Source organism: Adiantum capillus-veneris, chromosome 3, assembly GCF_014529385.1.
Source record: "Adiantum capillus-veneris isolate H3 chromosome 3, ASM1452938v2, whole genome shotgun sequence".
NCBI classification, from domain to species: Eukaryota; Viridiplantae; Streptophyta; class Polypodiopsida; order Polypodiales; family Pteridaceae; genus Adiantum; species Adiantum capillus-veneris.
Genome location: NC_140933.1, coordinates 87682778 through 87754866, shown reverse-complemented (window position 1 = coordinate 87754866; position 72089 = coordinate 87682778). Strand labels below are relative to the sequence as shown.

The window sequence follows — 72089 nt, the reverse complement described above, 5'->3', positions numbered from 1 at the left end:
TAAATGATTTCTTGATTTTTTCAAAGAATTTTTTGTGATTTTTTTCAATGTTTTTGAGTCTTTTTTTTCTATTTTTTTAGATTTTTTTCTCTTTTTTTTGGTAATTTCTTTTAAATAATTTGAGTTTCTCTTTTTTTGTGAATTGTGAATTGTCTGAATTTTTTTAGTTTTTTATTCCTCTTTTTTTTAATATTTGGGGTCTTTTTCTCCTTGTGTATTTATGTTTTTTTGAGATTTTTTGTTTTGTTTTTCTTTCTCTTTTTTTTTTTAAAAAATGCAATTTGAAATTCAAATGAAAATAAAATAAAACTTCAATTAAATGGAATGAGACTTTAATGAAATTTAAATAAAATGAAATGAGATAAAGCTACATATAATGAAATGAAAATGAATGTAATGAATTGAGGCGAGGTGGGATGAAATGAAGTGAAATGAAACATTGTGGAGATGAAATGGAATAGAATGAAATGTAAAGGTGAAACTAACAGGGAAATTGAAACCTTTTTTTAAAAATACTAAATGAAATGAAAGAAAGGTCAATACTAGCAGCGTGAGCGTGGCCGTCGACGGTGATCACGGGCAAATGCGGGCCGGCACACGAATCGAGGGGGTGACGGCTTGGAGACGCGCAACGGATGCCAAAAAAGGGGGAGAGAGCCGTGGCTCTGCGGCGCTCAAGGCGGAAAACACAAAGTGAGAGACAGGCGTAGCCCTAGCACGCGAAACGACAGTGGGAGAGGTGAGCGCGTTAAGAGAGAGAGAGAGCTCTTTTTTTGAAATTGTGTGTGCAAGGATGGCCATCTATAAATTGCATGCAACACTACCTAGATCAACATAATGTCAATCGAGTGCACAAATGACACAATAGGTGAACGGAGGCAAATCTCTATAGCTTGTCAGGCTGAGACCATTCCACACATACAACACTCTGGAAGGCCAACTAAACCAAAATCGAGAATCTCACTGCTCTCAACTACACCACCCAACCCACATACACACCAAATTGTACTAGAATCATATGAAACTTAAGCAACACCATCCCCTCACTAGGATACACCTATCCCAAAGCCTTTACACTCAAAATCCTCACTCCAAACCCATCTGCAGAAAACACGTATGTAGACAGAGTAAAATTTTGAAAGTGCCCAAAACTGAAATCAATGAGTACATATGTGTAGCTTAGGTCGCCACGATTCTAATGACTACTTGTAGGTAGAAAACAAACATCGCTTGATACATTTACAACCACAAATGGCTTGTAGATGCGTTATCGCACGTGCTCCGTTTCATGTGGAATGCTTGGCGTTGTTGTGTAGCTCTCTCCGAGCCTATCACAATGGTGCAATCGGATCTCCAATGCGATCACCAAGCAGGGAGTAGATTGAGAATGAAGCTCTCTCTCTTTATCTCTCTCTCTCTCTCTCTCTCTCTCTCTCTCTCTCTCTCTCTCTCTCACACACACACACAAACACACACACACACACACAGTCGACGACAACTCAAAATCTTGATTATGATAAAGTTCTCTTACAAAATGACCTAGGTACCTTATATACTAAGGCTACCATAGGTTAAACCAAAAAATAAAGTTAAAGTAATGCCACATACTAGAACTCGGCCTAATAAATCCTTTGTTCAAATATTTCGTGAATTTTTTTTCCACATCCTGTGCTTTGGAGTGGCATAGTCTATAATCAGGTTTGCTTATAGGTTTTAACCCTCGCATAACATCGATGCCATGGTCTACTTCCCGAGATGGTGGCAAGCCATTTGATAAATCACTAGGCAATACATCTTGAAACTCCTTTAATGAATTCATTAAAGCATTTGCATACTTTTTCTTCATTAGGAAAAATATGGACTCTCCTTGGGCCTTTTTGATTAGTGAAGGCTTAAGGGAGAACCAATGAGAAGGCTCTTGGGATATCACATAGAGGGGGAGGAATGGTAGGGGTGCAGCCTAATTGTCTCCCTCTTCAATGCTTGGTTCTTAGAGAGAGGTGGGAGGTAGGCTGGGGGGGGGTAAATAGGAGGAGAGAGGTGTCATAAAAGAGGGAGGGACCCCCAAAAAAAAAACGCGCATGCTTATAAACCCAAAAAATTGAAAATTTTTCAAAAGTTCCAAAGTTGACCCATTTGCCTCTAAAACTGCCCCAAAACATAAACTAACTTTAAAAATTCAATTTTCCCCCCCAAAATCCACTTTTCTCTCTCTCTCTCATTACTTTTCTCTCTCACACTCTCCCTCTTCTCCCTCCTCCCATTCTCTCTCTACAGTCAAGGCAGTCATAGCCAAAAGCTTTCCACCACTCTCTTCCTCTCTCTCCATAGCTCCCCCTTCTCTCACACCTCCATCAACCCTCTACAGTCCCACAGCTCCACTATCCTCTCTACCTCTCACTCCTCTCTTTCTCTATCTCCACTGTCAAAGCCACCATAGGCAGCTCACCTCACCCTCCCCTTAGCTCCTCATTCTCTCTCCACAGTACTCAACTCTTTCAAATACCTTACTAAGCCCAACTTCCCAAGCATGTCCACGCATAGACGGCCCAAACCAGAGATAGAGGAGATTGTGTTGCACAACACAAAAGACTCAGAGGGGGTATGGATCCCACAAGTGTTCAAGAAGGGTGCATGGATCTACATGCAACCGTCACGTGCTTGACCTCATCGCGTACGGTGGCGTATTGGAACGTCATTGGAAGGGCCGGCTATTGACATTCAAAGAAACAAAGTCCGGAATGGTGGTCATTGTGCAGCACGTCTACAGTGCAGTTGAGCTCCACCTCAAGAGATCTTCTACTCAATTTGCACCTCATTGTAAGTTTTCATGGTTTAGCTATCCCATGCATATGTCATGTTTACGTTTATGTGATCATTATGTTTAACTAAGCACATTTGTAAAGATGTTTTTCCATCCAGCTTAGTTGAGGAGCAGCCGCTTGAGTGCCTCTCAGGCACGTTCATGGTTGTGCATGCTCACATTGGGGAGCTTATGTTTCCTAATGTTTCCTCGAAAAAACTTACCGAGCAGCGAATATTCATGTACTCCCACAAGTACGTGGTGCCGAAGTCAAGCCAAAGCTATGGTAGGTTAGAAGCCGTGGAGACACCCTCATTGCAGAGTGCAGAAGGGCCAACTCCAGACCATTGGGCTTTGCTTTCTTTCAAGCGCAAGGTGCTGCAAGATTTACAAGGGTCCCTAAAGTTTGGTAAGGCAACCAGATTGGTGGGTCTCAGTTGGCATTGTCCCATTCATTTGTTTGTGCATGCATTCCTCTCTCTACCGATTGTAGAAACACCAACAATGTTTATTTGCAAAGAAGTTGACATAGATGCAATGGACACCATTCTAGGTTTCAATTGGGGCTATGTTGACGGTTTGCATGATGGTGACCGTTATAAGTGCAATGTGTCCCCCACACAGCTTTGCCTTCGGTATTTGAAAGCAAGGTGCACCTTGTATGCACGGTTTAGCTATGAGAGGTGGATGCACAAACGTGGCAAATGGATACCCTTGCAGCTGATAGCCGAAGAGATTCAATCCTTTGAAATTCGTGTCCGCATGCCCAATAACGAGGTGGAGGTAGTTGCAGTGAATCAGCATTGGACTGTTTCCAATCTTCGGGAAGACTTTGTCATAATGCGATTCGAGGATGTCGGTAATGCAAGTTTCAAACTAGACAACGCAAGGTCTGCTTTGTGCTTCCTTAGCTACCTTTTCTTATTTTCTGTGGGTTTTTGTATTTTGATTGCCCATTTTTGGTTGTATAGATTGGAAGGCGGATGGAGGCCACTATGCTTGTTTACAAAGATTGGGCTACAGACGAAATCATCTTGTCTAAGTGAATTGGCTTGTAACTTTAATCGTTTATATATTGGATATTTTATTAAGGATTTTGAAAAGTTTTACGGTGTTGTACTTGATTTTGTACTTGAGTTTTAAGGTGGTGTAAATTTATTTTCTAAATCCATATTTTTTTTTTTCGAGATAGAATATGTCTATATAAGGAGGACCACCTCCTCATTTCACCATTTTCATCCCAGCATTGCAGAGAGACCTAGCATACCCAATCATGCAAAGAGAAGACATGGCTGCTACTAGTGCTTTAGATGCATTCCTTACTGAGCTTGGGCATGCAAATCTCACCCTGAGCTTCAAGCATTTTTCACAACCCAACCCGATTTGGAAACCACCTTGACCCTCCACTCTCAATCTCTTGAGCACATTACTTCATACATTTCCACGTGCATGGGGAGATTCATTGTTGAGTTACCAAACCGACCAGAGCAATGGGTCCCTGAAGGCCTTCTCCACCACATCTACCAAGGGGACAGGCCATTTCATCAGCGGCTTGCACGCTTTGCCACCATAGCACAACCCGCCAGACAATATGTGCGGCTTAAAGCTGATGATGTGCGAGCAATGCGTAAGGGAAGGATCGGAAACACTTTTTTCTCTGTTCAGGCCATAATGATCTTCCTCCTTCATGAGTGCCCAGCACGACCTGACGTAGTGCTACCTCACTTGCAGATCGGCGGGGTATTGGCTGATGTGAAGGACCCCAAGCCCGCGGCCATTGACTCATCCGCAGAGGAGAGGACACTTGCCTTGACCTACCCTGTAGGGATTCAAGGCCTCTTGGAGGCCTCTCCATCAGTCGGTTCATCCTCGGGACCGCCAAAAGGAACCACCACTCTGGATGCCATCCCTGAGGTAGAGATTACCCGCTTCTCCTCCATTGTGGTGGGTGGGGAGGAGTTTGTGTTTATGCACGATCTGGAGAAATCCTTTGAGCTTCGCATGGATGAGTGTTTCGCCATCCTCGATTCCCATGGAAAGTTTGAGCTTGATACCACCACCTCCCATTACGATGATCTCCTACTGCCCATGGGGAATACTTTGGCCGACACAGTAGCGATCGCACAAGCCAAGGTGGCAGCGGCCGAGCAGGCCAAGGTCTCTGAGGAGGAGTTTGTGGCCGTGCAAGCCATGTGTTTGGCTAAACGCGCAAGAGTGGATTCACCACCACCTGCTGCAACACCTGTTTTGCTTGATCCAACGGGAAAGTCAAGCGTGGATCTTTACTTGCACCCGGATGCCGATGAGGAGGATCGTAGACAAGAGGTATAGATGCTCACTTACATTTGATTGTTACAAATGATTTTGTTAATGTTATATCATAATTATGTGCCATATCTTAGAAAACCTATGTTCTGCAGGATGTTCTGGAGGTTGACGCCTGGGCGCAACGGTGAGGGGGGAGGAGGACGCCGTTCGGACCTCAAGCGGCACTTGCTCACTACCTCGGCACACTTCCCACTGGTGTCGTGGTGTTTGTCCATGCCGACTACTCTCCCAATGGTCACTACAACATTTTTGCTCTACGTTCACTCTCCAAAGCGTTGTGTTTAATAACACTTGCCCAAACGGCCAACCTTGTAGTGCTTGTAAAGAAAGATTTTGCAATATCCACTTTCGGTGTAAACTTTCGCGGGCGCCTTATTGCCCATGTCGGCATGAACCAAGCTGTAGGGGTTAATGACACCCAAGAAATCACAACCACTTTACTTAACAGGGAGCCACCCCAAAAGGCCAAGCGCCAGAAAATTGTAATTAGAAAGATCCTAAATCAAAAGCCGGATATCATGTAAAGCATTGATTTCTTTAATGAAACTACTTTTTGCTGTCTATGACTCTCTTTCTTGCAAGGTTTTGAATTTCTTATATGTTGGTCTTCCATTGTGTATGAGAAGCACCATAATTTTTTCTATGACTACTAAAAGGTTTGGCAGGCATTAAAATTTAAAAAATGTATACTTTGTTATTTCTAGGCTTCCAAAGTTATGTATGTGCCTAGTAAAGGGCTTGGAAGTGCCTAAACAATGCTGCCACAAGGGCGCGCATTAGGGCTTTCCATCAGCAGATGAAGTGTGCAAATGCACGCCCTTGTGGAAGATGAATTTGGACACATCTAAGAGCATACCCAAGTACAAAACAGAGTTTTAAGGCATTAATACCCAGTTGCAAAAGAGAAACACATGGATACCCAGGTAACCTAAAGCCCATCTTGCCCCAGATACCTAAAGATGTATTAACAAACCACAAAACTGTGGCAATATCTAAATCCTTCTTGGAGAATAGGAGCATATCCAATTACAAAAGAGAGTGAGAAGACAATAATACCCAGCTGCAAATTAGGAAGACATGGATACCCAGGTAACCTTAAGCCCATCTTGCCCCAGATACCTAAAGTTGTATTAACAAACCACAAGAGTAAACTTTGTGACAATATCTAAGACCTTTCTGGAGTTTAGGACTGACATGGACTAAGGGGGGATGAATTCCAGCAGCATCTATGCTAATTGAAGCATTGATGCAAAAAAAACATACTTATTGCTTGTCAAAATTGTCTGGAAACCACTGGAGAGTGTCAGCAAAGCACTAGGAGAGGCTGCCACAACGGCCCGCATTATGTCCATCCATAGGCCTCTGGATGCCCCAAATACGCGCCCTTGTGGCAGCCAACTTGGGGGCATTCCAAGCCATTTTGAACACTTTGTAGATGTTTTTGCCATGCAATAGTGAGTCACATAGCATGGATACATCAGGAAGTGCCTGCCCCACTTAGCCAAGGTGCTAAACGTAGGCAATTTTTCACAATAACAAACTAATGGCTACATACATACAATAGAAGGTAGACAAAACTTGAACCACAGCTACATTGCATGGTGCAGAATTAAAACAATACATTGCGCACTGGGGTATACAATAAAAGACGCTTATATTCAAATTCTTCCCAATACAATGCACAGAGTGGGATATTGAACCAAAAGACGCTTGTATTCAAATTCTTCCCAATCTTGGAGTTCCGTAAATACAAAAAGGTTGATGCCTAATTACAAGCTACTCCTCATGGCGCAAACGGCGAGCAAGCTACATATCCTTGGGCATAATGGTTACACGCTTTGCATGGATGGCACAGAGGTTAGAATCCTCGAATATGCCAGTTAAATATTGCTCTGCTGCCTCTTGGACAGCCTCTTGGACTGCCTCTATGGCCACGGCGCCCATCCGAAACTGAGTGTTGTACAATTGCAAAACCTCCCTGGATAGCCTTGCAAAAGAGGCCCTCCGAATCAAGAGCTCGGTGCTCTTTTGATAGTGTCGAATCTCCGCAAAATCACGACTGCGCTTTTGTACCTTCTGAGGTCGACGTGGAGGTGCATTTTTGGCACGAGTCGGGGCAGCTTGCTTCCTCTTCTTGTAGACAATGCTCTTTCTCTTTTTTTTCTGCACAGGCACTTCCAACACCTCATAATCGGATTCCACCCACTCTCCATCTGATTTGTGCTCTTCCCTATCGACCGGATGTGATGGTGTAGGTCCACTCCCTTTAGGAAGTGTCTTACCCCCAATAGACATGTGAGCCTGATAAGTTTGTATTTGGACGCCAACCCATGGGGCATCTTCATTCATTTGTGTCTCTTCGGAGCCTTCTGACGGCTGCTTTTGGTTGTTTGTTTCTTTTCCCTGGTCGCTCTCATCCTCCCTGTTGCCATCAGAATCGTTGGAGTCCGATGAATAGACAACAAGACGATGCTTTCGTCTCTCTTTTGCTGTTGTAGAGGACTGGCCATGCTGATTTGAAGCTCCAGCTTCTTCTGTGTGGACTTCACCTTGAGCTTGTGAAGTTCCAGCTTCTGTTGCTGTACCTTTGAGTCGTTGGCTATCCGGCCCCTCTGGATATGCAATCCTAGCCGTTTGTTTTGTTCGTGCCATGGTTGCACCTAGTAGGGAAGATGACAAAATGAGCCCCTTCAACCTTTAAATAGGTTTTTTTGATATTTGGGCCCTTTCACACTATGCGGCCAATTGAGTGAAACTCAAATAAAGCAATTGAATTGAACAACTAAACCAAGATCATGCGGACGGCTGACGGGACACCCAAACGCTGCCTTTTTGATATTTAGTTGCACGCCAAGCTTCGTGGCCGAGGGACGCTCGCGAGCGTTTCCACTTCTCGGATGCTGCAGTACGGGAAGCGTTGCGTAACTGCTTTGCTAACATCGATTCTCTTGCTTTCTCAATAGTACGAGTTCTCCCAAAGGTGTGCCTAAAAAACCAATTAAACATCTCTTGGAGGTAGTTAGAGTGTGAACTACCACCACAATGCCGAGTATTCTTGAAGTAGACTCCTTTTGCTCGATAGTGGGACTTCTCCATGCCTTGTGTACTCCATATATCAAGCGAACCATAGCGGTCCATGAAGTATGCACCATGCGCATAGAGAATGTGCTAAAACAACCAAAAAGGAGATAAGCGAATAGAAAAGTTACATTTTCAAACATTGCATATGTATTAAGTCCGTTAAAACAAACCATGTAGTGTGTAATCTTGCTTTCAGACCATCCGTCCTTAGCGGCCTTTGTGAATTCATAAAGCACCTTCTTGAACTCCTCTCGCTGCTCAACGGTGGTGCTTGAAAGATTCATCAATTGCACAACCTTTTGAAAGGATGACCATACTAGCTTGCGTTGGTTAGCAACCTCCACATTGGGATCTTTGTCCGTCGTGTATGAACACAAATCTTTCCACAACTCCCACCGCTTCTCACTTGCTAGATCGACACTTGCCTTGGATACCTGCATTGGAGACTTTGACATCTTCTTGAAAAATCGACGTGCTTTGGCTCCATTCATGGAAACCTTCTGTGCCACCTCATATTTCTTCTCCCTACAAGTCTCTGCTACAATGTTTACCCTTGATCGGTGACATCCAATCTCATTAAGGAGCATCTCCACCCCCTACAAGGAGTCTTTTGACCGTTGAAGGGGCTTCATTGTGAAAGCATAATCAATGTGATGCTTTAAGATCCTATCAAATATTCGCATAAATGCATGCAATGTGCAAAAGTGAACATTGTTGAGGGAGAAGGGAATTATGGGGTTCCACCCAGGATCTTTGCTATCCCTATTGGGCACCTGCAGCATATCACATGAAAGAACCCAACTTTGCCACTCCCTATTTATATGGTCATCATTATCATCGTCATGACCTTCCACTTGAGTTGCTCGACTTGTCTTGTGCCCTTTCGGACAGAATGGACAGGGAAGTAAAGAATTTGCACCTTGTTTGCATCCAAGCATGCACTTTATGGTCTTTAGATCACCACCTAAATGCCATTCAACATCAAACTCCCCACGTCCTGGAACCATGAGCTTCTCACCGTTTATTTGAGCTTTAATGACCTATGTGACCCATGGGATTCTACTAAAAATCCATGCAAGGACTTCATGTGTCTCTTTCGGAACTTCAATTGCACCAAGCCACCATATATCCTTCTCTGATTGCACACTAAAAGAGGGCTTTGTCGATTCATTCGAACTGCAAGATTGCTTGGCATAAGCTAGGGCTTCATTCATAAGCGTGATGCTCATTCTCTCCAACTTTCTCCCTTTAACAATTACACACTCATCCAACTTCAGCACGAACACAAGCTTGCCTTCAAGAACTGCCAACAACATAAAGCCTCAGAATGCATGTTATGACACATCATAGAGCATGTAGGAAACTCTAAACTAACCTGCATCACTCAAATTGTAGAAAACAGCCATGGACTGCTGCAATCGTATCAAGTGCACAAAGATATTGTTGAATTTGGTGTAAACAAACCCTTCGGTCCGCAACACACTGTTAGAAACAGCACCGCTTCCCTTCCCGCGGCCCTTCCTTCCTTGTGATTTGCTACGGAGCGGCTGAAGAGGCATCGTGTCTTCAATATACAAGTAGTCCCCTAATCAGTGAACAACATCTTCATTTGACACCTTCTTGGCAATCTTCACTCTGTGAGGAAGTGGGAATAGGTTTTCCGTGACTCCTCGACTTCTTAATGCATCTTTTAACACTTGATATATTGTTTGATAGCCCTTGGTACTAATCCCAACAGCATCACAAATATCCTGAACATCTAGATCAGTGACAATATTAGAAAAATCTCTAAGAACTCTCTTAGTGATTGCATCTTTCAAGTGTTTTGCCTCTGGAGCATCAAGCATCCCAATAAAATCCTCTTTGTTGAAACAAGAACGAAGTAAAGTAGCCCTAGCTGACGCATTCTCGCCGCCGCACGTTTCTTGGACGAAGTTCCTATTGCCCAAAACAACAATGATGAGCCGTATTAAACGTAAACAACATGAGGGATAGAACATGTTACCTCATAGCTGTCACCCTTCGTTTTCTTGCACCTCCACGTGGTGCAAGAGTCTGAATTTCGGACAACTCTCGTTTCCTCACCCTACCTCCCATGGCAGTACTCTTCATGTGTGAAAGAGTATCCTCAACCTTTTTAATTACATTTTCCTTGGTTGTGATGGTGCTCTTTGCCTCCTCAAGCGCACTAGTAGCTGTTTGCATCTGAGCTTGAAGATTGTGGAAACACCCATTGAGTAAATGCCAATGACGCAAGTAGATTTCGGACCGCGCAATCTCGTGTTTGTTGAGTCTCTTGCAGTAGCCCAACAAACCTTGCTCTCCATTTCCAACGTATTGCAACAGTGATGGAATGTTCTTAAAAGACGGATGAACATTGAGAGAAGGATCCTTTGGATACAGGCATCCGTCTGTCCAGAGATCCACATTCTTCTCCCCTTGAGCGCGGCGTTCGTTGGCTGAAGGTAATGTACCCAAGCATGTTTTCTTTGTCGGAACATACTATTGAGGTAGGCGTAGCAAAATCCCTGGAGACCTACCGCGTGAAGAGCTTGCTGGGACATTGGTCACGTCGTCAAGAGGCATTGTAGGATGGAGAGATGGAGCTTGAAGGATGGAGAGATAGAGCTTGTAGGATGGAGAGATGGAGCTTGAAGGCTGGAGAGATAGAGCTTCCAGGATGGAGAGATGGGGCTTGAAGGATGGAGAGATGGGTGCGTAGGTGCAGCAGCAGGTGCAGGTGCAAGGGGGATGGGTGTAGGAGAGGAGCTTAGATTAGGAGAGAGAGTTTTCAATTTTGGGGGGAATTTTTTAAAAGTTTGGAGGGAGTCAAAAAATGTTGAATTTTGAGTAATTTAACTTAAAAAATGTTTTTTATTATGTGTATATGTCGGGGGTACTTTTTAGGGGGGAATAGAGTTTTTTTTAAAGTTTTTGAAAAAAGTCATTTTTTTGACCTCTTTGACCCACGGATTTGCTTAGGTGGCATGGGAGAGTTAAGAGGCCACTTACAAGTTGGCCAAAAAGGTAGAGAGAGAAGACCCCCTACCCCCCTACTTTTCAAATGGTTTACCCCCCCCTTCCCTACTTTTTAAATGGTTACCCCCCCCCCCCCCCCCCCCCCCCCCCCCCCCCCTTCCCCCTACCTTTTTAGGGGTCAAAGGTGGAGGAGACCTTACCAAAATAGCCCCATTCAAAGCCTTTGTCCCCCTTAATCTTGGCAGGCTTCCTTTAAATTAGGGATTCTTACAAGGCCCATGGAGAGTCCATTTTTTTCCTAATATAAGGTTCTCTTTTGCCTTGGATTTTTTTTTTTTAGAGTCGAATGCATGCCAAAATAGGGTTTTCAAATAGTGGGTCTCGTCCAAGGCCATGTTTTTTTATTGTGTTTGTTCATGCAAATATTATTTACAATTTCAACTACGGAAACACTTTTATTACTTTCACTTAAAACAACAGAATTTAAAAGAGGGTAACAAGCATATGCCTCTACTAACTAGCCCGTGCACGCTTCTCTGTGAAGCTCCATGGAGATGAGATGAGAAAGGACATTATGGTCACCATGTATGGTGATGACCCTACCATCATGATCAAACTATAGCGTGTTGTGAAAATAGCTTCTCACTACACTAGGGTCCATGATGTATAGCTACTCTCTGCCTAGGTACACATCTACCCTAGCCAAATGTATGACTTGAAAGTCAAGCATAGCTTTGTAGTCCTTCATGGCTAAAGACTATGGTATTTCATATCATCTTATCATAACCATTGGCTACATCATAACCAACAATGTACTCATGATCGCTCGTGGTCTTGGGCAACCTTAACTTCTTAGCTAATGAGTAGTTTAAGAAGTTATGGCTAGCTCCATCACCTATGAAAATAGTGACTCTATAGCCACCTATGGTGCCATACATGTGTACCATGTCATGTGGACATATGCTAGGATGCCACATTTGTTGGTGTTACCAAACAAGCATGGCGCTCATCACCATCACCTCTCTGAACTCACCGAACCTCAGAGGGAGCGTCTACACAATGTGCAACTACCTAGAGGATTTACCATCTCTCTTAGGCTCACTGCCACTCGTGTTAGCTTTATGTTTTGGCCATTTGTCTTTGGTGTGCCCTACTTCATTGAAACCAAAGCAGAAATTTTCCTTTCGGGATTTAACATAGCTCTCCTTTTTTAGTAATTTGGACTCTCGTTTCTTTTTAAAAGGTCATAATTTTTTAGTCCAACGACCGCCCTGACACCCTGGTCAGTCCTCTCTCCCTGCCTCTAATACAAAATTCCTTTCTTTTAAACTTTGACCCCTTCTTTTCTTTTCTCCTAGCCCTACGTGGTGCTCCATCTCGTGCACCATGGATCTTGATGTCATCGTATATTTGTACGTACTTGATTCCCTCAAATAAGTCCTTTGCTGAAGAGACTCAACCTACTCAAGGTGGTTTTTTGTGAGGCCTCTTTTGAATCCCCAAAAGCGTGGAATGCATTGATTCCCTTTAGCTTGAGCACTATCTATCTATAGTCTAAAATATAATGAGTTAAGGACTTGTTTTGCATAGCACTTCTCCCATAACTCCTAGTTTCGCTCTTCTTCATTGCATGGCAATAACTTTTTTTGAAACATCATTTTGAACTCTATCTAAGTGGCATGACAAGTGGTTAAACTCATCCATCACTTGCATGCCTTGCCAGCCAATATGAAACTAGACTCTTTAGGCTGGACATGGCTAGGCTACTTTTGCAATGCATGAATATCATGCTTCATAAGGAGTCATAGATTGCAAAGCTTTCATATGACACCTGTTAAGTACATAAGTAACACACATGATGGCCTCAAGTAGAAACAAATATGGAAAATCTTGAATCTTGAGCATACATCATGCCATCTCTGTAAGCAACCTGTTTTTCCTCTCAGCAACACCATTTTTATGAGGTATACACGACATTGTACATTGGAGTTTTATCCCAAGACAACCAAAACTGTAATCATCAATAAAAGTCGCAAAGTAAAGGCAATTGCCCAAGGAAGGAGCTAAGTTGCATTATATATCCGTATAACTAAAATTGTACGTATAATTTGGTATTATATTCTATATACCCGTATTATATGCGTATATTTGAATAAAACACATTTTGATCAAAATATGTTTTACTTTATCAAAAAAGGTGTCGCGACAATTCGTTCTAACTGCTGCAACGATGACGTTTGGGACAAAGATAGAGAGAGAGCAAGTAGTCATGTAATCACTTCTGTTTCTTTTTTTTTTTTTCTCTGACTTTGTATTTGCTGGTGCTGTTGTTGTGGAGCATTGCTCACACCTTAGTGTTATTTTGTAGGTTAGTGTGCTCTCTTTGGCTGTGTTGACCCATGTGTCACACTGCAAAGAGAGAGAGAGAGAGAGAGAGAGAGAGAGAGAGAGAGAGTTTAGACGCCCGTCCTTGACTGTGTCGATCCTCGTGACACACTGCAAGGGGGGTTTAGACTTTAGACTCTTTATCCTTGACTGCTTTTGACCTCTTTGTTGCACTATAGGGAGTAGCTTAGGAGGTGCAATTAGATTTCCCATCTCTCGTTGTTGCTGACCACTGAGTCGTATTGCAGGGAGGGGTTAGCTATCTTACATCCTTTCTTCGTGGTTGTTGCTGACCATTGCGTCGCACTGTAGGAAGATTAAGTTTAATAGATTCTTTGTCTCTGTCTGTTGCTGACCACCGTGTTGCCCTGCTGAGGGGGTTTAGGGTTTTTAAATCCTTTGTTCTTTAGGCACAAGTTAAAGTATTATAGGAACAAAAGGATGAAGTAGATGAAAATATGCAAGCGAGTATGGTTTCTTATTAATTCAATGATCTTTATTCACTATAGCACCGGAATATTTGAAAGAGATATGTAAGGACATTCTGCATTATGCCAAAGCCAAGACACTGGAATCAAATTTATTTATTGTTGGAAAGCTGGTTTTGAGATTTTGTAATTGTTCCCAATTTATTGTGGGTTTGATTCTTCATTGAATCCATCCGATGTAGCAAGTCCTTATGGACCTCACAAAATTGTGTGTAACTGCTAGAAGTGAATTCTTTTCATGTATACACTTTTGAAGATTGCTCATTGTTCATAAGCAAAAATCTAGAGGCAAAGAGCTAAGATGAATATGCTCTCATGTGCATGCATGACATCAATGTTCTAAAGGACTCAATTGTTGTTTAGAGTCATATTAATTATTGTTAATGAATAGCAAAAAAACTACAGTTATTCTAGTAAAAGGATATGAAAACGAGAGAATATGTGCTCTATTAATTTGAAAGATAGCTCTTGATTAAGTAAGCAATCTTCTTGATTAAGTGAGAAGTATACACAACATGATATGTATTTGAAGAGTTAAATACACAATAAAATTTGACAAGTAACCAATTTGATATGTACTTGGAAGTTGGAAAAATATCTAATGGCTTATATTTGACAATAATGCATTGCCACCATCCATGACAGTAGTGGTTTTATCATTTTGACATTCAAATTCTCTATGCCTTGCCTCCACCCTCGTCTTACACTTCTCGAGGAACCGAGCAAGTGAGGCCTTCCTTGCAAATGGGAGTTCTGTTAAACAAAAATATAACATTAATATCTCATGAAGTGAAAAATGGATTGATCATACAAGAAAAGATATCATAAAATCATTAAGAAATGCCCATATTATGAAATGGACTCAACTCTAAAGACTTTCCATACCAAAGATGAGAAGAGGCCAGAATAAAAGATACGTATTGATACAATGAATTCAAGGACCACAAATTCTTGGGCATGGAGGGGCAATTGAAAGTATTGCATACCTCACTATGTGGTTTTGCTCAATCAAATTCAAGGACAACGGCAATGTCTCAAAGATTCTAGATAAAGGTCCGCTATTGTTTAACAGGACATGGTCTGTTTGGTGCCATGGGAGCCTGTCTTTGATTCCGTTGAATCCCTCTAGGGGATCCATCCTATGTGGGTCGAGTTTGCGGGGCTACCAAGTTGGCTGTGGGATAATATTAGGATGCTTGATACTTAGCTTGGCAACCCCTTGTTTGTTCCTAACATGAGAGGGCTTGACTATAGACTGGAACGTCTCTAAGACACCACCTAGGAGCATGGTCATCAATGTTGGAGCAGGGCTAATCACAATTCCACTCAACTTCTAAACTTACTTTGGGGCATGCTTTGAGTGCAACAAATTTGGGCACTTTGCCAAGGATTTCTCTATGAAGGTTAAAGAAAGTACCAATCCAGCAATGCACGATTCTAGGTTAAGAGGGGACAATAATATCATTGTTAAGGAAACAATTATTGAAGTGAGTGAGAAATAGATAAGGAACGACAGAGAGGCAAGAGGAGCTGAAAAAGAGGTTGTGATCTGTGACACAACGGTCACCAAGAACAACAAAAGAAGATGGTGGAGAAGCAGTGCTTCACTCTGCAAATTTTTTAAAGATCCTAGCAATGTAAATACTTCTTCACCTAAGTTTACGACAGTAACAACTAAGTCGATAGTGAAAATCCCACGCCTGAAGAGAGCCAAAAGGATAAAGGAAATGGCAAGGGATTCCATGTCACTTGAGACTGCAAAAGATTAGAAAGGGAGAAGCTCCACCCCTCCTCTTGCCCAACCAAAAGGGACGACGTGTGTCGTCCTGCTCCACATCCCTTTGCAGTGCTGCAAGAAAAGAAATCCCCCGACTTGGATCCCCCGGATTCTCCTCTTACCATGGATATGGAGACTGGACAGGGGTCAGATGTTGAAGAGTTTATTCCCCTTTCCCAATGATGGAAGACTTGGCTATTCAGTCATGGAACGTGAATGGATTGAAGTTCCAAAAGAAGCACACCCTCTTATGGGAGGAAGTTAGAAAGGAGAAGGAAGTTAATTGTTGGGCCATCCAAGAGCATCATCTCGATGCTCGCAAAAAAAGAAAATAGGCATTGGGAAAGAAGTTGGTGTTCTATGGAGAGGAGTGGACGGGTTCAACGGATTCCTCTCTATTGTGGACAAGGACCTGGACCCCAAATTGGTCCTTAATCACCCCTCTCGGAGATTCCTAGGAGTGCGAATTATGTGGGAAGATCAGCCTATCACTATAGTCAACATTTATGGCCCTTGCAATACAAAGGATAGAGCAAAATTGTGGATGCACCTGAGGGATTCCCCTATTGAAGGAGAGTGGGCTATTGATTGGTAACTTTAACATGGTGGAGAAGAGTAAGGATAGAACATGCTCAGCTACTCTGTTGGCAGGCTCTGAGAAAACTAAATGGCTAGGTCTTTGTGAGAAATGGGCTTTGATGGACCTTTGAGAGGTGGGTCCCTGGAACAATATGCCAAGCTTAACTTACACAATCCTGAAATATGCCCACATGACTTCCCGCCTCGATAGGTGCTACTACACTTACCAAGCTGATTGGATCCCATCAATACTTGAAATGAAGGTGTTACCAACAAAAAGCATGTCGGAACATATACACTACACATGGAACTCAAGAAAGCCATTAGGGTGGGTCAGACCCCCCAAGGGGAGTAAGAAGCTTCTTGTTACTGGGGCACATCTTTCCAAGGACCCTCTATTTAGAAGTCTTAGCAAGAAAGCTTTGGGCAAGCTCAATAAAGATGTTAATCTTGAAAACCTAAATCTTGGGACCTCTTTGCTCAAAGTATTTAAAAGGCGCTTAAAAGCTCAGGGCCTCAGATGAAAAAGGCTAGGGAAGAGCACCTGAAGCAGCTTGAAGAGGAGGTGGCTAGTGTCACCTCCAAGAAAGCTTCTGGACTAGCCTTCGAAGAAGAACACAAAAGGTGGTTGGAAGCAAAAGCCAACTATGCCGAATAGTAGCCTGAGGAGGTCAAGAGGGCAAGACAAATATCCAAAGAGACCATCCTCTGGCGGGAGGCCACTAACCAAGGTCATTTTGTTAGGGCCTTGAAAATCAAGAAGAGCAGTGGCTCCATCCACTTGCTCACAGATGAGAATGGGAATGCTACACAAGACCAAGACAAAATGGCTAGGATGATGCTCAATACCCTTAGCCATATCATTGGCCAACCAGAGACCCACTCTCAAGAGGTGGATGAAGCCAGAGCAACCTTGCTCGAGAGTGTCAACAGGAAAGTTTCGCAACCTGAAGCCAATCTTCTTGAGTTGGCCTTCTCTGAAGATGAATGCTTGCTTGCATTGCAAGCTCTTGGCAGAAGAAATCCCCTCGTTGGGATGGTATGAACACTGAGTTCTTCAGGGAGTTTTGGGAGGACCTCAAGGTCCCGCTCGTATATATGGCTAACCGTGCTTGGTCAAGGGTTCCTTGGATCTCAATTTGAAAAGAGGGAATTAGGAAGAGGATGGGGTCTAGGATTTGCCATGAGATTATGAAGGTGATTAACATTTTGACAAGTAGATGCATGCCGTGTGTGCAAGAATGGTGGGTGTGTAAAAGTGGTCGAAGGATGCACTTTTTCTCCCAAAAAAGAGGGTGGACACTTTTTGATTTTTGGCCTTCCATAACTCCGACATACGATCTCTGATTTGAGGAGAGATTATAGATCTATAATCTACACGCGGAGCTCTTTCCATAGATATGTTACATGATATGATTTTGGTTGCTAGATTTTAACTTTCATTTTAGGGGGGAAATTTGAATTCAAATAAACTAGTCGTTTCACCTGTTTGAATTCAAAACCTGTCCTTTGATTTCTTTCTTAATACTAGAGGTTTGACTCCCTTAAACTACCAAATAAAGAGGTCCTCCTAGACCCTATTCTCTTCTTAATGCTTATCAAGCCTATCCCTAAACAGATTTGCTACTCGCAGCTAAAGCACTTTCGTCCCATAACTATGATGCCGGTGGCATACAAAATCATTGCCAAGGCAGTTGCTCTCAGAATGACACCCCTACTTAACAGAGTCATCTCCCCTCATCAACACGGGTTTATCAAAGGAAGGTCAATATATGACAACGTCTTGACAACAATGGTTGCCATTGAGTACACCGCCTTCATGAAGCAAGAGTGCATTCTACTTCAGCTAGATCAGGACAAGGCTTATGATAGGATTGTATGGTCCTTCATTCAAGATGTCATGAAATCACTGGGCTTTGGGCCATTCCTCTATCAGCTTATACACACTCTGGGTGTCCGTACCATATCGAAGCTCTTATTGTGGGCTCCTTTGAAGCCAAAAGATGGATCAAGCAAGAGTTCCCCTTGGCCCCACTTCTCTTTGCTAATGGGTCTCATCCTCTATCGAAGTTGCTGCTGAGAGGGGGGAAATACAAGGGTTCACTCTACCCGCCAACAACTGCTCCTGGCCAAGATGTTTGCGGACGACTCACTCCTCTTCTTGAAATCTTGCCCTCAGGTGCTCAGGAAGGCCCTTGAGATTGTGCAAACTTTTGTTGTGGCTTCGGGGTCGAAGTGCAGTATTGAGAAATCGAGATTAATCTCCCTAATGAGAAAAGATTCATTTGAACCGTCGGTCTAGACATGGGAGATTGTGTCTAAAGGTAGGTTTTTTTGACATCTGGGAGCCCCCTTAGCAAAGGTTCTAGTGGTTCCTTGAGAAGATTTAGAGGAAAATGAGAAGATGGGAGTATGTGTTGCTTCCCTTCCAAATTCGGATCAGAGTGATCAATGCTTTTATGCTTCCTTATATTGCCTTCACCACCCCGCTCCTCAAAATAGCTAAATATAACTGGAAGGAGTTTTTAAAACCAATCAAAGGATTCTTATGGAGGAGCAACAATAAAGCCTCAACGATGTGGCAATGGGCAAAGTGGGAGGTTATTGCTCGACCGTTGGTCTAAGGTGGCCTTGGAATCCCCAACCCTATTGTTCATGTGGAGGCCTTGTGTGCCAAGTTTGTGGTCTCAATGGAAAATCGAGACCAGTCATGGGCTAGCATGACCAAGGATATGATTGACAAGGCAATTCTTTCCTTTGAAGGTGGTCAGTGAAAAGGGATCAAGATGCATGACAAGATTCTAGCTTTGGGGTGGTCTAGCATAAGACTAAGTGGCATCACAGGCGAGCTGGTGAAAAAGTGTAATAAAGCAACAAGGGCACTGTAATGGGGTGAATTAACCAGATACTTCTAGAACTCCATCTGTCTTCGCTGGTTCCCCCAGCTGCCTAAAGATGATGGGACTGTCTTGAATCCTGATTGGAGGAAAATTGCAAGAAGGATGAACAATAAAAAACTTCAACGGCTAAGTCACTTTTGGGATATGAGTAGTAAGTGCTAGAAATCCTTTGACCAGGTGGTTGCCCAGTTTCAACTCAATGGCACTGAGAAGCTACTTATCAACAGGTTTGTAGAAGGCGTGGACCGTGTTTTCATATCGATTTGTGAATCTACTTTTGAGTGGAAAGCTTGGAAATGGCCCATGAGTAGCCGTTTCTCCAAACCCCATATCAAGAGCATCTATCAATTGTTAGTTCTCATGAGGTTGATTGGTTCGCCCCATTAAACAAGCAACATTGGAAGAAGCAATGGTCGGAGGCTCAATGGGTAGGTGACACGAAGAATATCTGGAATCCACATTGGACTCAACGTATGAAGATATTTCTATGGGAGGTACTTTGGGGGACCGTGCCGACATGGGTTAAGATTCAAGCACGTGGTATCGGACCCGATAGATGTTCAGGGTGCAGATTAGCTAACGAAGACCTTGGCCATCTTTTCATGGAATGCCCAACTATTAGAGGCCTTGCAGGAAGGTATGCAAATGGATACAAAGGACGTGGAAGATATGGTTTTTAAAGAGGGATTTGTGCCTGGCAAGCAGTTTCGGAGTTCTGCACTGATAATTTGTACTCAAAAATTGTCAGATACTATTGGCTCTACTCTTCAAGTATTACTTTAATCTTTAGAGATTCCTCTCCCACATCTCATCGTAGCAACGCGTGTAGCGATGCAAAACTCCCAACCAGAATCGAGCTCCGGCATCTCGCTTCTACGAGACAAGAGTTTACGAGCTAACCAAAACAGCGCAAGGAGCTCGCTGCCTGGTAATCGACTTTTAGTTTAATTTTTTGTATAGACTCCTTCCCTAACCCCACTACGCATGGCCCCCTCACTGGTTGACTCTACAACGGCAACTGCATAACGCCGACTGGCTGCTCGTCTCGTCTCCTGCTACATACTTGCTCGGCTGCTCATCTCCTGCCACGCACCATCTCATTTCTTTTCCTTCTTTCCCTCGTTAATCACTGAGGGGCATCTCCCTTTATTCATCGTTTTTACGAATTAATTTCAACCGGTGCCCCCTACTACTGCTTCAATAATATTTGGAAGGCGAGAAACTCTCGTGTCTTCGATAACGTCCTCTCTATGGCTAGCTTCTCAGAGATTGTGCAAGAAAACTTTATGTGGTAAGCAAAAGGTATAGCTCGGATAATTGTTTTAGGACAATGCTCGCCACCCAGTCAGCTCTGCGCAATAGTATGCTTTTTGGCTCTTGTAACTTAGCTAGGTTGTAACCCTCTGTCCCTCAAGGCTCTGCATGAGCTTGAGGCTGTCTCGTATTTCTATCGATGACTTTATAATACATTCACTCACAATTGTGAGTTAAAAATAAATAAAAATGAGAAGTATACACAACATGGTACATAGATAAAGAGTAAAATACAAAATAAACTATGACAACCAAGCAATCTTCTTGATTAAGTAAGAAATATACACAACATGAGATGTACTTGAAGAGTTAAATACACAATAAAATTTGACAAGTAACCGATTTGATATGTACTTGTAAAAATGCCTAGTTTGGCTTATATTTGACAATTTGATATGTACTTGGAAGTTGGAAAAATATCTAATGGCTTATATTTGACAAGAATGCATCATTGCCACCATCCATGACACTAGTGGTTTCATCATTTTGACATCCAAATTCTCTATGCCTTGCCTCCACCCTCGTCTTACGCTTCTCGAGGAAGCGAGCAAGTGAGGCTTTCCTTGCAAATGGGAGTTCTGTCAAACAAAAATATAACATTAATATCTCATGAAGTGAAAAATGGATTGATCGTACAAGAAAAGTATCATAAAATCATTAAGCAATGCCCATTTTATGAAATGGACTCAGCTCTAAAGACTTTCCATCTATACTAACATAATATGGCAAAAGTGGGAGCCCTTTACACTGTTGACATCTGCTAGTTGAAGGCTAAAGTCCAAAAATAAGACAAGCTCTTGTAGATGCCATAAAGAGAGAGAGAGAGAGAGAGAGAGAGAGAGGGGCCACCGAAGGCGGCCGGTAGTACTAGTACCAAAGATGAGAAGAGGCCAGCATAAAAAGAAAACTTGTCTCTAGAAAAATATTGTGATTAAAAAAACCAAGAAAGGTATTTTTACATTTGGTAGTGTGAAATTATTGAACACGTGCTTAAAGTCCCACTTTGTGCTCACCGTTGAAATCCCTTAAATGTTGTTCTAAATTCAGGAGAGTTTCTCCTTTTTCTCTTTGTTTGGAAAAATGGTTTTGGCAGGCTTTACTCCTAGTTAGGATCCTTTTTTTTTTTTCAAAACTCACTTAATGTGAGTAGTAAATTAAGAACCACCATGGATATTATTCGTAAAGGATCTTAGGAATCCTAACTAGGTGGCTGTGTTCTGGTGCTTGTGTTGTGATGTGGTTAGATGCCCTAGCTCGATTGGAGGTGGGCTTTCTCTTGTAAATCTTTTTAGGGAAAATTACCAAAATACCCCTCTAATTTATGAAAATTCCCAAAATACCCCTCAAATTTCAAAATTTCCCACAATACCCTTGTATCTATTTTAGTTTGATTGTTCATGATTTCCTAATCTTTATTCTATTTTGACAACGTATATCAATTTTTTAGTGCTTAGCATGTAATTTGTCACAAATTACCTCCCAAAAAAAAGACAATTATGTCTAAAAATAACGAAGCAATTCATCTCCAAAGCCTACATAACCAACTCAAATTCTAGTTTTAGTATTTTGTATTCATAGACAATCAGCCTTCTTATGAAAAGCTACAATTTTCTTAATTTTTTGATAAATTTACTCTCACAACCAAGAGTATTTTGGAAATTTTGAAAAATTTGAAGGGCATTTTGAGAATTTCCACAAATTAGACGGGTATTTTGGTAATTTTCCCTTCTTTTTAATTTGTAAAAATTCTTCACTTCAAAAATTATATTGTTTCTATCATAATAATCAATATCTAATTCTCCTAAATGATTTTCTCATGTTAATCTGATCATTTAATATGGGGAAGTGCCAGGGGAGAAAAAGCTAGAATATTGGTTAAGCTAGCAAACCGGCCACAGTAGGGATCCAAAGAAGGGAAAATAGGGATCCAAAGGGGGTGCCATCTGTAAAAGAGCCATGTGCAACAATGGGCTAAAAGACCCTAAGGTTCAGCCCATTAAGACTTCCAAAATGCTAAGGTTCCAAAATTCAAAGGTTGTGTCCAAAGGTCAACCATGGGGGGATTGGATGCTTTGTGTGTGTAAAAAAAGTCTTTACAAATCCCTACTTAGGAGGGGCAGAGCCTAGCTTGTAGGAGATGAGAGAGAAAGTCACACACACACACAAGCTCCCTTTACACAAAGGGAATGAGGGACACATGTCAGCTCCCTAGCCCAGATATCCACAAGTTGTACCCAATTCCTATTGGATGGCCATGGAGGTGGACCAATGAGAATTAGGCTAGAGTAAATCTAGTTTAATTAATTTAAAAACAGTTAATAAAAGAACCAATGAGAATTAAGTCCTCTAGAAGACTATTGGACAGTCTCCCAAGGGGTCCAATGAGCATTCAGCAGCCCAATGGCTTGCCTGATTCCTATTGGCCAGGAGGCAAAGGGGTCCAATGAGAGTTTAGTTGAATTATTAAATTACCTAAAGCTCTCACAAAGGGGGGAAGGGGGACACATGTCAGAAGGCTATCCCTTATGCTGCTTAATTGTCATTGGCTAGCCCTAGGGAGGTCCAATGAGAGGGTAGCAAGAGCAAATAGCAAGAGGGGTCTCCCAAGAGAGAGAGGGGGCTGATTTTTGCAATGCATTATCACTCACACAATCTCATGTGTGAAGTAAAGAAGACTCTCTCCCCTTCTGAAGCTTTAATGGAAATCTTACCACCTACTCCAAGCTTGTGAGAAGGGAGGCCTACACCAACAACTCTTGGCTTTGTGATGCAAATCCAACCAGCTTCAATGCATGCTCATCTACTCTACCATGCTAATTACTAAGCTAAGCTATGCTAATATGAGTGATTATGTGAGGAGATGTACATATTTCTCGTAAGACTACTCCTTCCTCTCAATCTACTCTCATACCCTGCTAGCTCTCACCATCTTCGAAGGTGTGTGAGGTCTTGGGTCTGAGACCAGGCATAATTGATGTTATGTTTGATAAGTGTTTTGCTTAGTGCATGAAGCTTTCATCTTCATTGCACTAGCTAGTCTTGAAGGAACACAAAGAATTGTATTGTACAATGTCTCTCTTGATGGGAGAAACCATAATACAAAGCCTTTTGGAGGGGGGACCGACTCCATGTAAATCCGGTCCTCAACTATTGTCATTAGCTTAATTTCTCTCTCTTTTGAAAGTATTGTTCATGCTATCTAACTAGGTGTTATGCTTTTTGTTGCTCTCTCCACCCAAGCACTCTTGTAATTCTCATTAGGCATGTATTCTAATGAAATGCCCACTATGTTCATGCTAATTTCCGCTACACACAAGTTTTTAGGCCATTAAATGTTACATTGGTATCAGAGCACAAGGTTTCTCTTTTCTTTCTCAAGAATGGAGGTCCTCAAGCTAGCTATAAATGGTTGGTATTATTAATTTCTTGTGAGTAAGTAGAATAGGGATTTTTCAGCCTTGCAGTGCGCCTGCCTTCGTGCAGTTAACGGAGCATCACCGTCGAGAGCGATGGTCTTAATAGTGGAGTCCTACGGGGCTTGCCTACGGCTTAACCACTATTGAGCTATTAGAATCTTGACAGGAGCCGGTGCCGTTTTGGTGTTCAACGACCCTCTCTTCTATTCCTTGCAATTAATGGTATTCGAGCCACGGGTAGAGTAGCTTGAGTGCTTTTTCTAAAGGGGTAAAGAGGAGTAGCAACTACGGCTCAAAGTGCCAAAGTACACCTAAAAGTTGTTAGAATGGCTGAGAATAGTAAAGAGAGTGAAATTAATGTTGATAACTTTGATTTTGCTAATGAGCAAGCTACTAATGATGCTCTGATGCTTGTTAACTATCTTGTTTCTAGGCTTCAATAAGCCATGGGCAATCCATCTCTCCAAAGTGAAGTGCAATGGCAGCTCCGTGCTCACGGGATTCTCCAAGCTCACCACCATGACGAGAGAACACCTAGGAATCCGCCTTGTGAGACTTCCAAAAGAGGTCTCTCTCCGATTCGGGAAGAAGAAGAGAATCCATACGAAGGGCTCAAGAATTTACTTCTTGATGATGCATCTCCTTCCCAAAGGAGAACTCAAGAGCCTCCACCGAAGGAACGAGAAAGAAGTGAATCTCCCGCCACCTCGGCGGAGATGGCTCCACGAAAACGGCGGGCTAAACGCTCTCCATCACCACCAAAGCGGAGAAGACCATCGCACCCTTCTCCACACCATAATTCAAAGAGGGATGATAAAAATCAAGAGAAGAAAAAGGTGAGAAAGAGGACACCCTCTTCTCCATCATCTTCATCCTCTTCCTCTTATGAAAGTGATGGTGAAGACGACGAAAACCAAGACAAGAAAAGGACGAGAAAGAGGTCACCCTCTTCTCCACCTTCTTCAAATTCTTCACCTTCTGAAGAAAGTGATGGTGCAACCTTTAAACCATAAAAAAGAACGGGCCATAGGAAATCCTATGCAGCATGGAAGAGGTCGTCCAAGCTGAAGAAGTTACCTATGATGGCACCTTTGTTGCTACGAACAAAGTCTTGGCCTTTATCCAACAGTTTGATGCGGCGTTTGGAGATGAGCACTTCATGGAGTCCTCTAAGCTACGCCATGTAGCTATGCACTTTCAAAAGTCCGCCAGGCAATGGTGGTCTAGCCTACGAGCCAACGGTGAAGCTCCACGAACATGGAAAGCTTTAAGAGCTTCCATTATGAAATAGTTTTTGGCCACCGATACCAAAGACAAAGTACTCACCGAATGGTGAAGCTTAAAGCTCTCTCCCTATGACTCCATCCACAAATATATAGACAAGTTTTGGGAAACTCAAAGCCACTGTCTTCAAAAAGTTGGATTTTGGAGAGCAAAAGCAACAATTTTGTGCGGGCTTAACCGAAGAAATGGCGGAGTATGTCAACTCCCAAAGGCCACGTACCATATCGGCGGTAATACATCATACTATGGTGACCTCTCGAATCAATTTCCAAATGGGAGCTAAAAGAAATAATAAGCCCACGGAAAACAAGGGTTCCAACGAGCCGAAGGGGAAGGACAATGTCCAAAAGTCTCCAAGGGAAACACCAACAAAGCTAAAGAGAAGGAAGTTTACAAAGGTAAAAACAAACTCTCTCCTGAAGAGCTTGAGCGTTATCGCAAGGATAACCGGTGTTTCAAGTGCGGGGAACAAGGGCATGCATACCGCGCTTGTCCCCAAAAGAATAACCGCCAAGATCCTCCTAGAGCTACCTTGGTTGAAATCCAAGAGGAGGAGACTCACCAAACTCACCACAAAGGATCTCCTCTATGCCATACTTGGGGAAAGGTAAGAGAACATGATGCTTTTATTCTCTTTGACCCTGGTTCTACTCACAATTTTATATCTATAGAGTTGGCCACCAAGATAGGCATACAAGCCTACGAGATGGGAGATGTCCTACCCGCAGACAGTGCTTTCAAGGGGCAAGAAACTTCAATCACTCCCTTAATCGGGAAATTGAGGCTTCATGTCCAAAGCTATGTGGACAAAGAGGACTTATTTATCTCTCCTCTCAAGCATGAGGATGTAATCCTAGGGGCACCATGGTTTGATCGCCTGGCTGCCAATGTTAAATTCCCTGAAAGGAGAATCTCCTTTAAGTTCAGGGAAAAAGACATGTATATAGATGTTAAGGAAATGGGTAACACTATCCCCATTGTACATACACCAGCTTTCAACAAGTCAATAAAGAGCTCTATTTCTGTGTACATGATTTTTGTTAAAGATTCTCAAAATGAACCTAATGCTTTAGCAAAAGAAAATAAAAGCAATCAAAAGAAATTAGAGTTATCCAATTTTCTCAAGGGGTTTCAAGATGTTTTTATTGACGACATCCCTTGTGAGCTACCTCCTAAACGAGGTAATGATGACCATGCAATTGAACTTCTTCCAGGAAGTTCACCGCCTAACAAACCTCCTTATAGAGTTTCTCAAGCTTTACAAGAGTAGATTATGCGGCAAGTGCATGAGTTAGTTGAGAAGGGCATGGTTAGGCCTAGCTCATCTCCATTTTGCTCACCTGTGCTATTAGTGCAAAAGAAAGACGGCACATATCGTATGTGTGTCGACTATAGAGCATTAAATATGATCACTATCAAGAATAGGTTTCCTGTTCCACGGGTAGAAGACCTATTTGATAAGCTACAAGGATCGACCTACTTCAGTAGGATTGACCTAAAAAGTGGCTATCATCAAATAAGGATAGTTGATCAAGACATTGTAAAGACCGCATTTCGCACCACATTTGGTCTTTACAAATACATTGCCATGCCTTTTGGCTTGACCAATGCACCAGCCACATTCAACCGCTTGATGGAGAAGCTGTTCAGGCCTCATTGAACCTTCACTGGAGTGTTCTTTGATGACATTATCATCTACTCTAATTCATTAGACAAACACAAGCAACAACTCCGGGTAATATTTCAAGTTTTAAGAGAGAATAAACTTTATGTTAATCGAAAGAAAAGTGAATTTTTCTTGCAAGAGATTCAGTATTTAGGTCACATTCTCTCTCAAGATGGCATCCAAATGGATCCATCAAAGTTAGAGGTAATAAAAGGATGGCCTAAACCAAAGAATCTTGATGAACTAAGAAGCTTTATAGGTATGTGTGCATACTATAGACGCTTCATAGAAAAGTTCTCACAAATTGCGGGAGCATTACATGACCTAACAAAGAAAAGCATTAGGTATACATGGTCTGCTAAGGAGAACAATGCTTTCGAAAAGCTTAAAGAAAAGCTTATCTCTCAACATGTGCTTACACTACCGGATCTCTCAAAACCATTTGAGGTCCAATGTGATGCTTGTGGTGATTGCCTTGGAGCTGTTTTGCTCCAAGAAGGGCACGCCATAGGCTATGAAAGTCGAAGGCTTGACCCTGTTGAGCAAGCTCTAGGCACATATGAAAAGGAACTCCTTGCAGTTCTACATGCCTTAGACTCATGGAAGCACTATTTATTGGGGACTCCTTTCATTCTGCGAACGAATCACCAAAGTCTTAAGTACTTCATGATGCAGACCAAGCTCTCCGACAAAAAAATGAGGTGGGCAAATTTCCTTTTGCAATTTCATTTTCATATTGCTCACATTGCTGGCAAGCATAATCAAGTAGCTGATGCACTCTCAAGACGGCCGAGAGTGAATGCGGTTTCCATAGCAACTCACAATGATCTATCTTCAATGATAGATGAGTATTCTATTGATCCCGATTTTAGAGATGTGATTTCAGCCCTTGCATTAGGGAAGAAAGAAGAACCATTTACTTTACAAGATGGTTATCTTCTCTATGGCAATAGACTATGCGTTACTAACTCACTACGTGAGAAAGTAATGTATGAATCTCATGATCCACCTTATGCAGGGCATAGAGGGATTCAGTCTACCTTAAAGGGAATTGAAACATATTTCTATTGGCCTACCATGAAAGTGAACATAGAAGAGTATGTTTCTAAATGTGTGGTATCATGCCAAAAGACAAAATTTGATAGAGGGAAGCAACTTGGATTGCTTCAACCCTTGCCAATCCCTAATTCACCATGGGAGAGCATATCCATGGATTTTATCTTTGGATTGCCTAAGTCTATCCATGGGAATACGGAAATATGGACGATAGTAGACAGGTTCAGTAAACAAGCTCATTTTATACTTGTCAAAAAGACTATCAAAGCCCATAAAATGGCAACCCTCTTCATTTCACAAATTTTCAAGTACCATGGCTTGCCAACGTCCATAGTGTCGGATAGAGATCCTAGAATGACCAGTAATTTCTGGAAGGGTCTCTTTGAGAATTTAGGGACAAGGCTAAACTTCTCTTCGGCCTATCATCCACAAACGGATGGCCAAAGTGAAATAGCTAACCTAACAATTCTCGATCTACTAAAAGTCTATGTAACTGAAGTAGATCAAAGATCCCAATGGGAGAAGTACTGACCCTTAGTGGAGTATGATTACAATAACATTGTACATACTTCCATGGGAAAAGCACCTTTCGAGGTAATTGAGGGAAGATCAAAAAGTCCCTTGCTACTTAAGGTACACGGGAAGATCTTCACTGCAAATGAGTATAGCCGAGACCTACAAGAATCTTTTCAAAAGATTAAGGATGCTATCTCTATCTCACAACAAAAGCAAAAGGCTGCTGCTGGCAAGCACAGAAGAGCCCAAGCCTTTAAATAAAATGATTGGGTCCTATTAAAATTCCCCAAGACTCGATTAAGGCACACGACGGGCAAGAATCCTACGAGACACCAAAAGTACTATACTAAACTAGCAAAAAGGTACTATGGTCCCTTCCAGATTCTTAGGCCAATCAATGAGATGGCCTATCAACTCAAGTTGCCCAATCATTGGCTCATACACAATGCTTTCCATGTGAGCCTGTTAAATCCTTACAAAGGAGAGCCACCTCAAGAACCAACTACTGAAGACCCACCAGAGATCGAGAACCAAGAAGAGGTGTTGCAGCCCGAGTCCATTCTCCGACATGAAGACAAGGTACTAAGAGGCGGTAAGACTATCCGACGATATCTTATTAAGTTTAAGAATTATCCTTTTGAAGATGCTAGATGGATGCAAGGCATACAATTAAAGGATAACCTAAACTTTGTCAATGCTTACAATGCTTCCCAAGAGTAAGCAAATGTACAAAATGTTAAAAATAAAGTTTTTGTCTTATAAGACTCTCTTTTTCTTTATTCTGCACAAAAATGAAGTAATATGCATGCTTACATCAAGTTTGCGGAGACGACGTCTCCCAAACACCAAGTAGAGCTTGTCACTATACTATGGAAGATTGATAGGACTAATGGACAGACATGCTTGCGGAAGCCTCAGGCTCTCAAGCGCCAAATGGACTAGTCATCCATTGTGGAATGATGTCGTAGGGTAACATAGGGATCTTCTACCCGCTAAGAAAAGGACTCATGAATATGCTTTATCTTCTCTACACCATAGTCGAGGACGACTATGATTTCAAGAGAGAGCTAATGTCATAATAATCAATATCTAATTCTCCTAAATGATTTTCTCATGTTAAACTGATCATTTAATATGGGGAAGTGCCAGGGGAGAAAAAGCTAGAATATTAGTTAAGCTAGCAAACCGGCCACATTAGGGATCCAAAGGAGGGAAAATAGGGATCCAAAGGGGGGGCCATCTGTAAAAGATCCATGTGCAACAATGGGCTAAAAAGATCCTAAGGTTCAGCCCATTAAGATTTCCAAAATGCTAAGGTTCCAAACTTCAAAGGTTGTGTCCAAAGGTCAACTATGGGGGAATTGGATGCTTTGTGTGTGTAAAAAAAGTCTTTGCAAATCCCTACTTAGGACGGGGTGAGCCTAGCTTGTAGGGGATGAGAGAGAAAGTCACATACACACATACACACAAGCTCCCTTTACACAAAGGCAATGAGGGACACATGTAAGCTCTCTAGCCCAGATGCCCACAAGGTGTACCCAATTCCTATTGGATGGCCATGGAGGTGGACCAATGAGAATTAGGCTAGAGTAAATCTAGTTTAATTAATTTAAAAACACTTAATAAAAGAACCAATGAGAATTAATTCCTCTAGAAGACTATTGGACAGTCTCCCAAGGGGTCCAATGAGCATTCAGTAGCCCAATGGCTTGCATGATTCCTATTGGCCAGGAGGCAAAGGGGTCCAATGAGAGTTTAGTTGAATTATTAAATTACCTAAAGCTCTCATAGAGGGGGAAAGGGGGATACATGTCAGAAGGCTATCACTTATGCTGCTTAATTGTCATTGGCTAGCCCTAGGGAGGTCTAATGAGAGGGTAGCAAGAACAAATAGCAAGAGGGGTTGCCCAAGAGAGAGAGAGGGGGCTGATTTTTGCAAGGCATTATCACTCACACACTCACACAATCTCATGCGTGAAGTAAAGAAGACTCTCTCCCCTTCTCAAGCTTTAATGGAAAGCTTACCACCTACTCCAAGCTTGTGAGAAGGGAGGCCTACACCAACAACTCTTGGCTTTGTGATGCAAATCCAACCAGCTTCAATGCATGCTCATCTCCTCTACCATGCTAATTACTAAGCTAAGCTATGCTAATATGAGTGATTATGTGAGGAGATGTACATCTTTCTCATAAGACTACTCCTTCTTCCTCTCAATCTACTCTCATACCCTGCTAGCTCTCACCATCTTCGAAGGTGTGTGAGGTCTTTGGTCTGAGACCAGGTATAATTGATGTTGTGTTTGATAAGTGTTTTGCTTAGTGCATGAAGCTTTCATCTTCATTGCACTAGCTAGTCTTGAAGGAACACAAAGAATTGTATTGTACAATGTCTCTCTTGATGGGAGAAACCATAATACAAAGCCTTTTGGAGGGGGGACCGGCTCCATGTAAATCCAGTCCTCAACTGTTGTCAATAGCTTAATTTCTCTCTCTTTTGAAAGTATTGTTCATGCTATCTAACTAGGTGTTATGCTTTTTGTTGCTCTCTCCACCCAAGCACTCTTGTAATTCTCATTAGGAATCTATTCTAATGAAGTGCCCACTATGTTCATGCTAATTTCCGCTACACACAAGTTTTTAGGCCATTAAATGTTATAGTTTCCTTCTATTCTCTGCAAATTACGAGACAACCACTTTTTTTTCGTTTGAATTTGCTATAACTTATCATAACAAAGGAAAAACAATCATTAAAATTCACATGAAGCAATAAGATTTCGGCCATGTCCGAGAGAGGATGTAGAGAGCATCCTCTACTTAGACTCTCTATGAAAGTGTTTTTTTTTTAGATTTTGAAAGGCTCTATCTCCCTTTGTAGAATCTTGGGACACGAGGAGAGCCTCTACTTCCTCCCATGATCATTTATTCAAGGACAATGCGGCAATAATAATGTCTCGGCCAGCTCTTTCTCGATCTGCGCCTTACAACGTTTCTCGATCGATTTGTGGCGTAGCATGGAAGCTTTGTGAAATGGTTCAAAAGACCTCACAATAGGATTCTTCAAGAATGATCTCTTCTTGGAAGGGAAGGTGTTCAAGAGCCAAGAGCTACTCATTGCAACACTAATCGTGAGATTTTGTTACTTCAAATATATTTGGAAGACAAGGAACTATCGAATCTCTAAGAAATTCATAGAAATAGCTAAGGTCACGGAGGAAAGCAAGGGGACAATCATCACCATTGGAAAACAAATGAACTTTGAGAAGTGGAACATGATCGTGGGCGTCGCTTTGACGGACTTGGATGGGTAAAAGTGTGGGCTACCATTGTGCACATTGATCCCCCCCCCCCCCTCGCGCTTCCAAAATTTTCCATGCACATTCCCTGAGAATTTGAGGAATGTCAAAATCTGAAGCCAAAAGACCTGCTACTATCGCACAACGCCCCCTCGTCGCCACTACCCTGCACAATCAACATCATCGATCGAGCATACCGCCTTCCCATGTGTGCAAAGCCATTTGTTGCATGGAAATCCCTTAGAAGTGAGAGCCTTCCTCTCTATCTACCATTCTCATCTCCCTCTGTCTCTCCTATGCCTTGCGTCCACTGCATTTTCTCAGCCAAGATTTTTAGTGCCATCCTCCACTTTTTTCTCGCGTTTGCTTCTCTTCCAAGGAGACTTCATCTGCCTGTCACTTCATGGGCTGGCGATGTCATTGGGCAACAACATGGCATACAAATCTCTCTCTCTCTCTCTCTCTCTCTCTCTCTCTCTCTCTCTCTCTCTTTTCTTGGTCGCATTGACACATTGAGGTCCCCCCCCTCCCCCCCTCTCAAAGTGAAAAGAAGCATCTACTCAAATTCTACTCAATAAAACTTTTCGAAGATTGGCGAGACCTTTGTTTTCTTCTATTTTAGCTCTATTTAACTTGTTACCTTGTATTAATACGAATCTGCCGAGATTCCCTCCTCCTCCCTTTACGAAGTCTCAGTGCTTTGGCTTGTGGTGCGTTCCCATTCCCCTCACCACAACCCTCCTCATCAAGGGGCTGCTCCGAGTGCACCGCGTTCGCCTCCAGGGTGCTCCCAATCCCCTCGCATGTAGGGTGCTCCCAACCCCCTCTCCCACTTACCCGCGCGTGATGCACCCTCCCTTTCCCTGCCATGTACGACTTCGCCTCCTCGTCCCTCGCTGTCTACACCCCATGTGCTCGTCGGCTCGTCTAGATATCGGACTCTCTGTAGACGTGGCAGGGAGTCCCATCCACCGGCAAACAGTTATTTTTAAGAAAGGTTGAAACAACCCCCTCTCCCCCCCCCCCGGTTTAAACATTATATTTGTTTGAACACGGGCTGGAGATTGAGCAACGAAGTTATGCTATTGGTTGTGCAATGGCCTCTCTTCACGGGCGCCTGTGTTCAAACCCTGTGGGTGAATGGTCCTTTGTGTTTAATCACTTTTTTTGATTGAGCATGTCGCCGTTTGTGCAAACCAAACTAAGGGTCGAAATGTGGCCGACTACACCGGCCCAGTAGGTCAAACAATCACCACTTGGACAACTCTCAAGGGTGCCAAATCCTTGAGAGTCCGATATTTAGAGAGAGCCGCACTCGTCAGCCGGTAGTTTGGCTACAGAACATGTATGCTCTCACATTAGTTGCTACTTTGGTTGTGTGTGTGTGTGTGTGTGTGTGTGAGTGAGTGATGAGAGAGAGAGAGAGATTTAGTGGGAGGTGAAGCGTGTGCTAACGCCGCCCATAGTACAAATCGTGTCTGTTGTTCATGGTCAAGGAGAGAGAGAGAGAGAGAGAGAGAGAGAGAGAGAGAGAGAGAGAGAGACTCCTCCTCACGTCCCTGCCTCCCCACATCCCATGCCCTACGACATTGCTTTGGCTCCGGGTGCGAGAGAGAGAGAGAGAGAGAGAGAGAGAGAGCAGATATCCGAAGAGGAGAGAGAGAGAGAGAGAGAGAGAGAGAGAGAGAGAGATACCAGTTGTGGGTGAAGGGAGACAATTGGGCCAATGCGAGCAATCGGGGCAGATTCCATCCAAAATTGAACAGATATACTAGGTGTTATCACATGTGAATCATAAAATAATTTGAGTACTCTAGTTTTCCCCATATAAGAGGATGGGTAGGATCCTTAAGTTTGAAGGACTCTCATAAATTACAATCCCACTAAGAGTTAATTGGTCTCAAAAACATAGAAAGGACCGTTTTAATGTTCTATGGAGTTACTAAATAGTGGTCGTATATCTGATTTTGCACCATTCAAGAGAAAGCTTGGTATTTGTTTAAACATTATGTACAGTAGTAAAACGGTTCCACCTTCGACGACGGCATGGCCCCTCTTACCCTCAAACCCCTTGCTCTTAACAAATTTCATAAAAGCATCTATCCTTATCCCTCTTTCTTCTCTCTACCTATCTCTCGACTTCTTTTCCTCCTCCTCCTCTCTCTCTCTCCATCATTCCCGACCAATTGCTATGATTGCCGCTCTTTGGGAAGAAATGGCTCGTAGGTAGTAACTTACTTTGCATACTCTCTCTCTCTCTCTCTCTCTCTCTCTCTCTCTCTCCCATGGAGGACACACCGTTCATGTATACATCGTTTGTGGCAATCGTAGCATGCCTTCAAACATCGTGAATCATGACAGCTTGTGTGTCCAATTCTTCAAGGCCACCCATTGCTTTGACTACACCAAAGTGTGTGAAGCCTTCCTTGCCGACAACGTCACTGAGATGAGATGTTCGACAGGTGCATACTGAATGTGTGGCAACAACATCATGGGGTAGTTGTAGTGTGAGTTGAGCTACATGCGGTCCCATGACACATATTTTTAATTTTACTATTATTAATCATTAATAAAATAATAAACAATTGCATTTTCAAAATTGGCACATGCATCCCATTTATGCCTCCATTCGGCCAAAAATCATGCAAGATCAACCATTCTTTTGACTTCTTGCTGAACGCCTTCTTGTTGGCCCAGACCGTGGTGAATCCCCCCAGTGCTCGAAAAAAACAAATTTTGTTGCATCAAATTATCGTCGTGCAAGTCAAGTAATAAGCACCATCACCATCGCAAATGTACCAGGCCAACACCATTACGTAAGCACAATGTAGCTTCTGAACATGAGACTCGGACGTTGTAGCAAGATGGGCAACAACGTCAGTGGCCAAACTATTCGAAGAGCTATAGTGGGTGTCACTTGCATGTTGCTATCACTGGTCAAGTTAGCACCAAATAGAAATGTAGCTTCTCTCTTTCATAACACATCTAGAGGTCAACTCCCCTCGTCGTATAGATCTCGAAGGTCTAGTTTCAGGATAGTTTACTACGGTGTTAGAATTCTCTTCTTCTTCTCCTCTCTCCATGAGGCCCGGGCGTTGTAGCAAGATGGGCAACGGCATCCGGGGTCAAACTATTATAAGAGCTACAGTGATCATGGTCAAGCTAGCGCCAAATAGCAATGTAGCTCCCTCCCTTCCTCCCTCCCTCAACACATCAAAAGTTCAACTCTCCTCGTCAGATAGATCTAGAAGGTGTCTCGGGATAGTTTCCTATGGTGTTATAATTCTCTTCTTCTTCTTGTTCTCCTCTCTCCCCCCACTTTGACACGCGCGTGCGCCTAGACACACTGCTTGAATGTATGGCACACCTGATCTGAAGGCATCGCTTGCATGCTGCCATCGTTGTGTGTGTGTGTGTGTGTGTGTGTGTGTGTGTGTGAGAGAGAGAGAGAGAGAGAGAGAGAGAGAGAGAGAGATAAGCGCTGTTGTTGCGGCAGCAGTGGAACTAAACCCTACTAAGATACTTCCGCAAGCAAGTACTAATCAGCCAGCTTCGGCAAACCAGGACCCACGTGGCACGGACGTGCTAATCAGGGCTGTGGGTCTCTCTCTCTCTCTCTCTCTCTCTCTCTCTCACACACACACACAACGAAGAATCTTTAGTACCGCTGGATGTGCAACTACCTCCACTAAAACATAGCAACATGCATATCTGGGCTGTGACTCTCTCTCTCTCTCTCACTAAAACATAGCAACATGCATGTCAAGGCTGACTCTCTCTCTCTCTCTCTCTCTCACACACACACACACACACATCTCTTGTCAACTATGGAGGTCGCAAGGGAGCTTATGCCATGCGCTCTGGTGCAGTCAATTCCATTCATTGATCAGGTAGCATAGCAGGGTGAAAGGCGAGCGCTGCGATTCCACAGTCAGCTGGCATTCATGCTCCTGTCGGCAAGCTCTGCAGGTGCACGTTCCTGCCAATTTTGATGGTGGATGCCCGGGGGCACATCATTCACGAACTTGAAGTGGGGACGGAGATGGAGAGCAGCTCTGTGTCATCAAATGGTCCAGCTCATGAATGCTCATCTCTCCCCTCCCAACACAGACACACACAGCTGATTCTGTGAGAGAGAGAGAGAGAGAGAGAGAGAAGGCAGCAGAAACAGCCTGCAGCATCTTTACACACAGACGCAGAGGCCCCGTAGCAGCTCTCTTCCCGCATTTCGTGATGATCTACAGCCTCTCTCTCTCTCTCTCTCTGAGAATCAGCAGACTTTCCCAGCTCTTCCAAAGTCACAGGCTCCAGCTATTCCTCACCGATCAGGAGTTCTCTCTCTCTCTCTCTCTCTCTCTCTCTCTCAGACTCACGACTTGAAGGGAGTCACGTGGTTCAAGTACTCTGAGCTCTCTCGCGCTCTCTCTCTCTCTCTCTCTCTCTCACACACACACACACACACACACACAGGTGGCAGGACTCACGAAGTAAAATAGCGAAGTAAAGAAGCTAGGCAATTCGGGTCCTCCCAGCCAATGATTAGACATTAAGGGGCACTCTCTCTCTCTTCCTCTCTCAGGACTCACTTCAGCCGGCATGCTCTCTCTCTCTCTCTCTCTCTCTCTCTCACACACACACACACACACACATACACATGTCAAGGAGTTGCAGGCCACTCTGGCACGAGCAAGGAAATAGCGCCTCTAAAAGGGGGGGAGGAGGGGGGGGGACTCAGCACTAAAGGGCACGGGCACTTTAATGAAGCTCCATCACTTTAATGAAGCTCCATCACTGGGATCTACGGCAGAGAAATTAGGACGCAGGGATCAAGGCGCGTGCAGCACTTGATTTCGGGAGTAAACTAAAACAAAATATAGTAAACTTTGACAGACGGGAAGCTCGTCCAAGTTTATTTATCATTTTATGATTTGCCAACATGTCAACATGGTTGTCATGGACGTAGCGGTTAGTGCATTGGCCCTCACACTAGTGGTGAGAGTTCGAGTCCTTGTGCCTGCGATCGGTGCCCATTTTTTTCCGCCATCCATTAGCCTCGAGATTCCCCCTTTGGACCCCCATCGCGGATCCCATCTCTTTCCATCCGTGCCCTTTAGTGCGGGGGGGGGGAGGGGGCGGGGAGGAGGGGGGCAGGAATCCCTCCCCCTTTTATTATAGTACAGAGAATCTCATTCACATATTTAAGAGATGTGTAGCATGTTAAAGTGAGAATGAGAGGAGAGGTAAACGCGACTCTCCCTCTCTCTCTCTCACACACACACAAGACACTCGAAACACAAGAGTAGCTGCTCTCCCTCCCCTCGGGACTAAGTGGCACGGGCATGGGAGGGTGGGATCTACGACGGGGGCATTGTGAGCCGTAGATCCTAGTGTCACTACGGAGGGAAGGCAAATCTTAGGAGATTCGACTTAATAAAATAATTATGTAATCATTTACCCTTGAAATTCCATGATCTTTTTAGTGAAGAATGCTTTGTTTCTCAAAGCGGTGGTTCAAAAAAATGGCATAATAGTGCTTGTGTGTTTGAAAAAAAAAAAAAAAACTCATTTGAGCTTGAATTGCATTGACTCAACAAAGTACATTAAACCTTGGCATATCTTTTGCATAAGGGTCATCCAACGTATACAAAGAGGTCAATTCAATGGATGCAAAGCCCCCTAAGGTATTAGACATCATTGAGCCTACACTTACCCTTACTCCATGTTACAAAATTCATGCAGCCATCTTAATTACCTATGCAGGTCATATCTTCTTCTTCTCAACAAGCCACTTCCTCTTGTTTGAAAGAAGCCAAGCTCAAGTTTCCAGCACTAGTTCTACATGTAGTACTCCGTTCTTTTTTTGAAATAGTTTTTCATTCCTAGAAACCCATAAGGCTTTCAAGACAACAACTCTAATTATACAATTTTTTGTCATTAGATCTTCATCAACCAAGCATTTAGATCCTAGTGCTAGGCCTCTTCTAAAGAAGGCGGTGCCTAGCTGATAGAAACCCATCTGCAGACTTTTCTAGTGAAGCTCTTGATCGTTGGACATCTCCAAATGAGCTGGGATATAGTCTCAGTTTTTTGGTTACATCTGATGTGGGTGCCATCACCAAGACCTCTCACCATAGCCTTGTCTCCAGTCGGCAAAAAACCAAACAGTATTCTCCACAAGAAAACCCAATGATCATCTTCGCACTTAGAGTACTAGATGTTCTCCATCACCTAGCTCCAATTGATCATCCTCCACCTTTTGGACCAAGTTTTGTTGAGATGTCCCACCCACTGCTCATAGAAAGCCAACTTCTCATAAATGCTCTTTATCCAGGGTGAAGAAAATGGCCTTCCCCACGGCCACTTCCATGCTTTTCACTCAACTATCATAGAGCACAATGGGAGGAAAACGTGCAAGTGTGCATACAAGAGTCTACCCACAAGGACCTCTTCCTGAAGGGAAAGGGTATTGCCCCCCAAAGGAGTGCAGATTGACATAGGAGGCTTCACTGGTAAATTCATAGGAAAATATTGTAAATCCATCTCCACTCTCATCATAGAGCACATGGGAGGAAAACTCTTGCAAGAGTGCATCCAAGAATCTACCCATAATGACCTCTTTCCAAAGGGAAAGGGTATTGCCCCCCAAAGGAGTGCAGATTGACATAGCAAGCTTCACTGGTAAATTCATAGGAAAATATTGCAAAACCATCTCCACTCTCATCTCGAATGAAGAGACCAGATACTGCAGAAACAAAGCTCAAAGCTCTACAGTGGTCTTCTTGGGGCCCTATTTTACAAGGTTTGGTTCTTGATAGCCACTGGATCGAGATTGCAAGTTTATAATAGTCCTTTTGTTCTCATAACCATTATCAAATATGCCTATCCATGCCCTTGTGTTGATTGTAAAGAAAACAAGCTAATATCTTGATTATTTTGGAGTAGGTTCTCCCCCAACTTCAAAAAATTGTTTTTTTTAGTGAAAAATCAACGAGATTCCTTTGCACGATACAAACACAAGGACATCATAAAATTAAATATGAAGGTGTAAAGTTGCGATGAAATAGTATGAATGTAGAGTACATGATGATGCAAATAGCGAATGTGGTTTGTGGGCAATAGTGGCACACTAGTAGGCGACCATGCACAGGCTTTGATTAGTAGGCAATAGCCCTAAGCATGCAAATGGCAAAAGTGGCATGGGCAAGTCGAGAACATGGGCAAACTATTGATGTAATCCGGGAGGACATCAAGCATGGAAGCATGTTGCGGGCATAATGGCGACATGCATGGCTAGTAGCTCATTGCCAGCAATGGTCCAAGGCCTCCCTCCATCTACACCCACCTTGCTTTCCATAGATGCTAGGGCAAGGCAGGGTGTGTAGCCTAACAGATGAGGCAAAGGGTGCTAATGCCGACCACATGGGGAAAAGGCTTTGCCCATAGTAGGGAGACCCAATAAGGATTGATTCAAAGTTGTCATGCATTGAAAAAGTCTTCTTGGTTTTAAATTTTTTGAAGCCATTAGGAATATCTTGTAGATTATATATGTATTTTAATTTTAATTTTGGAGTTAACAATTTTTTTGGTTAATCTATTAAATATTTGGATGTCTCTTTAGTATGGAAAAACATTTGTGAAACTAGCCTTTATGAGGCGAGATGAAAACCCTAGGACACCTTTGGCCTATTTGAGAGCCCCTTGTCAATATAACATAAAAAGAATGGCTGATCTAAGAGCAATATACAACACCAGAGCTACATGCATCACGGAATCACACATACATAAGAAACTTTGTGCATATAAATTTCTATAATTTTGTTATTTATTTATTATTGAACATGAAATCTATGGGAGATACGAGAGGAGGAATAACCAGCTTGTGATCGCTTGGCAAGTTGCTTATGTGATTTGTTTGTTCCAAAAGGCATTGGGCATGACGGTTTTGAAGGTGCAATATGTAGCCGACCTTCACGAGCATTGTTATGTTTGTCTTTGTCATTGCAAAGAAGCATCATGATGGCCTCGGCCTACACTAGACATACAAAAACAAAAAGAGTCAAAACTTAGTGCAACTCGAGTCCTGCATATGAATACACTGCTTGCTTCTATAGAGGAGGAAACTTCTCTGCATCAAATACAGACCAAAATTACAAATATGTGCATAACAAAATTTTCTCTATCAACAAATAAAAGCTATGTTCACTTAGCCATGGATGAATAGTACTTAAGTGAAATTCAATGGATTTTAAAAGATAATTCCAAGAATTGTATTTTAGAAATTGTTCATCTCAGGTAGGGGGTGGGTCACCGCAATAAAAAAATGTTTATCACATGGGTTCAATAGTAGAGCTTACTTTTTTCTATAGTGTCTCACATTTTCACATACAAAAGGGTCTTGAAAAAATGATATTGAAAAAAAAATTATAGATTGAATATATAAAGACACTCTTTTATTGGTGAAAAACTCGCACTTAACAAGTTTTATAAATAGTCTTTGAACACACATGATATATAGGTTTTACATACATCCCCCGCCCCCAAACCCCCCCCCCCCCCAAATGAACAATTTCTAATCTAATAATGTGTTTCAAGTATTCTTGGAGTACCTATCTTCCCTTGATAACTTTTCTTATGGAGACAAAGAGCGAAAGGAGACAACCAATTACTCGAATTATCTTTATCACAAATGAAAGTTTTCCTTGAAATATTGTGAATTATATATGTGATGCGTTTCCCAATTATGGTGTTAATATTAGATCTTAGCTAACACATTGGACAATCATATATGTTCAAAATTTATCAAATTTTCACGTTGCTTACCCTACCAAAATGAGAGATACAAAGCTAACTACCATTCGTCACCAGTTCACATAACCTAGATAGTTACCTAAAAACATTATAAAGTTACATAAATGGATTATTATACAATACTCATCAACAATAATGAATGAAAACTAGAACTTGATGAAATCCAATTCCTAAAGTGGTGGGTCTTCCGGTCAAAGTTCAAGATAGGTGACGGTACATACGAGATAAAGAGGAAAGGTGTGTCTGGTGCTGCGATTGAGTCCTTTGGCATGTTGATCTAGGCACCCTAACTCGGTTGTGAACAGGTTCGTAATCTGTAAATTTTTTGGTTTACATTAATACAATATCACTCACATATTGTGAATTCTGAAAAAAAAAAAGAAATGGAAGAATGATGACAAAGGATCTATCAAAAGAGAATTAGGCGCAATTGTGCGGCACAAAATTTGAGCCCAAAAAAATGTGAAAATGGTTGTCTTTTTTTGTCATACAATAAAATAAAGAGCTACAAGGCCCGATAGAGGCGTACTGCAACCCATAAAATCATTAACGCAAGTCGGGCATTACGGTGCCAATTGCCCTATACCACTCTTCAGAGTTCTTCAATCTATCAACGGCAACAATCACTTCCTTGCTTTCTTGTATAATCTCCGTGAATTGAGCTATTACAAGGACCTCTTCGAGACTTGCTTAAAGTAACAGAATCTAACAATTTGCATATAGATAAGCAACACTTGTCTTTTCATCACCTTCCCTCGTAAGAAAAGATCTTCTTGAAGAACCCTATCTTCAAGGTCTTTTAAATTCATTTGCAAATCTTCCTTGCTAGGCCACAAATCATCGGGCACTCCTTGAATAAGTAAGGGAGGTCCTCACGAGCCGTTCTGTATCCCGAGCATTTTTTCCTAGATCAATACCTTTGGCTAAAACCTTCATGCCATTCGGCAAAGCCCCCCATAGTACCTTCCATAAAAATAAAATTTTCCCATGCGGCCATTGTGGGCACCAAATGTTTTTTTTAAAATATGTTCTCTCTGATAGGGCTAGCAAGACATTAGATACCTCATACAAAGAAAATTTCAAAGATGTTATAAGAAACACCGTTTCTTTAGAGCGTTTCTTCCCTAAAGAAACGGACCGGCCATTTTCCACCGTTCTGTTATTGAAGAAACGACGCGGGGAGTAAAAAAATCTATATATCACTCTTTATTCTCAATCAATTATCTTTTAGCCTTACTATCATTTTTATGTGCTTGCATTTCTCTATTCAGAGACTCTATGGCATGTGCTCTATGCTTAATGCTTTTCCTCTCTCCCCAAGGTTGACCGAGTGCTTGAGAGTGAGTCTTGTGGCTTCTTTACACAATGTGGATTTTAGGCATTTTGGGTGCTCTGTGAGTGTGTGTGCGTGTATGTTTAAGTCCTATAATAGTTTGTATGCTAAGTTAGAACATACTGGGTCTACTCTCAAAACACAATTAATTAGCACTCGAGATTCTCGAATCTCAAGGGGAATCTTGAAAATGCAAATCAAAACGATCTATCCATGTCGCCATCATCCCAACCCCCCACCATCGTTTCTCTAATCTGCAGACTAATCCATAGAGCGAGTTCGGAGTTAATGTGATGATCCTCCTCTGCAGTACGATGGACGTCCTTCCCTACACCTGTATCTACAGGACGATGGACAGCCTTCACAATGGGTGCCTTGCCTCAGGACTAAGTAACACGGGGTCTTGAATGAAGACCCCGTCATGGGATTGGCGGCGAGCAACGATGCGCACAAAAGCAGAGACGAGGCCGGCCGTCCGATTTTAAACGGACGTGTCCGTGTTTACTTTTTGTGTCCATGTTTATTTTTTAGCATTTTCATTCACTTTATATGTTTATGTTTTCCCATCTTGGACAACCAAATGCCTGCATGCACGTGGTTAGAACGTGTGCCTCTCATCGTGGCCGCTTGGGTTCAAAACCCGCCTAGGTTTCCATCCCGCTTGCGTTGACTTTTTGTCTGCCATCCGCCGTCCTCGAGATCCCCCCCCCACTTACCCGCAATCGTTGATCCCACCGCTCGGGGTCATTTAAGACCCCATGTTACTTAGTCATGAGAGGTGCCCTGCGATCATGTAGAATAGCATGTAGGATGCTCTCCCAGATATCCTCGACAGGCCTGTTTTTGCACAACCTTGCCCAGTTTTTGCACATCGCCCATCGTAAATTCTTCTCCCTGTTTTCCCTCACACCTGGCAGATCTCTCTCTCTCTCTCTCTATCTCTCTCTCCACCTTCGATCGTGCTCCTGTCAACTCGTTGCCCGCCTCCCGATTTGTCTCCTAGCTTCTTGCCACTCCAGGTCTTGCTTGCTGCAATCCCACTTCCCCTGGTCGTAGACGGTTCCGTCTCCAAAGTGACATGCACACAGTACGGACCCTACCTCACTACATCCACCCTCAGTAGACCTGCCCGTGTCGGGCGCACAGCACCTGCTGGACACAGGGCTACCCTTTGTCCTTCACCATTTGCAGGTCCAACAGAGCTGCCCCTCATCGGCATGACTGTTGTGACTAGCATTAAGCCATGCAACTGCGCAAGTGAGACCCACCCCCCTCGCACATTGCTCCTCTGCCTCGCAATGCCAATGCGCTCTCTTTGCAGAATCCCGTTTGTTGTCTATTTCGCCCAGCTCGCACTCTGTGGTCAGCTCGAACAGCAAGTAGTCTTGGAGCAAACAAATGAGAGAGAGAGAGAGAGAGAGAGAGAGAAACTCTGCCTCCTGGGCTCATGCTCTTGCGTGCTCTTTTGGCCCGGGACATACACCTTCCTGCCTACCTCCCTTTCTCGGTCTCACTGGCTCGTTGAATGCAGACAACTTGCGCGCACAGAAGAACAATTGATACATGCCTCTCTCTCTCTCTCTCTCTCTCCTATACGTGTCATCTCCACCCCCTTTTCTCCTCAAAACATTGGGAGCATCTTGCTAGATTCCCACTAATTTGACCTGCTTAACAAGATTCCCACTAATTTGATCTGCTTGCAAAATTAGAGGGACATACTAGTTTGTATGCTAAGTTAATATTTTAATTAAAAGAAACATTGTTGCTTGACTATTTTGACCTCAACCTGAACTCCCGAACTCCAGTTGTTTTATTTTTGTTTCTACCATTTCTGTTTCTTGTTGTGACAATACACACAGTCACATTTCCGTTCGCTACGTCAATGTTGGATTTACCTTTAGCTTTGAAGATGTAATTACATCCAAGATCCTATATATTTATCTTTACAATAGGATCTTGGAGAAGGGTGTGTAGCTTTTCCAATGTGAACATAAGGGTGTGTAGCTTTCCCAATGTGAACATAAGGGTTGGCAAGAAGAAAATTCTTGGAGAAGGGTGTGTAGCTTTCCCAATGTGAACATAAGGGTTGGCAAGAAGAAAATTCTTAGTACAATAATTTTTCTTGCAATACTGAGCAATGATGACGCTTGTACATAGAGTGATGTCGAAGTGCAGTGGAAGGTGTGGTGTCAAGGGAGCATGCAAGCTAGAGAGAGAGAGAGAGAGAGAGAGAGAGAGAGAGAGATTTTATTATTGTCCTTGGAGGTCAAATATGACCTATGGGACTAACATTACATGTGATGTAGTATGTGTATGGCTTATAAGTGACTCTTGATGCACACACACACACACAAAGAGAGAGAGAGAGAGAGAGAGAGAGAGAGAGAGAGAGGACCAAGTCCTACAATGACTGACCAAACTCAAAAATAAAGAGAGTACAATAATGCTAAAATGGAGGCACCCCCTCTCCACATACAGGGGGCTTGGAAAAATGTCTAACCCAACCTAAAACAATCCACGACACACAAGATGGAAAGAAACTAGGAAAATAGGCTAAAAAACAAGGTGCCCAAATAAAGGCCTCTAAGTGGTCAACCACGCAAAAATTGGAAAATGCCCCCATATGCATGTCTTACTGCTTGCAAAGGTTGTAGCTTCCATGTTTAGAAGACAATTGTAAGCAGATGGAAGAGAATGTGGGCATTTGAGAGAGTAGAGGGAAGGAACAAAGGGCATGGTGAATCAGGCTTCAACATTCACTTGTTGGCAATGATGACTTTTCACCTGCATTTGTATGGACATTTACATTGTATTGCCCATGATACTGTGAAATTCCCCTAAAAATAAAGAGAGGTTTTGAGGGAAGGGTCGTCCATTCCACATCACTATGTGTATCGATATCTTTCAACTTGGTTTATTGGAAATGGTTGACATGTTTGTCTATTTGGTGTTCCTTAGAATCTAGAAAAGCCTCACAAGGTCGAGCAAACCCAAACTTATAAGGTCTAAAAGAGAAAACCAAGGAGATGACCTTGAAAACTCTAGCAGATCCTCTTGGATCCTACATAGCCAGCTCGGTAGCCAGCACCACCAAGCAGGAGCTATTGCTTGTGCCTAGAGCTGAGAAAGAAATTTGACAACAATGCTATCCATCCACAAGTCTCTACGAGTCCCCGATGAAGATAAAGGTAGGTGAATCAAGTGTGTAAAATATTCCAAAACAGCTGCAACAATAGCCATCACACTAGGCTTCAAACCAAATCTGACTTCTTTGGGAATTTCTTTTTGAATATATCATTGTTCTCCACACTTATGACATACCACCTCCTTGGATCTCTCACCAGTATTAAAAGTATCATGCTTATATGGATTTTGATTTTGCTTTCCTTTCTTGGGTGAGTGTCTAGCCAAGGCCTCTGAGCCCCCTTTAAATTTAGACCTCTGTTATAATTGGTCCTCTTGATCCAACACCATGGGAGAAAGGTCCATCAACGTCAAATCATTGGTCTTCCTTGAAGTAATCTAGGCTAAATAGAAAGCATAATACTTTGAGCCATACTTGAGAGTCAAATGCATCATCAAGATTATAGGCATATCTACCAAAGAGATTACATTCCTACCTGAACAATCGCTTGCTGCATTTCTAGAATCTTCTCTATGTAATCCTTCATGGATCTTGAAAATTTGCAAAGGGACCGAATATGTATGGTTGCACTTATATCGCCTTCTAGGAGACTCTAATTTGCCCCCTCTCTCAATGCAACAATGCTAGATTTGAGGTGGTCTTTGCAATGAAAATGCAACCACATGTCACATTCTTGCTAGCTAAAAATCATAGCCTCCCCCAACAGTTGTTATGTGTGCTTTGGATCCACTAGGCATCGTCAAGCCTAGGCTTTTATACAATGGAAAAGTGTAGCAGAAGGTGTGCTGACAAGGGAAAACAAACTAGAGAGAGGAGAAGAGAAGAGATAAAATTTCTAGAGAGAGTGGCACAAGCCCTATGGGGCACAAACTCATCAAATCAAGAGAGTACACGGATACTAACAATTTTAGAATTGAGGGCGCCCTCTCCCTTCAGAGAGGGCTGCGCTTGACTTGGCCTAAAACTCCTCACGACCCATAAAATGAGGAAAAATTAGGAAAAAAAGGTTAAAAATAGGGCACCCAACAAAAGGACCTAAAAGTGGCCAATCGGATAAAAAGTGGACCCACATGCCTAGTGTTTGGCAAAATCTCACATGTCCTAGCACATCCACAAAGAAACCATCAATCATAAGATCTAGATGAGGAAACCCAAGAGATGACCTCCAAAACTCCAAACAAATGATTCTCCTTTACTTTCTCAGGCTTCTTACCCTTGTCAGCCTTCCTCTCTTGATCTTGAAAAGAATTGATGACATCTTCTAAACTTGGAATGAGTTCATGCTCTTTTAGCATAGTGATCACCTGATCATAGACCTCTAGGAGTGCTTTCAAGAGTGTAGCCACTTTAACGTCCTCATCTAAGCGTGATAGAATGTAGATTCATTGAACATAAATGATCTAAAACCTATCTATAAACCTTGAAGAAGAAAACTCCTTCCTCTATGTTGAGCTAATATAGGGTAAATGTACCAATGGGACGGGTCTCTATACAAGGCCAAACTATCCTCCAATTTATTATGCTATAGACACATCAATAATTAGACTCTTCAAGTTGGATGAGTGTTCTGGAATAGCTAATGCATACGATTCTTATGGGATGGCGTTTAGTTCAAATCCGATCACTTACTTGTATTTATTTTGGTCCAAGGAGAGTCTTGCCATAGGAGCTCAAATTTTTCACATTGAGACAAAAATGCATGTCAAGAATTCCATGTGTGCAACAAAAAGCTTCAGCATTTGTGCAAGCACCTAACGTTCTCAACTATCGATTGCATCGGCAGTCCTCTCAAAAAGTTGCATAGTAGCTCACAATTGAAGCATGATAGTTTTGTTGTCCTTAATACAGGTCATTTACCTTAGCTACATCTTCAAGGAGATCTTGAGGTGATTCCCTTGTGCACTAGGGTAAAGGGGCCAATATAAGGCCACTTAAAACATGGGAGCAATAGAGGGACATTGAATTTGAATGATCTAAATTATTTGCTAGAGCTCTTGCCATTCCCAATGACATCAAATCATAATTTCCATATATTTTGATAATATTTTTCATTTACTTTTAAGGTGGCCTTGTTTTGGACCCCGGTCCATTATTGACCCCTTTACCCTAGAGACTCTCTCTAAAATGATCGAAGGTAGCTTAATCATCTAAGGAATGCACATAATAATCATCAAAAGGTCTGGTATTGAATCCTGATGCTAATAGATATTCCATCCTTGGCATCAAATTTGGCCATGCAAGCGATCGTATCTAAGTTCCCCTCCCTTTTTATTTAATTGAGTTCATTATTCATTTCTAGTCTTCAAAACAACAATCTCCATGTGGATGGTCCAACAAATAAGCATTATTATTTTGAAATAACTTATAGTGGCTTAGTATATTTGGCCATGTGCAGTAGTATATAAGCACGTTAGAAAATAGAAATTAAGCCTACTTTTGTACCCTTGTTATAGTACTGTCAGTATACCATATGTAATGAGCCTTGCTTGCTATTGCAATTTCCACCATTTCTTTTGATGATAGCAACTTTCAACATTTTATTGGTAGAACAGGACTTGCAAATTTGAAATAAGGCCCTTAAAATTTTGTTTTGAATTAGCTTATGTAATGATCTACTAGTTAGCATGCATAGAACAGATGCAAGATGCAAGTTCCAAACCAGTCTACTGGTCGGATCTACTGGTCGGATCGGACTGGCCATCGGCAACAGATTGTTGATATAGGAAAATCTCCCCCCCTCCAAAAAAACCACCACACACACACTCACTCACTTTTTTCACCCTAGAGTTTTGATCACATTAGATTGTTTGCAAAGACCCTTCACTTTCGAATAATAGATTAAAATTATGATTTCTAAGGTTGTATATGAAAGCCACCGTTGTACAACACGTGGAGGTTCTCTTCTTGCTTGAAATTCCTAAGCTCCATAAAGAAGCTCTAGTATGAAAGAGCAATGGGAAAGGCAAAGGGATGAGCAGTGAGTAACACAACCATTCTGCGAAGATGGTATGTAAAAATTTGGGATCGAATGCACCAATGCTGCAACGATAGACGTGAAGAAATGAAGAGAGGAGCACATGCAAGAGCATCCAAACACAATGTGAGAGGGAGATAATGACCTAAGAGAAATAACTAAAGAGAGTGCATGTAGAATTGGCTAAGGAGAACATCGCAAGAAGCTTTGGACCAGTTCTCACAATAACTCCCAACATTGTGACTTACCTCAACAACATGAGCTTCTGCGAGGGAGACACCGCATATGTAGCTAGGTACGATTGGGGGTAGGGGACCGCGGGGGGGGGGGGGGGGGGGGGGGGGGGGGGGGGGGGGGGGGGGGGGGGTGTCCCTTGCCCCCAATCGTACCTAGCTAGGTATGCGGTGCCTCTCAAGCAGAAGCTCATGATGTTATGCATTGTACGAGTTCTCCTACATGAGAAAATTTCTAAATCTTCTTATGAGGGGGCATGAGAGGGTCCCTTATATACTGACTTCTTGCTTTAAGGCTTTGTCATGGAGAGCCAAACAATTTTCCACATTAATGAATGGCATCTCTCTCTCTCTCTCTCTCTCTCTCTCTCTCTCTCTCTCTCTCCATTTCTGTCATCTTTTCGGCCACCCTATTATCGAGGGTCAAGTTCAAGGGTATGCAGAGTTTCTTCTTTTTCTTCATGTTCTATATACTATACAAAAACTTGATTCGCCTTCTCTCCCTCTCTCTCTCTCTCTCTCTCTCTCTCTCTCACATGCATGCGCAGACACAAACTCACAGAAATGAGCTAACCTTATATGCTGGCGTGTTTGCATAAACTGCCACCTTCCCGTCGTAAAAGATGGTCAATGGCGGCTGAACTTCAGTGGGCTGCATAGTGTTTGGGCTCTTCATGCTAAATTCTCTGATCACCTGGCTTCTAATTCTCCTCGCAACAAAATATTGGATACTCGTTAGGTACGTGCGAGCGAAACCAGAGAGAGAGAGAGAGAGAGAGAGAGAGAAGGTACATTTGCAAAAACAGGTAGCCGAGTATCTGCACCAAAACAATGGGCCGTCGAGTCTGCGGGGGCTAGTTTACCGTGGGTGCAGCACATGCTGTAAGTGTGTGTGTGCGCGCGCGCGCGCGTGTGACAGGCTTGCAACGTGTCTGTGTGTGTGAGAGAGAGACGTGGTACATATGGAGTCATGGACTGGTCAGCCGCCATAACCAGTACATCAATAACAAAAACGTGCGTCCACCATACTTCACTTCAATTGGCAGACGATCGCACAAGATAAGGGTCTCGTAAGAGCAGGGTCTCACCCGGGAGGACTGGGGGGAGTAGGGCAAATATACTCACCATTTTCAGAAAGTCCGAAAAGCATTGCAAACAAGGTAATGTTTTTTTACGGTGGCCTCAAGAAGGCAATATTTTTAGCTGTAATAAATTGTGTGTGTGTGTGTGTGCGCGTGCGCACCATCAACGTTCTAAAAAAATCATTTTGAAAAACATACAAAATTTCCTTTGGGTAGATTCAAAGAGGAAATTTTATAAAATAATCGATATTTTTTACAATTTTACTCTACTTTTATAATTTTTTTCTGAACATTAGTGTGCATGCATGTGCATGTGTGTGTGTGTGTGTGTGTGTGTGTGAGAGAGAGAGAGAGAGAGAGAAGGGGGGGGAGGGATGGTAGTGTTGGAAAAAAACCGGGGTCCAATGTATTTTAATCGGTTAAAATTGTAAAATATCGGTTATATTTTGAGCTTGTCTTTTAAAAAATCAAGAAATTTACACAAGTTTTAGTGTGATTACCGGCAAAAGCTTCAACTTCTGACCTAAAAATCAAAAGAATTTCAAGTCCCGGATAGGTCACCTAATAAAAATGTAACCTATCACGTGAGTTTAACAGAAGGGTATTTAAAGTTGTTGAAACTTACAAAAATATACATACAGAAGGGGATTATCTTTTCAGATTTGAAAAAACTTACAGATTTTAAAAGAAAAGGTACATTAAATTCTTAACAAAATTCAGAGATAATGGATTTTACAAACATGTTTTGAACGCACGTGATATGGTAGTTTTACACATAGTGAACCCCCTGAGTTTCAAGTTCACCCTTATTTTCATCGCTTAGAGAGAGGGAGAGGATCTTTTTTATACATTTTTAATGTCTCACATCAACACCAATATACAGACAACTTTTAAAAACACTAAGGAAGGAAAAATCATATTGTATGTAATCAAATGGTGATGAAAAGACTAAAGTGCAAACAAAGGCTACATTACATTTAATGTGATAGTGAAACTTTTGATGGTGAGAGATTTGCACTTTTTCTCCACCACTCCTCTATGGTCTTCTTAGGCCAAGAATGAGAACATTCCCACTAGCCCTCCTAACACTTTCAAAAAGGGAGGGATTAAGCGAGGGTTAAGGGCCAGCCTCTTTCTCCGTGAATGTAGGAATTTATGAGCCAATAAAATCGAAGCACGAGGGATGCTCCCTTTTTTGTTGGTAGTCTTTGCATTGGAAGCAGGTTGGGTACAACTGTGTGTTTTCCACTCCCCCAACTAATCTGTACCCGGCTCTAAGCAGTGGTCACGCAGGCAATGCATAATTACCACTTTCTTTTTGAAATAGCTATGCATCATGCATGGTCACACATGCACCAATTATTTGTCCTCTATGCAACTACGTAAGGCTTTTTTGTAAATTGTGGGCCCATTTTGACATAGTTGCATTAGTAACATCTTAGTGATGTTTACCATCGCCAAAGACCCCAATTGCGTGCTATCCGAACAACACCCCCTCCTCACCACAATGCTATGCTATCGATTCTCTCCATCACATCGTGCCCTTCTCTTGCCATAGCTCTCCAACTTTAGCTCCGCTTATAGCAGTAACTGATGCTTGCGTGATCACATTTTAATTTGGAGGTTGCTTATGTGTAGCTAATGACGTCTCCACACAAAAGATAGGCATACCAATTACCTACATAGATCATTCACCTACAATGTGAGGGCTATGTGATTAAAACCAATTGGCATGCACACCAATATCTATCACATGCTCCATACACGTGCATCCCCACCGATGGTCGAGAAAAATCAATTTCCCAACCATACACGCCGAATCCTTTCTATGTTTTATAGAATAGGAAAATTTTAAACTTTGAGACGATTTTGGGTACTAATATTTCTTGGAACTTGGAGGGGCTTAAAACCTAGAAGAAGAGCTCCCTCTTTTGGGAGGAAGTCAGAAAAGGCAAGGATATCAAATGTTGGGCTATCTAGGAGCATCAAGGCTTGATGCTAAAAGCAAAATAAGCCTTCAGTGGGGAAGAAGCTTGTCTTCTACGGAGAAGGGATTGATGGGTACAGTCCTCTCTGTTTTGGAGAGGGATCTAGAACCAAAAGTGGTATTCAATCATCCCTCTGGGTGAGATCTAAGAGTAAAGATCAAGTGGGTTGATCAACATATTACCATCATCAATATATATGGACCCTGCTTGATGAAGGAAAGAGCAAAACTATGGGAACACTTGAAAGGCATCCATGTTGAAGAGGAATGGTCCTTGGTGGGAGACTTTAATATGGTTCTCAGGACACAGGTCCTGTACCCTAGGAACTAGGCTAGGCAAGGACTACAGCCAAGGGCAGGGCTAGGCAGTGTGGACAGGGGATCCGTCTAGGGCAAGGGGCTAGGAGCCCACCTATAAAGGGAGGTTGGGAGGAGGATCCAGGAGAGCCTAGTGGCCTAGTTTCTTACATTGGTATCAGAGCTCAGGGAGCTTCTGGCTATGGACGTGGAGCACGGCTCCCTTCTCCTCTCTCTCACTTCCGCTGATGCATGGAGAACGGCTGTGGGGTTCTCTCTCTCGTTTTCAACCATGGAAGGCTGTGCACGTTAAGGAGGAGAGGAGAGCATTAGGAAAAAAATGGACTCTCCATGGGCCTTGTAAGAATCCCTAATTTAAAGGAAGCCTGCCAAGATTAAGGGGAACAAAGCCTTTGAATGGGGCTATTTTGGTAGGGTCTCCTCCACCTTTGACCCCTAAAAAGGTAGGGGGAAGGGGGGGGGTGGTAACCATTTAAAAAGTAGGGAAGGGGGCGGGTAAACCATTTGAAAAGTAGGGGGGTAGGGGGTCTTCTCTCTCTACCTTTTTGGCCAACTTGTAAGTGGCCTCTTAACTCTCCCATGCCACCTAAGCAAATCCGTGGGTCAAAGAGGTCAAAAAAATGACTTTTTTCAAAAACTTTCAAAAAAACTCTATTCCCCCCTAAAAAGTACCCTCAACATATACACATAATAAAAAAAAGATTTTTAAGTTAAATTACTCAAAATTCAACATTTTTTGACTCCCTCCAAACTTTTAGAAAATTCTCCCCAAAATTGAAAACTCTCTCTCCTAATCTAAGCTCCTCTCCTACACCTATCCCCCTTGCACCTGCACCTGCTGCTGCACCTACGCACCCATCTCTCCATCCTTCAAGCTCCATCTCTCCATCCTACAAGCTCTATCTCTCCATCCTTCAAGCTCCATCTCTCCATCCTACAATGCCTCTTGACGACGTGACCAATGTCCCAGCAAGCTCTTCACGGGGTAGGTCTCCAAGGTTTTTCCTACGCCTACCTCAAGAGTATGTTCCGACAAAGAAAACATGCTTGGGTACATTACCTTCAGCCAACGAATGCTGCGCTCAAGGGGAGAAGAATGTGGATCTCTGGACAGACGGATGCTTGTATCCAAAGGATCCTTCTCTCAATGTTCATCCGTCTTTTACAAACATTCCATCACTGTTGCAATACGTTGGAAATGGAGAGCAAGGTTTGTTGGGCTACTACAAGAGACTCAACAAACACGAGATTGCGCGGTCCGAGATCTACTTGTGTCATTGGCAGTTGCTCAATGGGAGTTTCCACAATCTTCAAGCTCAGATGCAAACAGCTACTAGTGCGCTTGAGGAGGCAAAGAGCACCATCACAACCAAGGAAAATGTAATTAAAAAGCTTGAGGATACTCTTTCACACATGAAGAGTACTGCCATGGGAGGTAGGGTGAGAAAACGAGAGTTGTCCGAAATTCAAACTCTTGCACCATGTGGAGGTGCAAGAAAACGAAGGGTGACAGCTATGAGGTAACATGTTCTATCCCTCATGTTGTTTAAGTTTAATACGGCTCATCATTGTTGTTTTGGGCAATAGGAACTTCGTCCAAGAAACGTGCGGCGGCGAGAATGCGTCAGCTAGGGCTACTTTACTTCGTTCTTGTTTCAACAAAGAGGATTTTATTGGGATGCTTGATGCTCCAGAGGCAAAACACTTGAAAGACGCAATCACTAAGAGAGTTCTTAGAGATTTTTCTAATATTGTCACTGATCTAGATGTTCAGGATATTTGCGATGCTGTTGGGATTAGTACCAAGGGCTATCAAGCAATACATCAAGTGTTAAAAGATGCATTAAGAAGTCGAGGAGTCACAGAAAACCTATTCCCACTTCCTCACAGAGTGAAGATTGCCAAGAAGGTGTCAAATGAAGATGTTGTTCACCGATTAGGGGACTACTTGTATATTGAAGACACGATGCCTCTTCAGCCGCTCCGTAGCAAATCACAAGGAAGGAAGGGCCGCGGGAAGGGAAGCGGTGCTGTTTCTAACAGTGTGTTGCGGACCGAAGGGTTTGTTTACACCAAATTCAACAATATCTTTGTGGACTTGATACGATTGCAGCAGTCCATGGCTATTTTCTACAATTTGAGTGATGCAGGTTAGTTTAGAGTTGCCTACATGCTCTATGATGTGTCATAACATGCATTCTGAGGCTTTATGTTGTTGGCAGTTCTTGAAGGCAAGCTTGTGTTCCTGCTGAAGTTGGATGAGTGTGTAATTGTTAAAGGGAGAAAGTTGGAGAGAATGAGCATCACGCTTATGAATGAAGCCCTAGCTTATGCCAAGCAATCTTGCAGTTCGAGTGAAGCGACAAAGCCCTCTTTTAGTGTGCAATCAGAGAAGGATATATGGTGGCTTGGTGCAATTGAAGTTCCGAAAGAGACACATGAAGTCCTTGCATGGATTTTCAGTAGAATCCCATGGGTCACAGAGGTCATTAAAGCTCAAATAAACGGTGAGAAGCTCATGGTTCCAGGACGTGGGGAGTTTGATGTTGAATGGCATTTAGGTGGTGATCTAAAGACCATAAAGTGCATGCTTGGATGCAAACAAGGTGCAAATTCTTTACTTCCCTGTCCATTCTGTACGAAAGGGCACAAGACAAGTCGAGCAACTCAAGTGGAAGGTCAGGACGATGATAATGATGACCATATAAATAGGGAGTGGCAAAGTTCAGTTCTTTCATGTGATATGCTGCAGGTGCCCAATAGGGATAGCAAAGATCCTGGGTGGAACCCCATAATTCCCTTCTCCCTCAACAATGTTCACTTTTGCACATTGCATGCGTTTATGCGAATATTTGATAGGATCTTAAAGCATCACATTGATTATGCTTTCACAATGAAGCCCCTTCAACGGTCAAAAGAATCCTTGCAGGGGGTGGAGACGCTCCTTAATGAGATTGGATGTCACCGATCAAGGGTGAACATTGTAGCAAAGACTTGTAGGGATAAGACATATGAGGTGGCACAGAAGGTTTCCATGAATGGAGCCAAAGCACGTCGATTTTTCAAGAAGATGTCAAAGTCTCCAATGCAGGTATCCAAGGCAAGTGTCGATCTAGCAAGTGAGAAGCGGTGGGAGTTGTGGAAAGATTTGTGTTCATGCACGACGGACAAAGATCCCAATGTGGAGGTTGCTAACCAACGCAAGCTAGTATGGTCATCCTTTCAAAAGGTTGTGCAATTGATGAATCTTTCAAGCATCACCGTTGAGTAGCGAGAGGAGTTCAAGAAGGTGCTTTATGAATTCACAAAGGCCGCTAAGGACGGATGGTCTGAAAGCAAGATTACACACTACATAGTTTGTTTTAACGGACTTAATACATATGCAATGTTTGAAAATGTAACTTTTCTATTCACTTATCTACTTTTTGGTTGTTTTAGCACATTCTCTATGCGCATGGTGCATACTTCATGGACCGCTATGGTTCGCTTGATATATGGAGTACACAAGGCATGGAGAAGTCCCACTATCGAGCAAAAGGAGTCTACTTCAAGAATACTCGGCATGGTGGTGGTAGTTCACACTCCAACTACCTCCAAGAGATGTTTAATTGGTTTTTTAGGCACACCTTTGGGAAAACTCGTACTATTGAGAAAGCAAGAGAATCGATGTTAGAAAAGCAGTTACACAACACTTCCCGTACTGCAGCATCTGAGAAGTGGAAACGCTCGCGAGCGTCCCTCGGCCACGAAGCTTGGCGTGCAACTAAACATCGAAAAGGCAACGTTTGGGCGTCGCGTCAGCAGTCCGCATGATCCAGGTTTAGTTGTTCAATTCAATTGCTTTATTTGAGTTTCACTCAATTGGCCGCATAGTGTGAAAGGGCCCAAATCTCAAAAAAACCTATTTAAAGGTTGAAGGGGCTCATTTTGTCATCTTCCCTACTAGGTGCAACCATGGCACGAACAAAACAAACGGCTAGGATTGGATATCCAGAGGGGCCGGATGGCCAACGACTGAAAGGTACAGCAACAGAAGCTGGAACTTCACAAGCTCAAGGTGAAGTCCACACAGAAGAAGCTGGAGCTTCAAATCAGCACTACAAGAGGTCCTTCAATGTAGCGACGCTCAAATGGGAAAAAGCCCGGCGTCGCTATAGGCGTCGCTATATAACAAAGACTATAGAGACGCTCATAGAGACGCTTATAGCGACGCTCATAGAGACGCTTATAGCGACGCGCATAGAGACGCTTATAGCGACGTTCATAGAGAAGCTTATAGCGACGCTCATAGAGACGCCGACCCTGTAAAAATAATTTGAGGGCACCCAAAACTCAGATCTGTAGATCTGAATTTCAGCGCTTTTGCACAATAGGTATACCCCCCCCCCCCCCCCCCCCCCCCCCCCCCCCCCCCCCCCCCCCCCCTCTCTCTCTCTCTCTCTCTCACACACACACACACACACACACACATGAGGAGAGGAGGGAGAGCCAGGTATGCTCCCTCCCTCTCCTCTCTCTTATGTTCCCTTCCCCTCTTTCATTCTCTCTCTCTCTCTACACTGTGTGTGTGTGTGTGTGTGTGTGTGTGTGTGTGTGTGTGTGTGTGTGTGTGTGTGTGTGTGTGTGTGTGTGAGAGAGAGAGAGAGAGAGAGAGAGAGAGAGAGAGAGAGAGAGAGAATGTACACACACATGTGTAAACAAAGAACACACACATACACATTGAGAGAGAGAGAGAGAGAGAGAGATAAAGAAATGAAATGAAATGATATATTTAACGTCTTCAAAATGCCAAAATGACTTATGAGACCAATCCGATAAACTCCTTGTGGATCTAGTCTAATGTCTAGGTACAAACATAAAAGTGAAGTGGAAGACTAAAATCATCATCATCTTCATCAATTTCCAACATTGGGCATTGTCTGAGAAAGTAGTGCATCGGTCGGTGAAGAGCTTCGTCAATGTCCGCCTTTGTAAATAGATGTAATGGGTATCTCCCATATCGCGCTAGAGTAGACTTGATTCTCTGATGGAGCCTCGATTGATATCGTGGACGTCTAGCTCTCCCGAGCTCAATGGCTCTTTCAACTAATATTTTAGTATGAGAGAGAGAGAGAGAGAGAGAGAGAGAGAGAGAGAGAGAGAGATTGAATTATCGTCCACGGAGGTCATATATGACCCATGAGAATAAAAACACAACATTACAACAATTGCTTCTCAGTGCGGGCTGATACATATCAGTTAAGGACTGAGGGTCAATCAAGAGGGTAGAGTAGGGAAAAAGAGAGAACAAAAACCTAAGGGTCAGCTGAGAGGAGAGGTTTGGGTTTTTGAAATTCCTGGATGATCGCTTTGCCACCTTGGTAGACTGCCCATTTTCCTTGCTTGCATGCTTTTTGCATTTTCTTGAGCTTGCTTGCTTTACTCTTGAGTTGATTCATGGTCCATTCTTCTGCATTTCAAAGCTTTTTTCCCTTGAGAAGACGAGATTCACGTAGCAACTTCATACGCTCATCTTTGTCCTTGAAAGTGAGTATACAATGCTTGGGTGGCACATGTCTATGTGTATCATTGATCCAAGCAACAGTTTTGGGCTTGATGTAGATAGGTTGAAGAATGTCATTGAGCTTGGTGATTTCTTCCTGAAGGGTGTCCTCCGCGGTACACCACGATAAGTGTAGCCCCCCAATGCTGACCTTGAGGCCAAGAGATTCTTGTAGCCGACATTCTTGTAGGGCCGCCTATATCTTGGTGTCAATCTTCTTATGTGTTGTTTCATGTGATTCTTTCTCCACTGCCACTTCGACTGCGTGTTCTTTTTCAAGCAGAGCTTGGCTCTCTTCTTCCTTCGCATCTTCAAGCTTTTGTAAACATTCTTTAAGACTCTCCTTTATGTCTCCAAACTTTTGACTTTACAACGCTATATACAAAGCTAAATTTTGGAGGACCTTAAATTTAGAGTCAAGTCTCTTATTTCAAAAGTTTTTCCGTACAAGTTTGAGAAGGATAGGTACAAGGCATTGCTAGTAAAAAAGTCAGCCTTGAACTTATGACTTCTTATGACTTCTTCTTGTCCTTGCTAACACTTGCCCAATATTTTTGCACAAGTTATGCAATGTAAGACGCTTTGTAGATTATCTTTTTGTCCCTGACGTTCCTTCTTTTCAAGATTTTATGTACTTGAATTCGAGTTCTATAGGTGGAGGAATTTATCTCAAGGAGTTTTGTGAACTTAACTGTACCACAAAGAGTGATTGTTGTGCCCTTTTAGACCTTAATATTTTTCAGACTCCCTTGGGATTAGAAGTAGATATCTATGATAAGCGCCTTGAACCGGAATATGCCAATCTAAAAATCATCCGTATGGGCAAGCGCACGAGCTGTTTCTAAAGTCCATTTGCGTTTTTCCATAGACAAACTTCAGAAACGGCTTGTATATCTGGCGTTTCTTCTTGCGGTTTTTTCTACGGCTTGCCATGCGCGCTCTTGACTTTGCCTAAAGCTTACCTAATCAACTATAAATGGTTTGGGCAAGCACACAAACCATTTCCGAAGTCCATTTGCGTTTCCGAAGTCCGTTTGTAATTTTTCGTAGAAAAACGAGAACGGACTTTAGAAATGGCTAGTATATTTGGCGTTTCTTCTTGTGGTTTTGTCTACCGCTTACCATACGCGCTCTTGACTTAGCTTAAAACTTACCTAATCAACTATGGATGATTTGGACAAGCCGTAGACAAAATCGCAAGAAGAAACGCTAAATATACAAGCTGTTTTTGAAGTCCGTACGTTTGCCCAAACCATTTATAGTTGATTCAGTAAACTTTAGACAAAGTCAAGAGCGTATATGGCAAGCCATAGATAAAACTGCAAGAAGAAACACCAAATATACAAGTAGTTTCTGAAGTCCGTTTGTGTTTTTTTTCAAAAAAACGCGGACTTAAGAAATAACTTTTGTGTTTGGCGTTTCTTCTTGAAAATTTGCCTATGGCTTGCTATATGCGATATTGACTTTTCCTAAAGCTTACCTAATCAACTATGGATGGTTTGGGCAAGCGCACAAGCCGTTTATGAAGTCTGTTTGCGTTTTTCCATAGAAAAATGCAAACGGACTTCAGAAACGGCTTGTGTATTTAGCGCTTCATCTTATATTAACTTTGTCTAAAGCTTACCTAATAACCTATGGATAGTTTGGGCAAGTGTTGAAGCCTTTTCGAAAGTCCGTTTGTGTTTTTTCGTGGAAAAATACGAAGGACTTCAAAAACGGTTTGTACATTTAGCGTTTCATCTTGCGGTTTTGCCTACAGCTTGCCATACATGCTATTGACTTTGCCTAAAGCTTACCTAATCAACTATGGATCGTTTGGGCAAGTTTTGAAGCCGTTTTCGAAGTTCGTTTGCATTTTTTTGTAGAAAAACGAAAACGGACTTCAGAAACGGCTTGTATATTTGGCATTTCTTTTTGCGGTTTTGTCTACGATTTGCCATACACGCTCTTGAATTTGTCTAAACTTTACCTAATCACCTATGAATAGTTTGGACAAGCACACAAGCCGTTTTTGAAGTCCGTTTGTATTTTTTTGTAAAAAAACACGAACGGACTTAAGAAACGGCTTGTATGTTTGGCGTTTCTTCTTGCGGTTTTGCCTACGGCTTGCCATACAAGCTCTTGACATTACCTAAAGCTTACCTAATCAACTATGGATGGTTTGTGTTTTTCGTAGAAAAACGTGAACGGACTTCTGAAACGGGTTGTATATTTTTGTCGTTTCTTCTCACGGTTTTTTTCTATCGCTTGCCAAACGCGCTATCGACTTTGCCGAAAGCTTACCTAATCAACTATGGATGGTTTAGGCAAGTGTTGAAGCCGTTTTCTAAGTCTGTTTACGTTTTTCCATAGAAAAACGCAAACGAACTTCAGAAACGGCTTGTGTGTTTGGCGTTTCTTCTTGCGGTTTTGCCTACTGCTTGACATACGCGCTCTTGACATTGCATAAAGCTTACCTAATCAACTATGGATGGTTTGGACAAGCGCACAGGCCGTTTCTAAAGTTCGTTTGTGTTTTTCCGTAGAAATATACAAACGGACTTCAGAAACGGCTTGTGTATTTAGCGTTTCATCTTGCCGTTTTGCCTATGGCTTGCCATACGCACTATTAGCTTTTTCTAAAGCTTACCTAATCAACTATGGATGGTTTGGGCAAGTGTTGAAGCCTTTTCGGAAGTCCGTTTGCATTTTTTCGTGGAAAAACACGAAGGACTTCAGAAACGGTTTGTAGATTTAGCGTTTCATCTTGCGGTTTTGCCTACAGCTTGCCATACACGCTATTGACTTTGCCTAAAGCTTACCTAATCAACTATGGATGGTTTAGGCAAGTGTTGAAGCCGTTTTCGAAGTTCGTTTGAGTTTTTTTGTAGAAAAACGAGAACAGACTTTAGAAACGGCTTGTATATTTGGCATTTCTTCTTGCGGTTTTATCTATGGCTTGCCATACATGCTCTTGACTTTGCCTAAACTTTACCTAATCACCTATGAATGGTTTGGACAAGCACACAAGCCATTTTTTAAGTCCGTTTGTATTTTTTCGTAAAAAAACACGAACGGACTTAAGAAACGGCTTGTATGTTTAACGTTTCTTCTTGCGGTTTTGCCTACGGTTTGCCATACAGGCTCTTGACATTACCTAAAGCTTACCTAATCAACTATGGATGGTTTGTGTTTTTCGTAGAAAAACGTGAACGGACTTCTGAAACGGGTTGTATATTTTTGTCGTTTCTTCTCACGGTTTTTCCTATCGCTTGCCAAACGCGCTACTGACTTTGCCAAAAGCTTACCTAATCAACTATGGATGGTTTGGGCAAGTGTTGAAGCCATTTTCTAAGTCTGTTTATGTTTTTCCGTAGAAAAACACAAACGAACTTCAGAAACGGCTTGTGTGTTTGGCATTTCTTCTTGCGGTTTTGCATACGGCTTGACATACACGCTCTTGACATTGCATAAAGCTTACCTAATCAACTATGGATGGTTTGGACAAGCGCACAGGCCGTTTCTAAAGTTCGTTTGCGTTTTTTCGTAGAAAAATACAAACGGACTTCAGAAAAGGCTGGTGTATTTAGCGTTTCATCTTGCCGTTTTGGCTACGGCTTGCCATATGCACTATTAACTTTGTCTAAAGATTACCTAATCAACTATGGATGGTTTGGGCAAGTGTTGAAGCCTTTTCGGAAGTCCGTTTGCGTTTTTTTGTAGAAAAACGCGAAGGACTTCAAAAACGGCTTGTATATTTGGCGTTTCTTCTTACGGTTTTATCTACGGCTTGCCATACGCGCTCTTGACAGTGGTCGATGATTGGACATGAACCCACACCATACAAGCGCGAGTATGCGGACAAAAAGGGCTTAAATGTTCTTATGGACATTCAGAGTTATCGCTCCGACTTGGGCAATATTTAACCTTACACTCTTACATTTGTTATATTTTAATAATAAGCTAAACATTAGATTGTTTTGTAATTATTTATTTATACTTACATAAAGTCTTATTGTGTTTTTTTTTTTTTTTGCAGTATCCGACAGATGTGCTGCTCGGACGCAATGAGACGTCAGATTAGTTGGCATCAAAGTAGCCGTAACTAGATAGCACTAGTTTTATTTTTTTCACGGCGTATATTAGGAGATGACGTGTGTATGTCAATTTTTTAACTATTGGCCAACAATGTATTTTTTCAATAATTAATGACAACTGCGTTGTAGCTAGTACATTTTAATCAAAGCTTAATAATCAAGTTATTTTGCCTATGATGTGTATAATTTTGTCAATTTATTACTTTGTCAATTCACTTTTATCGAAATACTTTTGTCAGTTTTGCATCTTAGTTTTGGAAACTTTATGTTCAAAATGGTTGATGGGGTGGCAGGGTAATGTATGCCCTGCCACCAAAAAAAATTATTCTCGGGCGTCGCTATATACGTCGCTATTTTTGGACTTGCAGCGTCGCTATTTGCGTCTCTATGTGCATCGCTAATAGCGTCTCTATTTGCGTCTCTATATGCGTCTCTATTTGTGTCGCTATTAGCGTCTCTATATGCGTCTCTATTTGCGTCTCTATTTACGTCTCTATATAGCGACGCAAATAGAGACGCATATAGAGACGCTAATAGCGACGCAAATAGAGACGCAAATAGCGACGCTCTCTTTTCGACGCGCATAGCGACGCTTATAGTGACATCGCGGGTAAAAAAATCCCCGTATATTTCCGTCGCTAAGGCCGTCACAACTGTGAAGAACCTCTTATAGTGCAGCATGGCCAGTCCTCTACAGCAGCAAAAGAGAGACGGAAGCATCGTCTTGTTGTCTATTCATCGGACTCCGACGATTCTGATGGCAACAGGGAGGATGAGAGCGACCAGGGCAAAGAAAAAAACAGCCAAAATTATCCTTCAGAAGGCTCCGAAGAGACACAAACGGATGAAGATGCCCCATGGGTTGGCGTCCAAATACAAACTTATCAGGCTCACATGTCTATTGGGGGTAAGACACTTCCTAAAGGGAGTGGACCTACACCATCACATCCGGTCGATAGTGAAGAGCACGAATAAGATGGAGAGTGGGTGGAATCCGATTATGAGGTGTTGGAAGTGCCTGTGCAGAAAAAAAGAGAAAGAGCATTGTCTACAAGAAGAGGAAGCAAGCTGCCCCGACTCGTGCCAAAAATGCGCCTCCACGTCGACCTCAGAAGGTACGAAAGCGCACCATGCTTTTGCGGAGATTCGACACTATCAAAAGAGCACCGAGCTCTTGATTCGGAGGGCCCCTTTTGCAAGGCTATGCAGGGAGGTTTTGCAATTGTACAACACTCAGTTTCGGATGGGCGCCGTGGCCATAGAGGCAGTCCAAGAGGCAGCAGAGCAATATTTAACTGGCATATTCGAGGATTCTAACCTCTGTGCCATCCATGCAAAGCGTGTAACCATTATGCCCAAGGATATGCAGCTTGCTCGCCGTTTGCGCCATGAGGAGTAGCTTGTAATTAGGCATCAAACTTTTTGTATTTATGGAACTCCAAGATTGGGAAGAATTTGAATACAAGCGTCTTTTGATTCTATATCCCACTCTGTGCATTGTATTGGGAAGAATTTGAATATAAGCGTCTTTTATTGTATACCCCAGTACGCATTGTATTGTTTTAATTCTGTACCATGCAATGTAGCACTGGTTCAAGTTTTGTCTACCTTCTACTGTATGTATGTAGCCATTAGCTTGTTATTGTGAAAAATTGCCTACGTTTAGCACCTTGGCTAAGTGGGGCATGCACTTCCTGATGTATCCATGCTATGTGACTCACTATTGCATGGCAAAAACATCTACAAAGTGTTCAAAATGGCTTGGAATGCCCCCAAGTTGGCTGCCACAAGGGCGCGCATTTGGGGCTTCCAGAGGCCTATGGATGGACATAATGCGTGCCCTTGTGGCAGCCTCTGCTAGTGCTTTGCTGACACTCTCAAGTGGTTTCCAGAAAATTTTGACAAGCAATAAGTATGTTTTGTTTGCTTCAATGCTTCAATTAGCATAGATACTGCTGGAATTCATCCCCCCTTAGTCCATGTCAGTCCTAAACTCTAGAAAGGGCTTAGCTATTGCCACAAAGTTTACTCTTGCATGTGGTTTGTTAATACAACTTTAGGTATCTGGGGCAAGATGGGCTTAAGGTTACCTGAGTATCCATGTCTTCCTATTTTGCAGTTGGGTATTATTGTCTTCTCACTCTGTTTTGTAACTGGATATGCTCCTATTCTCCAAGAAGGGTTTAGAGATTGCCACAGTTTTGTGGTTTGTTAATACATATTTAGGTATCTGGGGCAAGATGGGCTTAAGGTTACCTGGGTATCCATGTGTTTCTCTTTTGCAACTGGGTATTAATGCCTTGTCACTCTGTTTTGTACTTGGGTATGCTCTTAGATGTGTCCAATTTCATCTTCCACAAGGGCGCGCATTTGCACACTTCATCTGCTGATGGAAAGCCCTAATGCGCGCCCTTGTGGCAGCATTGTTTAGGGACTTCCAAGCCCTTTACTAGGCACATACATAACTTTGGAAGCCTAGATATAACAAAGTATACATTTTTTAAATTTTAATGCCTGCCAAACCCTTTAGTAGTCATAGCAAAAATTATGGTGCTTCTCATACACAATGGAAGCCCAACATATAACAAATTCAAAACCTTGCAAGAAAGAGAGTCATAGACAGCAAAAAGTAGGTTCATTAAAGAAATCAATGCTTTACATGATATCCGGCTTTTGCTTTAGGATCTTTCTAATTACAATTTTTTGGCGCTTGGCCTTTTGGGGTGGCTCCCTGTTAAGTAAAGTGGTTGTGATTTCTTGGGTGTCATTAACCCCTACAGCTTGGTTCATGCCGACATGGGCAATAAGGCGCTCGCGAAAGTTTACACCGAAAGTGGATATTGCAAAATCTTTCTTTACAAGCATACAAGGTTGGCCGTTTGGGCAAGTGTTGTTAAACACAACGCCTTGGAGAGTGAACGGAGAGCAAAAATGTTGTAGCGACCATTGGGAGAGTAGTCGGCATGGACAAACACCACGACACCAGTGGAAGTGTGCCGAGGTAGTGAGCAAGTGCCACTTGAGGTCCGAACGGCGTCCTCCTCCCCCCTGACCGTTGCGCCCAGGCGTCAACCTCCAGAACATCCTGCAGAACATAGGTTTTCTGAGATATGGCATAGAATTATGATATAAAATTAACAAAATCATTTGTAACAATCAAATGTAAGTGAGCATCTATACCTCTTGTCTACGATCCTCCTCATCGGCATCCGGGTGCAAGTAAAGATCCACGCTTGACTTCCCCTTTGGATCAAGCAAAACAGGTGTTGCAGCAGGTGGTGGTGAATCCACTCTTGCGCGTTTAGCCAAACACATGGATTGCACGGCCGCAAACTCCTCCTCAGAGACCTTGGCCTGCTCGGCCGCTGCCACCTCGGCTTGTGCGATCACCACTGTGTCCGCCAAAGTATTCCCCATGGGCAGTAGGAGATCATCGTCATGGGAGGTGGTGGTATCAAGCTCAAACTTTCCATGGACATCGAGGATGGCGAAACACTCATCCATGCGAAGCTCAAAGGATTTCTCCAGATCGTGCATAAACACAAACTCCTCGTCACCCACCACAATGGAGGAGAAGCGGGTAATCTCTACCTCAGGGATGGCATCCCGAGTGGTGGTTCCTTCTGGAGGTCACGAGGATGAACCGACTGATGGAGAGGCCTCCAAGAGGTCTTGAATCCCTACAGGGTAGTTCAAGGCAAGCGTCCTCTCCTCTGCGGATGAGTCAATGGCCGCGGGCTTGGGGTCCTTCACATCAGCCAATACCCCGTCGATCTGCAAGTGAGGTAGCACTACGTCAGGGCCTACTAGGCACTCGTGAAGGAGGAATATCATTATGGCCTGAACAGAGAAAAAAGTGTTTCCGATCCTTCCCTTACGCATTGCTCGCACATCATCAGCTTCAAGCCGCACATATTGTCCGGCGGGTTGTGCTATGGTGGCAAAGCGTGCAAGCCGCTAATGAAATGGCCTGTCCCCTTGGTAGATATGGTGGAGAAGGCCTTCAGGGACCCATTGCCCTGGTCGGTTTGGTAACTCAACAATGAATCTCCCCATGCAGGTGGAAATGTATGAAGTAATGTGCTCAAGAGATTGAGAGTGGAGGGTCAAGGTGGTTTCCAAATCGGGTTGGGTTGTGAAAAATGCTTGAAGCTCAGGGCGATTTGCATGCCCAACCTCAGTAAGGAATGCATCTAAAGCACTAGTAGCAGCCATGTCTTCTCTTTGCGTGATTGGGTATGCTAGGTCTCTCTGCAATGCTGGGATGAAAATGGTGAAATGAGGAGGTGGTCCTCCTTATATAGACATATTCTATCTCGAAAAAAATAAAAAATATGGATTTAAAAAATAAATTTACACCACCTTAAAACTCAAGTACAAAATCAAGTACAACACCTTAAAACTTTTCAAAATCGTTAATAAAATATCCAATATATAAACGATTAAAGTTACAAGCCAATTCACTTAGACAAGATGATTTCGTATGTAGCCCAATCTTTGTAAACAAGCATAGTGGCCTCCATCCGCCTTCCAATCTATACAACCAAAAATGGGCAATCAAAATACAAAAACCCACAGAAAATAAGAAAATGTAGCTAAGGAAGCACAAAGCAGACCTTGCGTTATTGTAGTTTGAAACTTGCATTACCGACATCCTCGAATCCCATTATGACAAAGTGTTCCCGAAGATTGGCAAGAGTCCAATGCGGATTCACTGCAACCACCTCAACCTCGTTATTGGGCATGTGGACACGAATTTCAAAGGATTGAATCTCTTCGGCTGTCAGCTGCAAGGGTATCCATTTGCCACGTTTGTGCATCCACCTCTCATAGCTAAATCGTGCATACAAGGTGCACCTTGCTTTCAAATACCGAAGGCAAAGCTGTGTGGGGGACACATTGCACTTTAACGGTCACCATCGTGCAAACCGTCAACATAGTCCCAATTGACACCTAGAATGGTGTCCATTGCATCTATGTCAACTTCTTTGCAAACAAACATTGTTGGTGTTTCTACAATCGGTAGAGAGCAGAATGCATGCATAAACAAATGAATGGGACAATGCCAACTGAGACCCACCGATTTGGTTGCCTTACCAAACTTTAGGGACCCTTGGAAATCTTGCAGCACCTTGTGCTTGAAAGAAAGCAAAGCCCAATGGTCTGGAGTTGGCCATTCTGCACTCTGCAATGAGGGTGTCTCCACGGCTTCTAACCTACCATAGCTTTGGCTTGACTTCGGCACCACGTACTTGTGGGAGTACATGAATATTCGCTACTCGGTAAGTTTTTTCAATGAAACATTAGGAAACATAAGCTCCCCAATGTGAGCATGCACAACCATGAACGTGCCTGAGAGGCACTCAAGCGGCTACTCCTCAACTAAGCTGGATGGAAAAACATCTTTACAAATGTCCTTAGTTAAACATAATGATCACATAAACATAAACATGACATATGCATGGGATAGCTAAACCATGAAAACTTACAATGAGGTGCAAATTGAGTAGAAGCTCTCTTGAGGTGGAGCTCAGCTGCACTATAGACGTGTTGCACGATGGCCACCATTCCGGACTTTGTTTCTTTGAATGTCAATAGCCGGCCCTTCCAATGACGTTCCAATACGCCTCGACACCATACGCGATGAGGTCCAGCACGTGACGGTTGCATGTATATCCATGCACCCTTCTTGAACACTTGTGGGATCCATACCCCCTCTGAGTCTTTTGTGTTGTGCAACACAATCTCCTCTATCTCTGGTTTGGGCCGTCTATGCGTGGACTTGCTTGGGAAGTTGGGCTTAGGAAGGGATTTGAAAGAGTTGAGTATTGTGGAGAGAGAATGAGGAGCTGAGGGGAGGGTGAGGTGAGCTGCCTATGGTGGCTATGGTGGCTTTGACAGTGGAGATAGAGAAAGAGAGGAGTGAGAGGTAGAGAGGATAGTGGAGCTGTGGGCTATGGAGTGTGGGACTGTAGAGGGTTGATGGAGGTGTGAGAGAAGGGGGAGCTATGGAGAGAGAGGAAGAGAGTGGTGGAAAGCTTTTGGCTATGGCTGCTTTGACTGTAGAGAGAGAATGGGAGGAGGGAGAAGAGGGAGAGTGTGGGAGAGAAAAGTAATGAGGGAGAGAGAGAAAAGTGGATTTTGGGGGGGAAATTTGACTTTTTAAAGTTAGTTTATGTTTTGGGACAGTTTTGGAGGCAAATGGGTCAACTTTGGAACTTTTAAAAAAAATTCAATTTTTTGGGTTTTTAAGCATGCGCATTTTTTTTGGGGGGGTCCCTCCCTCTTTTATGACACCTCTCTCCTCCTATTTACCCCCCCCCCCAGCCTACCTCCCACCTCTCTCTAAGAACCAAGCATTGAAGAGGGAGACAATTAGGCTGCACCTCTACCATTCCTCCCCCTCTAGGTGATATCCCAAGAGCCTTCTCATTGGTTCTCCCTTAAGCCTTCACTAATCAAAAAGGCCCAAGGAGAGTCCATATTTTTCCTAATGGTCGAACGTGAATCTTTCATGGCACGCTTTGCTTTGAAAGATGGCTGAGATCGGGGCATGCAAAGGCGTTTTCCACGCAGAAGATGGAGATTCGATCATGCAAGAGAAGAGGAAGGACATCAAGAAGCTTTCATGGAGAGCTTGCCTCGCTGCAGCGTGAGAATCGTGCCTTGCATGGAGTTTTTCCAAAAATAGCAAGGAAGCTTACGTTTTTCCAAATTAGGAAACTCGGCTATGGAGCTCGAAATCTGGTGCAGGTGGGCTTGGCATGGGCGCCACCCCTTCAATTGCCTCTACCTCCGATTTCGTGCCCGATTTCCTCCTCTGCAGCGCGCACACACCCACTGAAACTTCCACGCCATTGCCTCTGCGCTGCTGCCTGAATTTACCTTTGAGAATTTATTTATTTTTCTTTCTCATTAGCTGCCCACAAGCAAGCTGTCCGGCCCACAAGGAGCCAAGGATGGAACCCGAGGATGGAACTATGACATCATGTTCGGGGAGCAGCTCCACGACCTTGGAGGTCCGGGATGAGCAGCGGCAAACCCGATTTTTGATCATGTATAGAAAATTACAAGTTGATGAGGAAATTCAAGCTCTCAAAATATCTCTCGGCGAGGACTATACGGTGAATCCAAGGCCTGCCCAGTTTGCCAGGTTCCATGCAAGCCTCGAAGGGAGGCAAAGATGGCTTTTCAAGGTATGCATGCTCATGCACGGTTTTGGCAAGGCCATCACGTTAACGGCTTGGAGACGACAATCTACAGGGCTTCTCCCGATGACGGACATCCGACAAAGAAACTTGATGGAACATGGTCGTTAGGCAAGGCCTGTTGTTCGGCTTGGCGAAGGGGCAAAGATCCCAGGCAAAGACGCTATTGTTGATCGAGTGGTGGATATGTTTGCCGCGTACACGGAAAAATGCCATGCTCATCAGGTTGGTCTTTTCGTACTTCCAAGGATTTTCTTAATCCCTATGTGATGCTATTTTGCAGACTTATACATATCAAATTTTGAAGCTTCATCTTTGATGCAACGGCAAGGCCGGTGGTTAATTTGGCTCATGCGTGCAAAGTTGTTTTGCATGGTTGGATCGCTGATCGGCATGGCCGATTTCACGGCGACGGGCAAGAGCCCTAAGTTTGGGCTTGCAGAGAAGCAAGGCTTCTCTACCTATACACCATTTAACCACACTATGTGGTGATGCAGACAGTAATGCTAGGTGTGGTGATTGTCATGAACAATGGCAATCAAACCGGGCAGGTAAGAGTATTATAGTTCTCACATGATACCACATTGGTTGTGAAATGGGCAAGGCCCTTCATAGCATGAAGTGGAGTACTTATTGCACATGTGCTTCGTAACTCACGTAGGCAATGGAATGAATGATCACGGCTATCATTCATAATGCCAAGCAAGTACGAGATGCATCACCTGCACGTGTTTTATTGCTTCTCCATTACGTTTATAATTCGACACGGTCAAATTTTTATGCATGTTGAACAAGGTCTACTCTTTTTGCTATGTCATCGATTGCTAATAACATTTATTGGCAATGAGGCTAGACATACTTATATGAAAGATGGCTCCTTTTGCGTACCTTAATGGAGCACACTCGTCACAAGTTACTTTTTGCTTCAAAGGCAGGGTCAAGGGCCGGTTTTTCAGTATCTCAAGGTGACACGCATGGACTATTACTGGATTTGTTGAGGGCAGCAAGTTGCTCGGCATGGCCGACTCGTTGATATTGTTTCTACAAGCCGACATAGGATGCTTGCCACACAGTTGGCTATTAGCACTACCCAGTTTAGGTGAAGCAAGGCTTCTATTTATGCATCTTGCATAGTGACTCACCACATTTGGCATATGCTATGAGCATACAAACTTGGGAAGGTTTTAGAAAACTGTTTACAGATTATTTCATTTTGTATACAACGGATGTATATGATACACGAGGGTGTATATCCATGTGCGACAAGTTTCTCTCGCACGGCAGATTTGGCTATGAGCCATCTTTACGCGAACTTTCCCTTGGAAATCTCATGCCACCTGGTTGCAGCAACAACTACCAGTGCTTGGGAAATTTTACATGAAGCAAGGCTTATCCCTTGTGCCAAGGTACTGCCCAATGACTTGGAGTCAAGGGCATTGGCACACAAGTTTGGGAAAGTAGCAAATTAGGGAATATTCGCTCACACAATCCCTACCAGTTTGGGTTGCTGGCAACATACAACAACACTGATTTCACAAGCAACGTGCCAATGCTAAGTCATTTTCATACAATCACGACCCCTACAAGGAAGGTAGGTGAAGATGTGATACCTCTCTCAATGAGCGAGTCATACCGGACACTTGTGGAATGCTTATACAATAAGCTGCAAGTCAGGCATAAGATGCGTAAGAACACACAGCTTGGGTGCACACTCTAAAACTTAAGGCAAGTTCCTCAGCCCAGGATGCTCTTCTTCTCTCTCTCTCTCTCTCTCTCTCTCTCTCTCTCTCTCTCTCTCTCTCTCTCTTTACGGGAAACATGAAAATCTTCTAAGAAGCTTTTGATACATGTTTTGCTCGTGAGTCAGCCTGAGCCAAGGTGCTCTAACTCTCAGCTAACACGTGGCTAAGATGCTACTCAAATTAGTCTTCATCGGTTCGTTGATTGAACACTATTTTGCATAAGGGCTAAGAGCCGATGTTAGGATAAGGGTAAGACCCAACTATTGGCATTCTTTGGGTGATTGTTTTCAAGATATACCCACGGAAGTACACATCGACGTTAATGGACAAGCAAGAGTCCTGTCATTACGGATGTTTAGGGTGTCTTAAACTCGCACCAGGTGCTCTCTACCACGGAGTATAGACGCAACAATCATTTGTGATAGCATGGCTGTCCATAAGAGCTCGGCAGTTCACTTGTGTGGATTTCCTGCTTTCTCTATAGCACTACGGCGTGTCTATGGACATATAGTTTTGGGGTAAGACCCGGCGAGTGATTGTTACATCACCCCATAGGCATTAAGGATCACAGTTGATCTGCATTGAGGATCACAGTTGATCTCTCCCAGTTATACTTTCAAGGAAAGAATTCTGCAATCTACCGAATGGACACACTTTTCAAGTTGTTTCCAATCATTCTGCACACGGTCGACTATGTTGGTTGCCGTTATCTGCTAGTTGAGCAGTTTCTACAAAGAGTCTTCCCAAGGGGTTTGACTACGTAGATTCTAATCCATGGGCTTGGATTGCAAAGGCAACACCCAGAGTTCCCAGTGCAATGCTGTTTGTTTTTTCAGGTAGGGGTAGTGCTCCTCTCCATTTGAATACGGGTAAGTGAACATTACGTTCAAATCTCCAGGTATGCATCTATTGATTTGGTGTTATTTCATTTTTAGTATGCTTTGCTTGGTTTTTCAAGACGTATAAGTACGCTTGAATGTTACAAAGTCATGCCAAAGGCATGTCGGCACAAAGTATTTTGGACCAAGTATCCAATCTATTTTTCTGCCTTATGCTGTTACGAACCTACTTGTAGGGTTCAATTTGGCACATGTTGTCACATGGGATACAACATGGTCTAGGAACTCAAGGAGTTCGGTTTAGCCAGTGTGGAGCAATGAATGAGGGTCCCTCTCACTCTTGTCGTAAAGTGTTTAGAGCTACCTCCACACACAAGTACATCTTGTACTTGTAGGATGTTCTTTTTCAGATATCCTTAGTTGAGACATATTCCACATGTGGCGAATTTGAGTCTCTGGGACTGACACTGGTGCCCCCTTATTCAAATATGTGTCACGACAAAGTCCCTTACTGCTGGTCAGATCTGTTTTCTAGACCATTTTTAGCACGACGTATCAGGAGCAATTTCGTGGACAGGAATTGTCGAATACTTAGAATGACTTGTTAAGGTACAAGTATTGCTAAACAACATTACAGATGGTTGTTTATACAGATCGCAAATGAAAAAGTTTCATTGTTTATATCTAGAAGTGATCCTTGTTTCACCTTCTATTATGTTTAAGCAAAGCTTGCAAAAGATTGCAAATGAAAGTTTTTAGTTTCTTTTCAGAACTATTTACATTCCTGTTAATGTGTGCTACGCGCATCACATTTGCCAGAATTACCATGGAAATACAGGTTCGGATCTATTTTTTGCTAAATGCATGCACACTAGGTGTTATGGGCCCTAGTGTTTAGCAAAGGCTGATTTGGAACGGCATGCATATTCCTCAAGTT

General features: G+C 42.9%; 1 protein-coding gene across 2 annotated transcripts; it reads right to left on the bottom strand.

Annotated features, from left to right (window-relative positions):
- Window positions 1-20877: 20877 nt before the first annotated feature.
- On the bottom strand, window positions 20878-49309 carry LOC147461259 (protein TIFY 10a-like). Of its 2 annotated transcripts, XM_086500402.1 has the most exons (5): window positions 49151-49309; window positions 48933-49059; window positions 40895-40987; window positions 39739-39892; window positions 20878-21212 (listed from the first exon to the last, which is right to left on the bottom strand). In XM_086500402.1, the coding sequence occupies exons 2-5, from the start codon at window positions 49032-49034 to the stop codon at window positions 21055-21057; spliced, it is 507 nt and encodes a 168-aa protein (XP_086356528.1). In that variant the 5' UTR covers window positions 49035-49059; window positions 49151-49309; the 3' UTR covers window positions 20878-21054. The 2 variants fall into 2 exon arrangements, with proteins under 2 accessions (XP_086356528.1, XP_086356535.1); XM_086500409.1 differs by lacking the exon at window positions 40895-40987 and having other exon boundaries at window positions 49151-49308.
- Between the last annotated feature and the right edge of the window lie 22780 nt (window positions 49310-72089).

Coding starts and splice junctions, on each gene's coding strand:
- LOC147461259 (XM_086500402.1), bottom strand. CDS start 49,034: ATGAAGAGCCCAAACACTATGCAGCCCACTGAAGTTCAGCCGCCATTG. Junction 40,988..48,932: donor CAAACACGCCAGCATATAAG/GTTAGCTCATTT, acceptor AAAAATTTACAG/ATTACGAACCTGTTCACAAC. Junction 39,893..40,894: donor ACACCTTTCCTCTTTATCTC/GTATGTACCGTC, acceptor TGTCTAGTGTAG/GCCGAGGCCATCATGATGCT.